The 60,342-nt window shown below is 40.2% G+C and overlaps 2 protein-coding genes across 5 annotated transcripts; both read right to left on the reverse strand.

Annotated features, from left to right (window-relative positions):
• Positions 1-10,213: 10,213 nt before the first annotated feature.
• gdf6b (growth differentiation factor 6b) lies at positions 10,214-14,268 on the reverse strand. Its single transcript, XM_003447275.5, has 2 exons — positions 13,796-14,268; positions 10,214-13,598 (listed from the first exon to the last, which is right to left on the reverse strand). The coding sequence occupies exons 1-2, from the start codon at positions 14,211-14,213 to the stop codon at positions 12,706-12,708; spliced, it is 1,311 nt and encodes a 436-aa protein (XP_003447323.1). The 5' UTR covers positions 14,214-14,268; the 3' UTR covers positions 10,214-12,705.
• A 1,107-nt stretch (positions 14,269-15,375) lies between these two features.
• On the reverse strand, positions 15,376-60,125 carry pkhd1l1.1 (PKHD1 like 1, tandem duplicate 1). 4 transcript variants are annotated; one of them, XM_019350491.2, is made up of 78 exons: positions 59,063-60,125; positions 57,991-58,149; positions 57,710-57,844; positions 57,523-57,600; positions 57,107-57,251; positions 56,445-56,544; positions 56,281-56,338; positions 56,108-56,201; positions 55,856-55,909; positions 55,684-55,757; positions 55,540-55,582; positions 55,349-55,419; positions 55,153-55,263; positions 53,857-53,949; positions 51,734-51,999; positions 51,557-51,648; positions 51,295-51,454; positions 50,323-50,461; positions 50,061-50,204; positions 49,810-49,964; positions 49,516-49,626; positions 49,225-49,374; positions 49,018-49,142; positions 48,756-48,919; positions 48,373-48,542; positions 46,469-46,601; positions 45,904-46,058; positions 45,050-45,172; positions 44,677-44,782; positions 44,087-44,194; positions 43,813-43,974; positions 43,615-43,736; positions 42,587-42,719; positions 41,532-41,724; positions 40,160-40,302; positions 39,874-39,978; positions 39,429-39,614; positions 38,509-38,682; positions 38,214-38,416; positions 35,890-36,862; positions 35,297-35,545; positions 34,614-34,763; positions 33,346-33,520; positions 32,695-32,851; positions 32,414-32,570; positions 32,017-32,226; positions 31,318-31,447; positions 30,235-30,476; positions 29,991-30,127; positions 28,858-29,887; positions 28,334-28,525; positions 27,900-28,051; positions 27,646-27,805; positions 26,776-26,947; positions 26,592-26,680; positions 26,249-26,412; positions 25,835-25,964; positions 24,542-24,660; positions 24,188-24,317; positions 23,730-23,903; positions 23,214-23,317; positions 22,909-23,035; positions 22,680-22,801; positions 22,492-22,582; positions 22,252-22,400; positions 21,732-21,854; positions 21,528-21,639; positions 21,279-21,395; positions 21,012-21,177; positions 20,180-20,412; positions 19,721-19,885; positions 19,454-19,611; positions 19,118-19,253; positions 17,925-18,269; positions 17,684-17,835; positions 17,410-17,556; positions 16,308-16,461; positions 15,376-16,108 (listed from the first exon to the last, which is right to left on the reverse strand). In XM_019350491.2, exons 3-78 carry the CDS (start codon positions 57,762-57,764, stop codon positions 15,852-15,854), a joined length of 12,648 nt encoding a protein of 4,215 aa, XP_019206036.1. In that variant the 5' UTR covers positions 57,765-57,844; positions 57,991-58,149; positions 59,063-60,125; the 3' UTR covers positions 15,376-15,851. The 4 variants fall into 4 exon arrangements, with proteins under 4 accessions (XP_019206036.1, XP_025757856.1, XP_025757857.1 ...); XM_025902071.1 differs by having other exon boundaries at positions 58,015-60,125; XM_025902072.1 differs by having other exon boundaries at positions 40,160-40,299; positions 57,991-60,125.
• Between the last annotated feature and the right edge of the window lie 217 nt (positions 60,126-60,342).

Raw genomic sequence — 60,342 nt, forward strand, 5'->3', positions numbered from 1 at the left:
CAATAACTGCTTTTCTGATTTTTATTGACCTAAAGACTCAACCACCCACCCACCCCCACATTTCTTTAAGGGGAATAAATTACAGTAAGGAGGGAGATTGTGGGTTTGAAAGTGTTTCAAACTCCTGCTGATTGCACCTGCAACTCATTTAACAAGGTGTTCAGACAGTGGGATCCCTGAATATCTGACTTTCATATAGAAGAACAGGCTATACTGCAGTTAAGTTTACATAACTTTGTCCAAATGTCAAATGTTGGACTTGTGCATGAAGGTCATGAAAATCTTCTGTATGATTTTAAAGGGTTCAGTCTGCTTTTATTTTTCACATTTTTACTTTTTTGTTTGCAGTTTTTTAAATATATATATATATATGAAATAATCAAAAGAGAAGAAATGCAATGTTTTTCAAACTGCAAACCTCAGCAGGTGCCATCTTGGCTACATAGAGAAAAGCAACCACTATACAGTTTTCATCAAAGGAAAGCTAGCAAGCTAACAGTTGCAGATTTTTATCATGCACTTGTGTTGCATGTGCTTTGATCCTGTTTTCTGTTTAGGTTCCTTTATTTTTTATCTTCAGTGTAGAAGAATTCAGTATTGTTTGATTTTAGAGCCTCTACATGCTATAGCCTAACTAGCCTCAAAATCTACCAGCTAGCTAGCTAGCTAGCTAGCAAAACCCTATTCTAATAGAGGACCTATGAGCAATTAGTTCCTTATAGCTCCCCCTTTAGTTATATATTGATGTGTCAAAACCCATAATTAAAGATACAGGGGAGGTTGTCAAGTACTATCTTGAGATTTTGCCCATAATCGAAGTCACCAGCTCTAAAGTTGATATGAAAGGAGAACCTTGCCATAAAAGCCGTAACGTTTTTTAGAAACCAGGATGTAAACATGGTTATTTCTGCTCTAAAGTTGGAGTTTTTAATATTAGAGTCTTTGATAGCCTCGCTTTTGGAGTCAGGCTCAAGCGGCTGTTCGGGGGACTGCATTTTGTGGTCGACGAAGCTTCGTTGCTGCTTGATGTAACCACACAGCAGAGTATGCAGGGGAAGGGGAGCCATACATACATAAACCATCATAAAGTTTAACGTGCTTAAACTAAAGATGATGTACATGCATTTTCATATTCTCAGAATTTAGTGTAAGTAAATCCAATTTAACTGAAATATGGGCAAAACTGATGATGCATCAAATCACATCATTGGGGCATTAAACAGCTGACCCCTGTGATGTTTTACAACAGAAGGCATTTTTTTTTTTTTTTTAAAATATGTGCGTTCCAGTGGAAAGGAGGAGAAAGAACAGACAATCTGTAGGTAATCAACCACCCAATGACTGCCTGTGATCTTTTGGGGGAAATCGACTCACTAATGGCTCGCCTTGTGTCCTGTGTCATTTCCTTTTGATGTGATCGTGCAGTGATGATCAGTGATCTGGCTGTGTGTAGTAAAGAGCTCTCAGCAGGCACTTTTAATTACCGGGGGGACTGATTTTGGCCGCGGAGCCCGCCTCGTCTGGTTTTTATTTCCAACTGCAGACTGACTGTAAAACAACACTGCCAGCGCTGTCACCCAAAACCAAAGCTGCTCATGTACAAAAGCAGCCAGGGCCGTGATTATCATCCTGTGTCGGGCATGTGAGCGACAGCTCCTCTGTTTTTACTTACAACCCCCTCCTGCCCTCCACCTCTTTTTTTCCTTTCCTTAAAGTATCTTTCTGCACACATAAAAACTGATGTCAAGTGCACACACTACATGCTCTATCTCAGACAAATCAGAGCCAGGTGCGTCCGTATGAGAGAGTTCATATTAGAGAGATATTGCAAACATCTGCGTGTTCTGCGTGTCCTCATCATTTAGATCCCTGTGTGACAGTAAAAGGCTGCGGAGAGGAGAAGAAGGGAACACCCGCTAAAAAGTAACTCTGCCCGGTTTGTTCTGCTGCCAAAAGGCCTGGCTGATGAGGCTCTGCAACAGGGACAGGGAGCTCACACACACACACACACATAGCTGTGTTTACATCTTTTTGGAGAACAATACACTGACTCACGTTAACCTTAACCTTAAGGAAAGTCTTCACCCTTTGATTTACTGATGTAGATTACAAGGTCTTACTTTTTGCCCCCATTTTAACCCTCGTTAAAGAGGCTGATTTACCTCCCAAAGGTCAGCTCATTTATTAAGAGTTCACACAGCATCCCGATGTCATCCACGTTATCTCTGCTGCTAACTTACAACAGAAATCCAGCATTACAAGCTGCGGGAACAGCGTTTGAAAGGGTCTGACTGATAACACAAGACACAAGGAACTAGTTTGATTGATTTTCAGCCAAGTCAGAATTTTATTTCACTTATGGTTCGTATTTTTCACTATAGCATATGCTAAAAATACATTATTGGTGAAACAAGTGATGTGAATTCTAGGCTCACTGCCTCTGTAACCCTGTATTTCTTCCCTTGGTCTTTTTGAGCATGTAAAGCATGTTATTTTGAAATGCTTTCCATATTGAAACCCTCGGAAATCATGCCAAACGCCTGTGCTGCAATATTCAAAAAGTGACATGGTCTTCCTTTTGCACACGCTATGCCTTGTCATCAGCCTCATGAAATGAAATTGGTAGTTGTGGCATGACATTGCTAACAGAAACTTGTAGTTTTCCAGTAATACAAAAACACTGTTTCGCATTTTTAAAGAAAAGTGATTGTGCACCAAAATGTAACAGAAAACTGCATTTTAGATCAGATAGTCCTCTTTCCTCTCCAGAGGGACAAAGGCACCAGTAGTTAGCATCTCCCCATGTCACACCTGTTTCCTGCTGCCAGGTTGTTTTGGGCTGACTTCGATCGTAGTATGGACATTCCACATTACATCTAAGCAGATGATCTTTCATATCTCTGACCATCTGTTGGAGGCTTTCATCAGAAGTAGTCAACTAGTTGGCTAAAATCTAGTACAGTCTGTGGTTTTTTGACTAATTCGTATTTCCACAATTCTCACAAGTCAGGCAAGCGATGAAGAAAACCAGGGTTAGGTGTCTTTGGAAGGCATTTAAAAGACATTCCCTTCTTTCTCATTGGATGATCGGGACTCCTCTCTAACCTATCAATCCAAACTCTCCCACAGGTGGTTGGTTAGGGGTTAATCTAGTGAATAAAGATGATTGATGACTCACATCATATTCATGCTCATCAAACCCTTCAGTGACCCCTCGTGCCCTGTGGTCAGGGGTATTTTTATCCTGGAATAAGTTTGTCCCATCAGTTTCGAATGCACTGCTGAGGATCTGTTCCCAGGCTTTTTTATTATTAACATCAACGGGATTTTGAATGAGGCTTTCTTATATTTGGAACAGAGGACGGAAGTTCTGGTTTCACTTCAGCTCTCTGTACTAGGGATTACATTCTGGATATCTTGGCCCTTGCGGCTTCGATTCAACTATTGCAGAGATCCTAACACCAGTCTACCAGCCGGTCCGCGTATTTGGCCCGAAATGAGGTATCTCAACAATTATTGGATGGATTGCCGTGAAATTCAGTGCAGACATTCATGTTCCCCTCGACATTTAGCTCAAAGGAGCACTGTGGCCTCACTTACTACTGCTGCAGTAACATTAGAAAGACTGTTTCATACTTTAAACTGCTTCCTTTCTTTATGACTTCTCTGACACAGAGCTGTCTCTTTTCCTTCAAAACTCACATTCTCCCATTTTTCTTCTAGTTTCATCTTTCCTTACTCGTCTGTCACGTTATCTCTGTTCACTTTCCCTCAGTTGTCATCCCATTCTTCTTTCCCTTCCTGCTCTCTGACACACATCTTCTCATGTATTTTCCTTTTCTCGTTCCTTTTCTGTTTCTGTTGCTCCTGCTGTTTGTCTTTCCTTCATGGACACACCCCCTTCTGGCTCACGTCCTCTTCCCCTCAGGTGCATCACAGAGATTAAGGAGTGGTATCGGGACTCTTCCAATGTCTATAAAACGTAACCAGAATGAGGTGTTGTGGATAACGCGGCTCTTTAAAATGTTAAAAAATGTGGCTCCGTGCCCGCTGCCCTCTCATGAAACCTTCACCCGAGGCCACAGACTGTATAGGAGCAGAAAGATCGAGTATGGGAATGCAACTGGAGGATCCTGTTCAAAGTGTGGAAATATAGCATGTGTATCCAAAGTACATGTGGTGAGAGAGAAGAAATCGAGAGAGGGGTTACAGCGAGGAAAAATGAGAGACAGAGAGGGCTTTGAGCTTTCAGATGGGGAACAGTGGAAGTCACTAAACCAAAGTTATTTTGTTTGAGCCTACAGAGCAGTGACTGCAGGTATTAATGGATGAATACAAACACATTTACATGCTGTAAGTGCCAAATTATTACAATGTGGGCTCCTAAAACTCAAATATTGCTAAGTCCTAAGTCCTAAAAGAGAAGCTAAATGCTTATGACTGAATCTCTTAAGCCACAAAGTTAATCCTCCTGAGACCTGAGATAATGTTTGGGATCTGTGGGATGCAACAGGTCGGTGGCCGTCAGAATGAAGTATAAGGTTCGGAAAAGCCAAATGTAATGTCTCCATTTAAGGATGTCCGGTCAAGTCAAGTCATTAATCGGGGATCACTTTTGTGACTGATGATGTTTGTTTTTTTTTAAAAAAAAAGCTGCCTCACATCTGCAGTGTCATCAAAATCTAGTGTAGCGGTGAAATTAAAATAATTTTGAGGCATTTGAATTTGAGATCAAAATATGACAACAAGACAAGAGCAACAAAGAAAAAATAATAATAAAATTCAACAGTTTTTGAAAAAAAGCGATGCTGTAATTAATGTTTTGACAGCTGTTTCTGGTATCATCAGATATTTTCCACCCGTGCCTTTTAAATTTAAAGGGAAGCACAGTCAGGAGCAGATCCGACACTTCAATTAAATTAAAGAGTCATTTAACAACGTGGTAAATTAACTTACTAACTTAACTATCAGTATCGTCATTACTGCATAATGTGCAGAAGAAAAAGTTACAACTTTTTAAATAAACAATCTCAAATCTGGAGAACAAAATGTTTACTGCAGTAATTGATTGATTGATGCTACATGTGAGGAGCGGCTTGCACAGCATAAATCTGTCTGCACACTGTAAATGAAACATGTCATCACACTGAAATACTTTCATATTGTTAGTCAGCAAACTAAAATGACTTCATCTTTTAACCTGGTGTTGACGGACGTCATTGTCCCAAAGATTAAATGGAGACTCCTTCCAGCTGATGAAGGTTACACCTGATTGCTTTCTATTTGTAACTTTTTCAAATGTGGAAAAGGAGATTTTTTTTCCCGACATCAGTGAATTTTGTCCACTAGTGGAAACAATTTTTATTTTTTGTATACTTTACTTTATTAATCCCCTGTAGGGAAATTACTCTCTGCATTAAAACCATTCACTCAGTGAATGTCCTGTTATTTAACTTCCTGTTAGAACAACTGAAACAGTAATTTATGTTACTTGTCTGAATTATTTTAAAGTGTATTCAGCATGTTTATCACAATTTTTAGTGCAAACCTGAGAAGTTTTCTTGATTTTAAAAAGACACATTTTACAGTTCACACCTGTCTGCATAATTGAGCTGCTCTCACCTGTGTAATCCTTCTTCTCCAGGTGTGCAACTGGCCAAAGGACCACACTACTTAAATTTCAGTGTTTCAGCATTTGTGCACTCGCTCACTAAAGCCCCAGTAGGACTATATTAATTCCACTACTGTTAAATTAATGTGAGAGTAATGACCTTTAATGTGCATGTTTCCAAGCAAAGTGTTCATAGGTAGTTATTGTATCAGCTTAAAATCAGTGGAGCTTTGACTCAAGTATTTCATGACTGAATGAAATGTCAACTCTGAAACTCAACTCTGCTTTATGTACACGGCACCTTTCATGCATACATGCAGTCTAAAGTGAATTTGGTCAGTTTATAATGTGACAAACACTTGCAAAGCTTATAAATCAAAACAGTCAGACACTGAAAAGAAATATAAAAACCAGTTTAAGACTTTAGGATGTTACACGCCCTCGCCTTGTGCCCTTAGTTCCTTATTTCCTTCCTTCTTTCTTCCTCTTCTCCCTCTTTCTCAGGTGTGCCGGGTTGAGTAATTGAGGATCACCTTGCCCTCACTCTCCCTCTGGACCAAGCAGCTCTCCCACATCTTCAGATCCCAGCTTTTATCTGGCACTTTTGAAGGTCCCGTTTGCCTGTTTTTCCAAAGCTTCATTTTGTGGTTTAATTTTATTACCTATTAGCATCAGCTTATCTCAATTGCAGTCACTGAGATAAGTTTTTCCCGGTTGTGGTTGTAATAGGGAGATGGGATAAAAGTGAGTAATGCACTGATTGCGATGTTAAGGGTCATAAATGATGATGTTTGAGGAAAAGCCAGGCGGAAATATGTCTTTTGGCATTTCTTTTAAAAGGTCCACTGAGGCAGAATCCCGTATACTGTGCAGCAGACTGTTCAAGATACTGAGACCAGTGTCTAAAATTACAGTTGAAAGGAACCAGCTGAGGTGATTTGGACGTCTGACTACAGGATCTCTCCTGGGTACCTCTTAGGTGCTGTGTTTCGGGAATGTCCTACTGGGAGCAGGACCTCTCCATGCAGCAGAGATTACATCTCTCAGCTGGTTTGGAAATGCCTCAGTGTACCCCAGAAGAGCTGGAGGAGGTGGCTGAGGAGAGGGAGGTTAGAGCATCTCTGCTTAGACTGCTGTCAAAGGAATTCTTCTTAAAGATATTATCAAAATATTTATGGAAAAAAACTGAAATTCAGTGAAATTCATCTATATATAAATACGAATCTTAACACTGTCTCACTTACAGACAAAATATTTATTTAACTCCAACATTTCAGTCTATCTGAGCTACAGTATATACACACACACACATATATATATATATATCTATATATATCTATCTATCTATATATATATATATATATATATATATATATATCTATATCTATATATATATATATATATACATGTATATATATATATATATACTGTATATATATATATGTATGTATATCCTACAGCATGTACTTGTTGAAGGTCAGACTGGAAAAAGAAGACTAAAAAGAATTAAATAAACTTAGACTTTTAAACAAAAGTTGAAAAACTTAAATGCAAACTGCAACATAAAACTGCACAAGACACTACACGCTTGTTATGGTGAGTATAAATCTTAAAGGCGACTGTACATAACCAGTTAAATAATATGTAAGCTTCCACCATAACCAGCTAGGACAAAATATATGAAAACACAGTACATGCATGTTTATTTCAGTAATTTTCTGTAGTTTTTTTAATTGTATTTTAACCAGGATTTTGATAAAAAAAATATTTCAAAGATGTTGCTTAAGTTGAAATGCAGTCTTTGAAATGCTGTTGATTAGATACTGAAGGGCATCTAGACCTGAAAAAGCATTAAATTCATGCCCTGTGAGGTCTGAGGAAGAGCAAATCCCAGAGTTTACTTGACCAACAGAAGTGACTTCCCTCTTGTGTCCGGGCTTTGCTGCCATCCGACTCCACAGAAAGGATTTCCCCCGTAAAGCCTCTAACAGGCTGCGTTTACCAGAGTAAACACAGAGGTCAAGGTGAGAGGACTTTTCACTTCTAAAAGCAAACAAGGGAGGCACGTGCTGGATAATATTTAAGGGGAAAGTATTTTATCTGTTTTTGCCGTGCTTGTCTGACATTTCTTTGATGCTTTTTTTTTCTCGTACTTCTGTAAATATCTGTTTCCAGATCTCTGTCCTTACCCCTTTTTAACTCTCTGTTCCTCTTGACTGCACTCTGGGCATGTGTGAAACATTTAACATCACAGAAAAGTCAGAAAAAAACATGAGTTCCCACTTATTTCTCCCTCCTCTGATAACAGCAGCTGAATCCTGCACTCGATTTACACCCGTCTTTGTGTCTCCAACAAATATTTTTCTCCATCTCACAGCAAATCTGCCACAGCGAGACACAGAGCAGAAACGCCTCCTCTTTAGAGACGCTGCATTCCAGTCTTTTGTCCTTCGAGGCTGCTCCGAGCAGCCGCTTCAAACCCGCCTCCCCCTTTTTTTTATATCTCACCTTGTTGTTTGGGGACTGACAGCGAGGCCCTCAGTGAGCATCGCACGCATTCCTTCCCCCTCACCCTCCTCTCTTCCCTCTTAATTGCCGCCCTTTTCTAAGGGGACGTGTACATTGTTTAATACCCGCAGTCCCTGGAGACAATGGGCCACTTGACCTTTGAACCCAGTGAGGGCAAAAGCAGGCTTAATCTGATGTTGAGATCCTCCACCACCATTGTCTGTGAAGCAAAGAACTCAATGTGGCTCTAGACTGCAGCGGGGTCAGTTATTGCATCCGCACACCAATTTGTTTGTCACATATTGATCCCATCCATTCTCCCTCCCGGGCCGACCTCCAGCACAGAGAAACACAGCCCACCCATGGAAGATGGCACTAGTTCCACATGTTTGCTGACCTTGCTTTCACCCTGCAAACTGTCCCTGTCCAGCAGCAGGTACATCTCTCTGTGCTGGAACTGAAGCTGAATATGCAACAAATGTCCCCCTAAAGCCGCCTGTGTACTCTGTATTGTGTCAATCTGGGAGCCTTCTCTTGTGTGTAGACTAAAAAATCTGACATATCTAATTATATAATTAGCTGCTTCTCACTCTGTTTGAAGTAATTAATGTATAAACTGGACAACCCATCATGGAAGCGTTAAATATTTATCTTTCTATAACAGAGAAGAAAAAGTCTAAACTATTTTTATTAATTTGAAGTCGGGAAACTAGCAAAGGGGTTTTTAATATTTTTGCTTAAAAATTAGGTAAATAATAATTTAGCAGAGTTATTGTCAATTTGCTGACTATGTGGAAACTTTTCAACCAGGAGAAGTGTACTCAAGCTTTATCAAATAAAATTTAGATGGAAAAAAAAGGTTAAAGGGTTGCTGTGAGAGGTGGTGAGCACTTTATAAAAACTGATAGCACTAACGCTTACTGGAAAAAGTGATCAAACTATTAAACAGGATTACTGGTGAACAGCAGCTTTGGATTTCTCTGGCAAAACACAAACATTTTTAGTCTTTTTTTTCCCACTACTGATCTGAATGTTAGATAAAGCCACAACGATACTAATTTACTTTTATTAGCAAAACACCATAACTGGAAACCATGGAAACCATGGACCATATACTGGAAATACTGGCCACAGCCAAGCTAGAGCATCTTAAAATATAGTTTATTAAGACATTATACATTGTTTGATTAATGAAAACAAAAACAGCCATTAAAAAATTATGTTATTACAAAATGTCATATAGTGTAGGCCATATTACTTTTTTACAGCTACCTCTATTGTTACCAGACGTAATCACTTCTTGCCTTCCTTTAACTGTCTTTAACAAAGGATTCAGCTGCTAACTGATTAATTTTAGCAGCAGTTGTACTTTAAGACAATGGTAAGCTAGGCTGCTGTTCAGTCTTTATGCTAAGCTAACCTGCTACTAGATGATTTTATAGACAGACATGACAGTTACTTTAATTCAAGCTGAGGTTTTTCCTTTAAGTGTAATCAGATCACACTTTCCTTTACACCTGTTGTACAGTTAGCGAGTTGGTGTTTTTAGCATGACAAACCCTGTTTTAATTTAGCTAATCTGCAGTTAGCCCAGTTTGTTAACCAGTAATTTGAGCTTTTCTGTTTTCCTTTAAAAAATATATATTAATTTATTTTGAAAACATTCATGTATTTCCTTTCTTCTTCTTTTTCTTCTTCTTTTTTTTTTTTTTAAGAAAATTGCTACATTAATTTAATTAATATATTACCAGCATTTGAGTAGTTAATGCTTCATTTTGAAGGTATTGCAAAGTTTGGGGTCAGTAAGAGAATCAACAGCACCCCTGCAGGTGTAGACCAGCTGATATTTGGCTCAGTTTGGTTATGCTACTTTTGCATCTTCCAGGTGCTTCAGTGTCCTTCTGTTACAATGTTGTTTAATTTACCTTTTACAGACTCTGGGCCAATAAAGAGCTGGCATTTTTACAATACAAAAGAAAAAGTCATGTTAAGAGTAATCACTATAAGCAATGTGGTACTAGCACTAAAACTGTCAAAAGAATAAATAAATACATTCAAAACATCAGCAAGAAAACATTGTAAGTTTTATTGTGCATCTTTATACAGTTTATGTGTTAATTTGGTTATGCAAACAGAATATTTAATGCTGCAAAAATACATTATTCAGGAATTTCTGCTTCATAGAGTAGCACACTTTTATTATAGAAATGAGAGGTTCCAATAAAACACAGTGTGCAACAACACTGTTTCTGTCAGTTGTTGTAATATATTATTTTTGGATGCCAGTAAATATTGCAGAGCGTAAAGTATAAAAAGTTAAAATGTGCCACTAAGATAAATTCACAACACCAAAAATAATCTTTTTTTCTTTTTTGTCTCAGTGGATAATTATTTCCTGTTTATATATGTACATTAAAAACACTGATAGAAATCTGATATTTCACAATCTGTCACATTTCTTTACAAAAACATTACCCATGTGTGTTTATTTGAGCCTGAACCTCCAGATGTGTGACTCACGCCGTCTGGAAGTTGTAACAGAACAAAGCGGACAAAGTAAATGCAATAACTTATTCACATGACTTAAATTATTATTTCCATACCAAATATTTACACATGGCACCTTTGACCATCAGTGCATTACAGACAAAGTTATTGCATCTATATAATCATCTCAAACATAAAGCGGTGGGAAACCCGCGACGGTTTTGATGAAAAGATGTGAACATTGGTCGTTCGGCAGACGTTCCCTGAGTCATAGGCCATGTCAGGTGCTGAAAATCTGCTATTTTAATCCTGGCAGAGATAAAAAATCAAAACTTCCATTATGCTGAACGTGTTTACCTGAAGTTGGTTTACAGAAGAAACAGCTGGAAAGAGCGTAATCAGTCAGTTTGTTCAGTCAGCAAAAATTCTATATTAAAATAACTGGAAACATTTTATTGTTCTAGTGAAACTGGATGTAAAGTTATTACATATTATGTAAAACACTGAGCTAACAGATGAAGAGATCTGGATAGTTTTTTTTTTTTATTCCAAGGCCTTCTTTTGAAAATGACCAGAGAAAAATTGAGCCAAAACAATAAAACCACTGACAGCTGATGGGAATAACATCAACCATATACAATGCAGCGGTCTGCTGGGAAACCTAAGATTCTGGCTTTCATGTGGATGTTCGTTTGACAAGTAAGATACCAGGTAGACTCCTCAATGGCAGTGAGCACAATATGCCCATCTACACTGAAGCAACTACCTAAGAACATGATAAGGAGCTCAGATCATTGACTTGACCTCCAGACTCCCCACTCCCAGACTAATCCAAGCATCCGTGGAGGCCTCACATTTAAAGAACAGAGCCCAAAAGAGCCACTGCCACTGTGTCTGAGCAAAGTGGATGTTATAGATATGAAACAAAACTAAGAATGAAGTTACTGCACTGATGACATACACCTCTACTTAATAAACTCAAAGTAGATCTTTATTTCATTGTTAATAATCACTTAAAAACTGTTTTTTGACTTCTTCAAAACGTTTTAGAACCAGGTCTCTGGTACCAGACATCCTGTCTCCATGCCCTCATGGGTTAGACCTGTGTCCAAGTTTGGCAGATGGTTTTATTGTTGTGGGTGATTCATTGATAATATAGTTTCCTTTCGAGGTCCTTTAACTTTATAGAAAAAGGCTAAAAATGATACAAATTACACATTTAATTTAATCCAATCTTTTGTAAGGTTCAGCATATAAACTGAAGGTTTATTCTTTGTTGAAGATTCCTGGATTTGTGTATGGAAACCAGTCTCTTGCTTGCAGCTTCCATAAGCAGCTGAGCTCATCATAAAGTGGAAAGTTTGCATGTCTGAATCATCACCTTTATCAGTCTTGTGACAGGTAATAGTCTGTCAGCAAATAAGCTGTTATTTACAGATGGTGGTGGCTGCTGCTTCTTTGCTGTGTTTGACTAACTATGACAACAAATTTGGTTATTAAATGGTTGTGAACAGACAGCCACATAACGTCCACTTTGCGTATACCTAGCTTGTATTACCAGAACCTGTTTTTGTAAAGATAACATATTTATGCCTTTTCTGAATACATTTACATCTACATTTATTGCAGGGTGGATTTATTTATCTGGACTACCTTTGTGTGGTTGTTTGGATAAATTTTATTTCTTTAGGACACGACCAGGCTGCAGGGTTTAGAATACAGATATGAAATCATCCTTTTCATCAAAATCTTTGCAAGAACATGCTCAACTTTTTGCATTTAGTATTTTATTAATTTGGCGATGAGATGCATTTTTATTTGTCCACAAATTTGTGGTAATTGCAGAGTTTCAGGCGACTAGATTGATTTTCTTTTTTTTAAAAAAAAGGTGAGGAGATGGACAAAAAGAGATGTTTGAGGTATCAAGATGACTGTGTTGGATGCATAATTGAAAGAAAAATGCTTCTCAACTTTAGTTGATGTCTCCATCTTGCTAAATAAAGTTCTCTTTATTTCAGATACAGGCTTTCCTCCACGTTGACTGTGATGCAGTTCAATTCCCAGGAGGTCAAGGTAAGCCACGACCCCTGCTGGGCGTACTACCTGCAACCACAAGACTCCACCACCATGTCCTCGTACTGCTTGTACACCACATTGTTTCCTGAGTCGATGTAGAGGATGCTGATGGGGCTGAGTTTGGATGGGGCGCAGCAGCTTGGAGGCATGTTGCTAGGGTTCATTGAATTCATCAGAGTCTGGATAATGGCGTGGTTGGTGGGCTCCAGGTGGGAGCGCAGGGGGAAGTCGCACACCCCCTCGCAGTGGTACGCCTCATAGTCCAGCGGGGCAATGATCCAATCGTCCCAGCCCAGATCTCTGAAGTTCACATGGAGGGGCTTCTTGCTGCACCTGGATTTCGACTTCCTGCCATGTCGCTTCCCATGGCGGGTTTTGGATGCCGCAGTCCTGCGTCTCCTGCTGGCTTTAGTGCCAGGGCCCCTCTCTTTGGGGCTTTTCTCGAGGCCCAGTAAGGCTCTCCCCTCCCTCCTCTCGCTGAAGAGCGTCTGCTTCTTCTTCGACCTGGTGAAGACTACTAAGATGGCCTTCTTCTGCTGAGGCCTCCCATGTCGGTGCAGTCCCAGAAGATGCAGATCCAGCTCCCTCTCAGGATTGTCCAGCATGGCCCTGAGCTCCAGGCAGAAGTGCTTCCCCTGGCTCAGGTGTTGTCGCTCCTTGAATATCTCCCACACGTCCAGCACCTCCCACCTTGGCCTGTGGGAACCCTGCAGGTCCAGTGTTTTGGAGTCGAGCAGCTGCTGGTCGTGGCAGGAGAGGAGCTGGATGTCGACAGGCTCTGTTTCCGATATCCTGAAATTCCCAGACGCTTTGGTGTAAATCCTGAGCTCGGCTCCCAGCACCTCCGCTTTTTCAGAAAGGGTTGAGACATCGAACAGATACTGTTGTCTCCTCAGAGGGGAGAGTGGGAGGTCATCTGTGGAAAACATTAAAACAGCAGGGTCAGATGCCTTCTCACTGAGATGATCTACATACCACAAAGATGTGGAATCTGACAGATAAATATCCCAAATGCAGTCTGCACTGAATTAAACTGGGAGACAGAATATGAGTCACAGGTGAAACAGCAATAATACCTACATGCACGCACTCACGCGGCAGAGCTCCACATACCTTGTCCGCTGTCCACAAAACTTGCAATAGTGTTTGCAGCTTTTGAAGAACGGAAAAAGCTGGCATTGAGACCCAGCTTCTCCGCCGTGGAGAATGTCTTGTAAATAGACAACATGTAGTCATGCGGCTCAATTAAGTCTTTAGGTGCTGCTTTGTTGTATCTGTCCTGTGAGGGTCGAGCGTAAAACTCCTTAAAATATTTAGACGCTTCTTGTGAATTAAACATTTTCGCCGCTTTGCTGCTTTTCGGCGCAGCTGGAGGGAAAATAACGAGAGTCTGGAAACAGGGCATGTCCCACACGAACACAAGAGCCCCGCAAAGAAAAGAGAAGTGATAGAAATCCATCCTCTGCGCTCGTCCTGAGTCTGACTCGGAGCCTGACCTGTGGCCGGGGGGGACCAGAGCTGGACTCTGCATCTGCTCCTGTGTGCAGCAAGTGGCTGCTCCGCAAAGTGCGCACAGCTCAGAGGGACAGGCGGCGCGCAGTTTAAAAAAACAGGAGGCGAGGACACGCCTACATTGTTCTAAAGGCTTAAAGGAGCGGGCGAATTAGGCTGTAAAGCTAATTGTTCCTCTGACACCCCCCACCCCCCTCACGGAAAGACAGATGTGCGCTCAAAAGACTATGGTGCAGGTAATTGCGCTGACTTTTCTCGCTCTCACCAAACATGCTTAAATGGAATCGAAATTTATCTTCAGTTTTAAGCCTGAGTTTTGGAAGTTTCTCTGCAGAACTATCCCTGTAACTTAGCTTCGGTGCATTATTTCTTTAGTGTTTATTGTGGAGTGTAATGCCCTCTAGTGAAGCGCAGAGATACTGTTTTGATGCGAAAGAGGAAAGGCGCACAGACGCAACGTCCTTCAGCACCGTGGACAGAGTCTGTGCTCAGCAGATATAAATAATTATTAAAATCCACACATTACTCATTTAGATATATTACAGATTCATGACTAGAACAAACAGACCCTTTTTATTCCTGGCTTTTCGAAATGATGCGCAGAAATGTCGAACAAAATCAGAAAAATAACGAAGAGGAACGAGATGCCACATTGATGTCATGAAGAAAGATATCACTACGTAACTATACTACACTTTTCTGCATGGTTTGAAATTTTTTCGTGGCGTCACGATGCTGTTCATTATTTCTTTATTTTCAGTTTTATATTAATTTTGAGACATTTGAATTATTTATTCCAGCCCCTTCTAAAATGTCCTTAATAGTGGGAAGATTTAAAGTTATAGCCTCAGTAAAAAATTGAGTTTGTTGATATCCCAAAGGTGCTGCTTTCAACACTCCATGTAAAGAGTCGTGGCAAAGGCCCATGTTCATGAAAATTTAGACTCCATATACCTTTTTTCCCCCCTCCAACCACATTCTTTGAGTAGATATAGGCTCCCTTTCAGTATGTTGCCTACAGCACTGCAGTCTGGGCTTTTAATATTATGTTTTGGTAGTTTTTTCTTTTGACAGTGAAGAGCCTCTATCCACTTTGCTGGCAGGGCAGACCAACGAGCTTTGTTTTTTAAAGCCCCCAAAACATGAGAAAAAAAAGTCATGAGACATTGACGCAATAAGGATTCCCTTAAAGATAAAAAACAGAATTTATTGAAAAAAAAAAGTAGTTTCAAACAATCATTAACATGCACAAAACTGTTGCAAAATTTCTTGTTTTCCTTCAGCTGTTTGCAGTTTCAATTTCACTGCTGCACTTTTTAAAAGTAGAGTTAGTCTATTTGGACCTCAAACCCATATTAAATCTTACACACAATACAATGAAAGAACCCAAAAACTAACAGAAATTAACATCAAATGCACAAAATCATTCAAGAAAAGCTTTATTTTTACTTTGTAAAAATGATTATTTGTTGTTGTATTCTTCATAAATCCCTTTTACCTGAGAAGATTTCTTTGTTCTAATGGATATTGATCAGAAGGCTAAAAGCAATGGAAAAATATACCATTCACAATAAACTTTCAACAACAGGTTTGTTTTCGTCCTTCATGTTAACGTGACTTTACATCCTTTATCCTTGATAAAGCGGGCTGAGCTCTTCTAACCTATGGGGACAGCATCAGAGCAGCAGGCTACGGTGTAGATGACGCTAGCCAGGCACAGAGCACCAGCAGAAGCAGCTGTGCCGGAGTTGAAGATGCTGTCGTCGGTGACCTGACCGGTGGTCGTGGTAGGTGTCGGCTCTGTAATGTTGCTGCTGGTTGTCGGGATCTGGGTGGTGGGAGTGTTCTTAATGGAGAAGGCTCTTGATGTGGTGCCCCAGTCCTTCAAAGTGAAGACCATCGTCAGGTTCTCACCTGCAGATGAAGAACAAATAATCATACATATGATCGGATCAGTTTCTGCTTTCATAAATAATGCTTGATATTTATTTTATGCACATATTGGTTTCGCAATTTTTTTTATCATGCTCTGGATGAATGCACTGCACCAGCTCTTTTCAATCTGCCAGTTTTCAAACGTTATTTAGGTTCAGGTGAGGATGTGTGGACGCACCGCTGTTAACAATGGACAGGTCGCTGAAGTTGGCCCAGCAGGTTCTGAACAGGATGGTTGTGTTTCCTTCAAGCCCGCCAACGCTGTTTCCATCGGAGTCCTTCAGGCTGGCTGTAACCATGAGAGTCGTCACTCCCACGGAGACGCAGTTTCCCTGCAGACATTAACAAAGTCAGTGTGAATGGACACACACACACACACACACACACACAAGGGACGAATACAGACTAGAAAACAGACTTAAGCCTTAATTATATTCCATTGTGGACACAAACAGCTCGAGACCCAATGGCTGAGAGGGTTATTCCTGTTATACGTATTCAACTTATTTAAAGTCTGCTGGAAATCTGTCACCTGGGGTGCAGGGGTAGCTAGTGCACCATGACGTAAACTCCCACCAAACAAGTCAGTGTGGTCATAAAAACATGCAGGCACATGCACCTTCGCATAGACCGTTGTGCTCACTGTCTGATGAAATTTATGTCACTTGGACTCGAGCAGACCTGGAGAAGAAAGTGTAATCAAGGCTTTCTGAGTTAAAACTAGGAAAATTAAAAACTGAACTGCATTTTTGAATTATTAAATAATGACTGCCATTAAAGAAAGTTCAGATTATCCACTCAGATAAAATCGTTGATTTTCATGCATAAATGTCCCAAAAATGTTCTTTATTTTTACTCTAATAATTCATTCGAGTCCACTCCACATTGACAGTGAAACTGCCTTCTGTGTGAATGATAGCTAAGTCTAGACTACAAACTTTATATTGGATTGAGGAAAAACAAAAGAATCATGGTAACTTTGAGAAATTTACATTTCTAGAATACCAGATGAGTCATACTCAGTCCTACTAAAACAATCCTGAATATAAAGTAATCCAACCCTGGTCCAGGTAAGGTGTGAGAAATATGCAGTGTTTATATGCATTGGGTGACTGAGTTAGTAATGAATGAATTAAATAAAGGTAGAAGGGGATGAACTGGTTGAAATGAAAGATCATCTAATAATACAAAAATCAGATAAACAAACGCTGCCCTCACGTCCTTCCCAAAACATCAGCTTTAACACTGGCTGTGCGATAAAACATCTCGAGCTGCCTCACCTCTGCATCCACAGCCATCAGACTGGGCTGCTGGTAAAGAGGACCCACAAACTCCCCGGCTATCGGCTCCTCGATCAGCAGCAGGCGGTCCACGCCGGACACGTAATTCACGGTAGGTTCCTCTCTCGTTACTTCCTCTGTCGCCAACTGAGGTTAAAAACAGGAAATCACCGTGTAAATATGAGACATTCCATCACACACGTAATTTATTTTATCATCTTAATATCAAAACAGCTGTTATAGTGTCAACAGAGCAGATGTTGTTCTGCTTCACCTCATTCCAGCTGGGGTCTGAGGATGGAGGAGGAGGTGGGACCATGCCAATGGAGGAGACATTAAAACCGATGGACTGACTGAGGTTTCCAGTCACTGCTGCCTGACCCAGTTCATCAGCGATGTTCTTCAGCAGGGTAAAGTCCTCGTCATCTGAGAATACACAGGCAGCAAAGATGATGATTAACTGGACAGATTAGACCCTAATGAGCAATAAAATGACACTTTTCCTTCTTTCTAACCGTTGGTGCTGTTTGTGGTTTGCTGGACAGGAGGCTTCTTGATCTCCACCTCCACCGTCAGGCCTGTGGATCTCTTCCTGCGACGCGCGCCTCCGTTCTCCCTGATGACCTTGGAGATGCGGATCATGTTGGGAGGAACTTTGAGGAACACGGCGAGGTTCTGGATCAGGCTGTCGCCATAGAACTCCTCCTCGGTCATTGCGGGGAACCCGAAGGCGATGACGAGAACCGGGGCAGTACGGATCTCCACTGGTTGAGAGCCTCTCAGCACGACCTTCAGCATCTTGTAGTCCTGGTCAAAGTAGTTGGTGCCTGCAGTGGCATTCAGCTCGGGGACGTACTGACCTGGAGCGATGAAACACAGAAAATCTTAGATCATCAGTTAATCTTCAGATATAATTCATACATGACAAAGACAGGTACATAAAGGGCTACGTGACATTAGCCCGGCTGGCGTCCACTAGATTCTGAAAGACGTCTTAGAGCCAGTTGATGAACCTGATTTACCTTTCTCTCCTCTCCACTGGACATTGTTGGGGAAAACATGGTACAGAAAAACTTGTTAGAATACTCATGTTACTTCTTTGTTGTAGAGAATCAAGTTATTTAGTTATTTTAGTTACCAAGTCAAACCTCGATCAGGGTTTGGGATCATAGTTTTAGACACTTTAAGCTCCACCCTGCTTGTTTTTTTTGTTGTTGTTTTTTTTGCATTAATATTTGGGTTCTCAGATGGGTTTCATTGTTTTTATTTCCACTTTTATTTTGGTTCCTGTCTCTATAGTTATTTTCTTTATTCTTTTATGAAGCAGGTATTTCCTGGTTCTTTTTTTAACAAATATATTCTCGGTTTTATTTATTGCTACTTTTTCAAGTCTAGTTTCTGTTTGTGTTTAGAGTTGTAGCTTGTATTTAATTCCATCCTCCCCCCCCTGTGCTCCTTGTATCCTGTCACGCTATTTTCTGTTTTATTTTGGTGATCATTTTTCTCCTTGGTGATCATTTTGTGTTTGTCTTTGTTGACAACTTTAGATCCCACTGTTTATTTATGTTTTTGAATTTGTTGGACTTTCTGCCTAGTAAAGGTTGCTTTTTTTGTTTTTTAAATCTTCTTTGTGAGTCCGGCATTTGAGTCCTTTTGACCAGCCGTGGTGCTAATCGGCACATGATATCTTCGTGTAAACATTTAGTACCTGCGAGGATTGGTTTCTTCAAGATGTAGTCAGTGTTATCAGCATTCCACTCAGCATTGGTGGGAGCGATCAGTTGATTATTGAAGTACACATCCAGACGCTGAGGGTTGGAATAAAACACTGACACCACGATGCTCTGCACAAATGTAACAACAAAAAGACAATTAATTAAAAATGGAAAAGTGACTGAATGTAGATTGAACTGAAGACTTAGACATCTGGTTTGTAGTTGTGGGCATTTTTTTAATGATTTATCTCAGGAGTGCCTTTTAAAAGCTTTACTCTTTAAAAACAATTAATACATTCAGAGCAGCATTTTCAAAAATGTGGACTGACCTCAGACGGATTAGAGTTGAGCATCATGAGGCGAAGCTTTTGCGGGCTGACGCTTGTGAAGTAAACATCAAAGGAGTGACCGGTGGCTACGATGCTGTGGAACAGAGAAAGTCTCCTCTGGCAGGTGTAGCCAGAACACCAACCGTGATCCTGAGGACCTGGACACAAACACACAAAACAGAGTTTTAAACTCATTCTGCTGTTTTTGAACAGACCGTCAACACCCAAGATCTTAATCATATGATGGAAAACGTTTCCTTATCCTACCGTTGATCAGATCCACGTAGCCGTCTCCAAGCACAGCGACGGGGGACAGACGTCTGGTTTCTGTGTCAGCGTCGAGACTTTCAATCACCAACATCTTGTAGTTCAGGCCGAAGCACTTGTAGCTCTGCCAGGAACTCATGTAGGTGCATGTTCTCCTGATCACACCTATGCACAGATTTTTAACTAGATATTTAACACTTTCCAGTAAAACTCATGACCACCGCAGAACAATAAAATTACCCATTAAGCAATAAACCAATGTAAGAAATAAGACAGGAAATATCAGACACTAAGGTATCTGGGCTGGAAAAATTTATTCATTTTACTGGTAAGATATCATTTTAAACTGTATTCAGTAGCTTGAACTTAAAGAAATAGAGCCTGATTATTGTAAATCAAAGGAAAAAATAAACATTTACCAGACACACTCTTGTATCTCTTCCACCAAGCTCTAGTTACCTTTGCGTGGAGCAATCTGGTTCACCGGGATTCGGCTGCCATTGAGGGCTGTCAGCATAACTTTGGGGATGCGGTAGTCGCCCAGCCCCCTCCTGGGATCTCCTCCCCACTCATACTCGGACTGCGGCACCACAGCGCCCACTGCACCCAGGAACGACCCATCCAAGTCATTCAACAAGCTCTTCTTCTTCGCATCACAGTCCATGTCCACACAGTCAGCAGGGTTTACTTTACTGGGGCACAAAAACGTTAGATTTTACTTGATCAAAAGCTCAAATAAAAAAACAAGAAAATAACATTTAAAAAGGTTTTTCAGCTTAAATTCTAAAATGAAGCAGCAGCAGTGAAAATGTAAGATGCCTGTAGAGTGCACAAGGTTATGTTGGCATTTTACCACTCACGATCACGATTCCCGTGCCTCCAAGTTGACTTTTTTCTTTGTGAATAGCTGAATACCACATTTTGATATTTTTTTCTATTCCATGAAAAACATCAGTAAATACCCAGCTTAAAAAGGTCAAAGTTTTTAACGCATTTTCACACAAGTTGTTGCGGAAAATCTGCATCATCATGTCAAAGAGCGGAGGTTATTGGTGGTGATGTCAGAGTCATGTGATTGTAGTTTAGTTTAACATTAGCACTTCACTTCTACACTTTGAAAACCGTACAAGCGGTGTCAGTGTTCGAAGTTTACCTTGTTGAATAAAAGGTTCATTTTTGCAGGCTGACTTACAAAACATGTCATGCCTTCACCATGTGAAAAACATATTATTACAAGTTATTACCCTAAAGCCTTAGCACTCCTGACATCTGTTAGCATGGAGTGACCTACCCCAAATCAGGTCTGTGAATAAACACTTTGGCCTCGTCTGTACTGTCAATCATCTGAATGCCTGAAATCTGCACAGGGTGCTGCAGGTCTTCATTCAGTGGGTTTGTGATGAACATAATGTTTGCCTCAGAAGAGCAGACATTTCTGAAGTTGACAAATGTCGTGTCTAGAAAGAAAGCCAATGCAATCAGGAGTTAGCAGCATGTTTACTGGGAAAAAGCTCCTCAAAAAGTCAGTTTGATTCCAAATCTCCAAGGCTGAACCAACCTTTGACTGTCATCAGCCCTTTAATGGAGTTGTAGTTCATGTTTAGATGATGAGCCTTAGCTGGAGCACTGTTGTGGGCAGACTGGAAATTTGGCCAGCAGATTCCAGATCTGCCACCTGTACACAATGAAAGCAGAAACATCAGTTAAAGAGGTTTATTAGCATTTGCATGTATACGTTGTTCAGGTTTTACTGTTTTTATTCTTAAATTGACAAAATCTGTATCTAAGAGTTTCAGTTTAACTCTACCTTGGATAGGTCGGGGAGCCCGATGGCCTGAAGTGGTGGCCAAATTAAAGTCGATGTTTGACAAAGTGTCTGAACAGTTGAAGCTCGGGCTGCTGCCAACAATCAAGGAATTCTGGGGAGAGAGGGATTTGAATTCAATCTTTTGGCAAAGACAAAGCTCCCAGAGAAGAACCACAATCAGTGAATCAAAATAAAGCATCTCACCTGAATTAGCACTGTTTTATTGGCAAATTCATGGGAGAGAGAAGGGGGACCGTAGATCATAGGCATGATTCCCATGCCGTTGTCCACCAGGGTCACGTTGGAAACCATGACATTCACGATGGTCTGTGAAAGGGAGAGGAAGAGGAAAGGGTATCATTTCTTTTGCCTTAATTAGATTATGTATCTACTATATCTTTATTTTCAGACAAAGCATGGACCCTTTTAAAGCGAACACATATTAGGTTTGTTACATATTACTTGAACAAATTCCTCGAGCAGGCTTTTGTCAGGTTATACTTCTAATGCTAAAACTGCTTTCTGGAAAGGTAACTGGAACGTTGTGAAAATTATGGCAAAAAGCTACTTGATGCAGTAAAATATGACCAAATGTACGTGCGTGATCCAACATAGTCTGTTCTTCCTTGAGTCTTCTCATTAAAACCCTCAGGTTATTTGTCCTGTTTTGGGTGAACCTGGCTGATTATTCAAGTGTAGGAACCAGAGACTTGGTTTTTAATACCTGGAAGTAGATGCCGTAGTCAAAGCTCCTCCAGACAAAGAAACCCTGGATGTGGGAGCAACCAGGCAAACCGTCATTGTTCAGATAGACCCCGAACAGACCGCCGTGAGCCTCGTTATGAATCCACGCCTCATTATCATTTATATAACCTGCACAAGCAGAAGTTCTGTAATTTAATGATCTGAAAGAGGAAAAAATTTGCAGCAGCCTGTCACTTTTGATTAAAGTCATCTATGTCACCTGGGCATGGTTCGCCATCAATGCGATAGGCCACTCTCTCATAACCCGCCACAATGTTGTGCTGCAGCACGACGTTTGTCCCCTCGCTAACCTGACATATGTTTAAAAGAAAAAAGAAGAGCCCAGATGATTATTATAAACATACATTACTTATGTTTAAGTTGAGTGGATATTCCTAGAAAACAAACCTCAATGGCAGCATTCCAGTCAAAGTTGAAGGGCTCCTCTCTGCCTTGGTACGATCCAGGCCACAGTGTCATCATCACCAAGTTCCTCCTCAGTTTCACCTTATTTCCCCAAATTCTGATGCCTGAAAACACAAAAACAAACACAGAAGAATAGAAATTTAAATCAAATTTATAACCGTTTTGACTTCATGAGATACAAAAACAGAGCCACGGACAGCACAGCGTTTACCTTCTCCGACAGTGTGGTGCACGATGTTATCATCAACGTTAAGGCCGTCTGTTCCAAAAACGCCGACGGCCGGAGAGAAGCCGTCGTGGAAAGCGCAGCCCTGAATGTATGACTCTTCTTCTGTCACCTTTCACCACAGAAAAAACCCAACAGATTTAACAGATACTTTCTTCTCATTAAACGACAAAAGCAGCAGTTTTGTTTAAACAAGATATAAAAAACCATATTTGCAGTTGTTAATCCTCCTCTATGATCAGGCGGTTGCTGGGAAAGATGCTGTGTGTGTGTGCGTGTGTGGGCTGCACCTCTCCCAGATTGAGGAAGGCCACAGAGTAGCGTGGGTCGCTGTAGTCAGTCCAGCCTTCCTGGCCAGAGTGGTAGAACTCCACGTTCCTGATCTGAGCTTTGCCTTCAGAACAAAATTGCAAATTATGATGACAGAAAGTCTGAGAGTCATCCTCACGACTGATATCCACTCATCTACAAACATTAACAGTTGTAAGCTCCCATCTTTCATGCTATACATGCAGTGTTTTGCACTTAAAGCCTTTTACAACAATCACAACCATTCCTTTAATGGTTGTGATTGTTTCTGCTGAGTCTGTAACACTGTATCTTATGTAGTGTCTGTTTTATTAATGTGTTTCTGTCCAGTTTTTCTCCTTATTATCTGGCTTAAAGTCTGTTTATACTGAAACATTTCCGCTCCCTCACTCTGTCAGTGTCACTACTACACTCCATCACTGACTGCTGTTTCAACTGTTTCAACCCCTTCTCCACCACAGCATCCACCTCTTCAGGGCGATGTCCTTTTTTTTTACCTTTATAGTCGATTCCCTCCCAGGAGTAGGTGCCGACGAGCAGCCTTGCTCCGAACGAGTCTTGCATCATAGTTGGATAATCCTGACCGATGATCTTGATGTTTCTGGTCAGGAGACCAACATCAGCTGCCAGAGTGTAGGGGAAAGTCGTACCTGACACAGAGTGAGTCCCACCTGTGGACAGAAGATGACGCAGACGTTTCAGTGTTTGATGGCGTGTTGCTTTGGAAACATTAACTGAGGTGGTTCCTTGGTAGTAAGAAGACAGCCAGCAGATCTATGTTACAGGTTTGCTTATAATGTTTCTTCCCCTCATTAGTAAGTTAAATTCTTACAGATTCAACTCATACACAAAAAGGCTTTTTATTGAGATTCATATTATCAGACCTAACAGATCCTGTCAGCTGTGGTAAAAGAAACACCAGAACAATAACTTCAAGTCCTGAGCTACGACTCACCAGTATGAGTGTGGGTCAAAGGCTGGTTCAGGGTCAGGACGAAGCCATCCGCGGACACGGCAGTAATCTGACGTTTTTCTGTCTCCCATGTGCTGTAGCTGCTGGTGGAAATTACAACCTCGTCTCCAACCTGAAGCAGGCGTGTCAAAAAGCGAACACTTTCAATGAGAAGTAATTAGAGTAAAGGTACTCGACAGTCTGGTAGAAGGAGAATTGATTGATTTTGTTGCTCAAGGTATAAAAATTCAGGACTTTAGTTGGATGTTATACAATCTGCTTTCAGAACCCAACACGTGAATGCAGTACATAATATAAAAAAATAGAATAACACATTTTAGAGGAAACTCTACAGACCTGCCAGTCGACCGACTGCGACAGGGTCAGTGTGTCGGATCCAGCGTTAGCAGTAGCGGCGAGTTTGGTGTGGTAAACATTGTGAGGAAGTCCGTAGAGCTCCAGTGTGCCAAACACGCCTGTTGCATGAGAAAATATATTATTTCTGCCATTGTAGATGATACATTTCTGATGTTAAATTGAATTATTCATTTAAATAAAATGCCTTAGCATGTGATGACGTTATTCAGATAAACATATCTATTATATAACATATGTAAAATGAAATGTGATGCAGCACACAAAAAGCTGGCCACAGTCATAGACCGAGAATCTCTGCTGCACACAAACACAGCCAAGCAAGAACAAGCAGACTTTCAGCATTTTCAGCGTTTGTAATCTTAAGTTCACTATGTCAGAAAAAACATGTTTTTACAGTATAACAGCGCATTGATTTTCTCCAGGGCCCCATTTATTAAACCCTGCCACACACACCTGAGGGTGTGACCTGGACACTCAGACAGTAAAATCTGCCTCCCTCAATGATGCTGGCAGCTGTTCCAGCTTTGCCTGTGGTGATAACGCTGTACGGATTGAAATCATTCAACGCTTCCTTGTAAACTTAATGGAGTTTTTATCAGAAGTTTGATCATTTCTGGTGTTGCAAGTACCTATTTGCATCGTTATACAATTAGAATAACTGGCACTGTTGGATATTATCAAGTTTAAAATTAATAGAAAATGAACAAAGATAGATAAAATATGCATTTTGCATACTGCATATTAACCCTTTCACGCACAGTGGTCACTACAGTGGACAGCTATTTAAAGACTGTTTTCTTGTATTTGTGTCAGTGTTGATGGTATACTTGCACATAAACCACTACATTGGACACTGATGTGTCACTCCATGCCCAATTCATAAGTGAAATTGTATGTTGTCCACCTAATTGGACATACAAAAAACTCTGTCATACCTAAAGATCCTGATTGAGGTTGTCATAATTCATGTATGAAAGGGTTAAGTTAAAAGTTCTGAAATTTTAGAAAAACAACAAAAAAAAGTAAAAAATTAAAATTTTGTACCATAGCCTGGATTTTGAATTATGCATCACGTATATTAACATAGTTGAAATAATCTGAGCAGGAGTATGAACAGTGTGTGATGTTTATTATGCAACTGCAGGGTTTATCTTATTGCACTTGCAGGTTTTTAGAAATGTCATCAGTCTCTTCAGGTGGTGCTGTTTTTGCAGTACATACACTAAAATGCGGCAATTTTTATTGCGAGTAAACGAGTCTGAGTCTTCTTACCCAGGACTTTGGATCCCTGGTTGGGTCCGTTTGGCAGAGGCCAGTCCGGAGTGCGGTGGTTCCCTCTCAGCTTGATGTGCAGCTGACCTCTGAACGGCTCGTCGTTCCATCCTGCAATCAGCCGGCCGCCCTGAAAGAGTCACACATGTTAACATCACCTAACTCATCGTGCTGAGTCAAACAGTACATGTGACTTCCACATTATCTGACATTATTTTATATTACGTAGGGGCAAATACACAACTCAGAGCTGCTGTCATATTAAATATATGCTGGAGATAAATGCTGATAAATTTGTGACATTTAAAGGAAGATTAGTTTTACCTCTTAAATGCATTCAAGTGAAATGAAAGTCATTTATGTTAAAGTGATATTCTGGATGAGGATCTTGGAGATATTACTGATCACACTGACCTGGATGGAGATGTAGACAGCATCTATCGCCACAGTGTTGTACTCGGGTACAGATCGAGCCTGTCTGGTAGATGAGCTGTTCATGGTGTCGGGGATCTCAAGGACTCCGATAACTGTGAGCTTGTTGAGAAGAGGAGTGTCGGTGTCCAAAACGACCCACTGCCCTGTGGTTTAGCAAGGATAAAGAGGCATTTTTAGTCACAATATACTTATAATAGATGTTTTATTTTCAGAAATTTCCTTTTTTCACAATTATTTTTTAAACTGGCTCCAAAAAAAGCAAAAATCAATCTTTTTGTGTTCAAATGTTGCCAAAGAAACTTGTAGTTTTAAGCTACATTACCTGATGGGATGACCACGTCAGCACCCTCTGTTGGCTCAGTGAAGTTGTTTTCTGCCGAGCCTTTCCAGAAAGAAGCATTGGACCATCGGCTACAGAAAAACAGACATTTTGATGCTACACCAAGGCCACACCAGAAAAAGTTAAATGCACAAAACGTTTGATAGAAAGATAATAATCAACTTACATGAAGTTACCAGGTCGGCGGCTAGGTAATGGCGCGAGAGTGGCTGGAGGTGGTGGTGTTGGTGGGATGCAGTTGGGGTAGAAACAGCGGAAGACCGCAAAGTTCGTCTGAACGTCAATCATAGATCGGTCAACGCTGGACCTCCGCCTGCGCTGGCTTGTCTTCCCAGACACTGCAAAGAGAACACAACAATGTTACTGAACGCTTTAATAAAGAGTAACAAGCACCCGAAGGTAAGATGTACAAAAACAGCAAAGTTGATAAACTTTGCTGATTATCAAGAAGGATGGAAGGATGATAATAAAGCAGGCCTCCCTGAGTTTAACGCTTATTTATATTTTATCACAGAAAACATACTACAAGCTGCACAAGCTATTAAAAAAATGCAACAATTTCATTTAAAAACATTCTGCTCCTATTCTAGCAGCATAATGAAAAAGCGGGTAACATGACTGGCTTTTTAAAATGCTCGTTTCCAGTATTCTTATTCTTGGGCTCCACTAGTGTAACTTTGCATGATTCACATTTCAGTATAATCTCGTTTTATCTAATGCCTCTGTCAACTTAAGGACCGCTTTCTTGTGATTTCATCAACTGGGCACATCAGGAGGTTCGGGCACATCTAGAGCTGTGCACCTGAGATTACCACATTAATGACATCTGCTCTCTTCGACATCATAAAGAGCCAAGGGTAGAGAAAATCATCTGAAAGTGAGTGTCTGGAGACACTTTGGGCATTTTTAAATTGTAGTATTTACACATATAGTAACATTATATATAGGAAATGCATAAGATCATTTGCTTTAATAAAATAATAAAGGATAAATCAAAATGTGCAGTACAATATATCCATATTAAAGTGCGTCTAACCGATGTAGTAGAGGTTGTTGGAGCTTTTATTGAAGTACCAATCTCCGTTCTTGTTGTTGCTGAAGCTCAGTGGCGTCAATGAGCCGTTTCTCCTGTCAATGATCTGGAAACTGTCTGGACTCTGCGTGAAGTTGTGGTTGACGATGACATATTGATCCCGCTGTATGTAAAGAAACGCGCGACAAACATCAGCGTTTGCGAAGCCCTATATCGTATTTAACATACTTTACTCGCGTGTTCTTTGACGTGATTACCTTAAAGCTGTAGAATTTTCCGCTGTAAGTGATGTTGGTCACGTGATCCACATTTTCAAAGTACCAGTTGTACGTCTGTCCAGAGGGCAGCAAGGCCATCCATCCAAACGGATGAGTTAGTCTCTTCTTCAAAAAGGGAACCCTGGAGCTCCCTGAGTTTAATATAGGAGACAGAGCACACATATTTCTATGTTTGTTTATATGTTAGGAGGTTTGCATTCATTAATGCACAATAATTGTCTAACATTTCCTACAAAGATAAAATATTATTCTCTGCAGTTTGTTCCTGATGGCATTTTCAGTTGTTGTAAAATCTTTACTGCAGTTCCTTCTAAACACCAGTAGATGTCAACACAGGTAAGAAAACAAAAACAAATTCCAGCTTCTTCTGCAACTATATGAGATCTGAAAGTAGCAAATACAGTTTTTTATACCATGTGAGTTGGTTAGGATGACGTCCTTGGCCACCAGAGAGCTCGGGGAGGGGTTATTAAATGCCAGACGGTGGAAGTTAACGGTTTCATCGCACACAGCGCCGGGGAAACCCACGCTCCACTCGGCACTCTGGGAGCAGTGAGCAGGGTCCAGCAGGTTGCTCATAGGCACAACTACATGATTTATGTTTCCTGAAAATAAGCAGAAAACCGACTGAAGCGCCAAGAAATATGAAGAACATACACATTGACGTTTACTTTAAAACAATCAGAAAGAGTCTTTTTACAAAACATTCTGGAAGTGTATTAAGTGTTTAGCTTTGGTTGATTATTAAAGGGATAATGAAAAAGCAACAGAATATTTGAATTACTTCTTTTTTAATTGGCATTTTTTTAAACAAATTTCTGAAAAGATTAATCAAAGTTTATGCTTGGAAGGCTTGTATAGCTCTGACATGACAAACTGAACCTTTATACACGTATAAGAGAGAAACTGGTGAGAAAATAAAATCACTAAAGATTACCTGTGAGGGAGCCATCAGTGTCTACTAGCTGCACTTCATGCTCCCACCTGAAGCCGGCCTTGTTGGGTGAGTTCATGTACTGGATGCCACTGAACCTGGCAGCCCAGCCACCACAAAGCTCCACACACAACCCGTCGATCGAGGTTACCCCGACGGCTGCACAGGAGCTGTGGTTGAAGTTGACGAACTTGCTGTTAATGACGCTCATGCCGTCGTCGAAAGGCAGGATGACGCCGCGGTGCGTGCAGAAGTCACTGCCCAGTCCAAGCTCGTCCACGTGACCCACAAAGGTGCTATTGGACACCGTCGCCCCGCCGTCTTCTCCAAAGCCCTTCACAGCCCACTGAAAGATACGCTTGGCTTCGATGCCTGCTTTCTCATTGTTGACCATGAGAAAGTTGTTGAACTGCACGGCGCCTACATTGACCCACTCAGCACCCTTTTCGCAGTTCCAGGTGGTGAGAGAACGGAAGACAGCGGGCTCGGGGATCGAGGACTGGCACCCTCCGTTCTTCATGGGGAAAAACTCTTGGAAGATCCACAGTCCAAACCAGCCCTGGGAGTGCGCAGTGTTGTTGTAAAACTCACCAAGGGGAACTCTCTTCTGGCAGATGTTTGGGTCGTAGGAAGGGCCATCGGGGTGGTCATGCATGCGGTACCAGAAGCCAAAATGCGTTCCCCCTGCAGCAGCGTTGTGGCGAATGATGTTATTGGGATTTGTGACCCAGTAGCCGGCGGGAGTGACATCATCATTTAGCAGGCTGGTGCTTTGTTTGACAAACACAGCCAAGTTGTACTGCAGGATGTTCTCTGTCTCAATGCCATCCTCAATGAAGAAGGCCCCGCCCATGATGTTGTAGATCACATTGTGTTCCACCAGAAGCCGGTGGGTGTTATGGATGGTTACGGCCCTGTTGAAGGTCTGATGAATCGCACAGCCCCTCACGTACGACTTGTAATTGATGTCTCCCATCAGATGCCAGTGGATGGGATAACGTCCCAACCTGAAGGCCTGTCCGGCATGGAAAACCTGCAGAACAACAGCACAAAGACTTCAAACTTTTAACACACTAAAAATAATTTTAAAAGATACTATAGTATGGAAAGGTTTAGAAAACGAAAATACATTTTACCTCAACATATTCTAGTCGGCCAATTGCAAGATTCTCACTTGGTCTGGGGGCGTGGAACATGATGCAACCTCCAAACTGATCGCTGCCGGCCTCCTCTCCAAACCGTCCTTGGAAACACGTCTGGGTGGTAAACTCACCTGAAGGACACAGAAGTGCAAAAATGTATTAAATACAGTGTTGCTCTTGTCTCAGAATTAGTATGCAGAAACAGCAGAGGAGGGATCAAGCCACCATTGCAAAGTACCTGTGTTGAAGCCGTCCGGGCAGGCTTCAATCTTGTCATTCCATTCTTGATTCTGTGAACCTCGCACGACGATGTTCCTGGTGAGGAGCCCCACCTCAGCTCTGCCCTCAAACACCGTACCATCAGGCAGCGTCACGGACACCCCGAGGTGAGTGTAGTTCAGCGGTTCGGTCAGGGTGAGAGTCATTCCATCAGCCGACACGGCGGCGATCCTTCTCACCTCATTCTCTCCTTGACTGTGCCTGGAATATAAATAAATACGTTTAAAGCCCTTCTGCAGATTTATTAAAACCTTTTATTTTTAATCTACATGCTCCTGCTGTCCTGTGATTAAAACACATCAGTGACTTCTTTTTTTGAATGCATAAAACAGCATTTCAATGATGTTTTGTAATCTTAACCCTCCATTCTTTTGATTGTCAGCAGATCCTGGCACACATATTCCGCTATCCAGGTTAGCAAAACCAGAGAATCATCCAAAGCCAAGGAACTGGAGCGGTGGCAGCTACTGCTACTTAGCTAAACCATGAAATTTAGCTTTCAGCAGGGCTAGTTTATTCTGCTGTTCTTTGCTTAATACATAATCTTATTTCACATATTCCTTATTACAGTAATAAAGTGAACAACATGTTCCATTTTTTTTAAATATAGGGAACTAGAGATTTTAATTCAATTAGCTGCTAACTAGCATCCTGCAACAAAAATGCTAATTGCTGCAATTTATTTAATATACTGTTATGTTGCACATTTTTCTCCAACTAAAGGTAACTAAATGAACACATTTATTTAAAATATTTGACCAATTTAATAGACAAGTATATTAAAGTCCACTTTTCTTTCCAACTGGCTCTTTTTTTAATTTTAAAAATAATTTCAGGATTATTAACAAGAATTTTAAAAAGTTGAAAATTTGGCTTGAGATAATATCAGCTGCTAATCACTGTAATTTTACATTTTGTATTCCATTTCTTTTTGCATTAAATTAAACATTTCAACTAAATGCCTACAGTTCCCGTGTTTTGGCTTTATAGCTCAGATGAATAACTTGGATTTATGCTTTTATGAACCGGTCCTCAGCAGTACCTGTGTCCAGTGGTGGCAATAACGATCTCATCTCCTACTTTCCACGTCACCGCCTTCATCAGGTTCAACGTTTGTGAGCCACTGTTTGCTGTTTGGGCCAAGTGGGTCCAGGGGATTGGCACAGGAATACCTGATTTTTAAAAAAAAGTAATTTTAAACTTGAGCAACTATTACAAAACTGGTCCCCTTTGGGGGTTATTATTTGATTATTATCCTGGTTCCTTAGAAACAGATGAGGTGACAATAATCACTTTGAGCACCAAGACCTAAAACTATTGTCAGCTTACACATGATATTATTACATGACATGCAATGCGTGTTTTTGAAATAATTGGGTCAAAGCTATTTGAGGTTTCTGTTGCTGAACGCCTTCTGTTTCTGGCTCTACATGATACGATCATGCACCTCAAGGGTGAAAAAAGTTATAAAGTTATAAGTTATTTATTTCATTATTTATGTCAGTAAATGTAGGAAAATAACAATATTAAAATGCAACTAATGAGTGACAAAATCTGTGGAATTACAAACAAAATGTAAAGTCTGTATTAATGCATAACGAGTGTTTTGTTGCATTTAAACAGAACAATCTTAAAAAGATCCTAAAAAAAATGTAATAAGTACAAATCAGGATGTGGAACTTGATTTATACCTGATCTACACCTTATGTGTGTATATGAACATAAATTTGTGTGTGCACACCATGGAGGTCCAACACGCCCTCTCTGACAGCCAGCGTCTTGGCTCCATAAACCGGAAGTTCAGGTGAACGCAGTTGACCGTGGAGCGTGATGATGGCTTTGTGTTGGAACGGTGCCCCCTCCTGTCCGATCTGGAGCCGCCCGCCGTCGGTGATCAGGATGTTTTCTGCCTGCAGCTCGATGTCGGCTTCATCGAACACTAATGTCCCTCCTGAACGTAAAAAGAACTTTAGTTTCTCTGACAGTTTGAATTTCATTCCATTTTTTATTTTAATATTTTATCTTATTCTGCAACAGTTTTCCAAATTTAGCATTTTCACAAACACTGCATCCAACATAATTCAGTTTTTATACAATGTTGGCTTGTAAAAACACACATTAAGAAGTCATTTTCACACCTTGAATAAGCAGCATTTTGAGCACAGGTGTGTTGGTGTCCAGCAGGATGGTCTGGCCTTTAGTAATAACAGCAAATGTGCCCTCCTCAGGTGGAGACAGACCTCCCCACGTGAACTTGGACGACCACACGTCAATGTAGAAGAAATCTGCGTTGTCCTGAAGAACAACAAAGAACACTTGATGAAAATATGTAATCAGGAACAATGAAATCAGTCAGACAGCACTGTTCCTGTCCTTGGAAGACGAGTAACTTTACTAAACACAAACAAATCAACCTCACCATCTTGGCGATGCCTTGGTTTCCGATGCTGACTCTGACTTTGGTTTCCTGAGACTGCCCCTGAGCGCTGGTCACGCAGATGATGTGCGTGCTGTTGGCGGACTGCACGTCACACACCGACTCTGCGATCGTCACGTTGATCTCGTTAATGTCAGTGCTGTAATATGGGAGGGGGAGTGAACGCAAGCAGGAGAGACAGACTGAAGAAAACCTATTATGCTCATTTGTAACTCTCTTTTTATTCAGTGACCTCCTCAGTAATCTTTCTTTAAGATCAACTCCCAGTTTGCCCAATTTTCTAAATGGGAAACTTCTGGAAGCCAGCCGAGGGGCAGCACCTAGTTCTTGTGAGTTTTACATTGTTTAAAAAGAGCTGATGGCAGATGACTGTGTAAAAAAAACAAAATTATGGCCCTTAGTGGTAATGAATACGTGTGCAGACACTAATATAATTCATTATGTGTCAAACATGCTCAACAAAAAGCAGTATTTGTAATTCATTATTCAGGATTGTAATCCCCGTGTTCCCAAGCAGAGAAAGTGAAAGCAAAAGCAGATATCTTTTGTCGGCTGAGCACTTATTCTTGATCAGTGATCCATGCACGTTGGGCGTCTCTCAATTGAGTGAAATGTTTTCTTCCTTTGCTGTACCTGAAACCAGAGCCGGTGATTGTGAGCCGGGTGCCTCCAGCAGTGCCGCCTCTGCGAGGAGAAACCTGAGTGATCACTGGAGTCAGCTGAGATTTATAGGTGAAGCCGTTTGACACGTTGACCGCATCATGTGGGTTAATGATGGCAACAAGGCAGCTGACCTCTGACTGAGTGCCTGCAAGGATACAGGACACACACACGCAGTCACACACACAGACAGACAAATCACGCAACAACAAAAGCTTCAGATGTCTCATCATCCATATCAAGTTATCTTCTTATCAAATGTGACCATTTTCTGCCTTGTGACAAGGCTGACAGCATTCCTCATAATCACAGTCTGTCTCCTTTAAGGCCTTTAGGGAATTCAGTTGGTGTCTTAAACCAGCTACTGACAACTACTGATGTGATAATAAGTTTTTTTTTGTCTGTAAAAACACATACAGTACTTTAAAAGGTAAAATAAATTAAATCTTGCTTGTCACAGAGATATTTTTTAACTAGTTTGTGTTTAGTAGCTATTAATATTATTAAAGCTGTGGATCTGGATTTTACAAGTGTTTTTTTGTATTTGGTAATGTAACAGTGCTGCTCAGAATTTTGCCACTGCACAATCTCTAATTTGTAACAAGCTTAGTTTAATTTTTTGCGAAGCAGGATAAGATCAGCAAACTCTTGTAGGTTCAGTTTTCCTGTAAAAATCATGTTCATTTTCATTTTTGGAGCAACAGACCAGAGTTTAAATTGTGACCAGGGCATGCATCCAGCAAGGATTCACAGGCTAGCCCAGATCCCGCATCGGTTAAGCAGAGTTAAGCGTCACCCCCAGTGTGTTCCAGATGAGAAAGGTACATTAAAGCTAATGAATCCCTCTCTATGCAGCTCACAGAGAGGTGGAACATGGGCAAAGCAGCACTATGCGACATAGAAATGACCTCTTCCCAATGTGCAAACCCACATCTCTGCTACATAATGCCTAACACTAGCCACAGAGTGTGATACACTACTGTGCTGTCGGGGTAATGTGTCTTCTTTCCAACTAATGGAAAGAAATGTTCAAAATACACCGCAGTGCATTACTTAGCAGTAATAATAGCAACGTTTATAACCCTAGAAATCAATCGCTGTGCATGCCATAGCTGCATTTTACAGCATGCACAGTGTTTAACAACATTTTTCAAAACTCACACTTTATTAGTGATATTAGTGATTGAGATTTTTTTAATCTGCATGATCATCCGCTTTAGGTAAAACTTCCCTAAACATACTGTTGTGAGGTGGAGACTGGCAGTACAGATGGGTGGATGTGGATGTTTGTCTGTGAACCTGGCATTCCTCCCCGCAGATCAGCACAGTGGAGTTGCGTGGATCAAACCCAGAGCCCTGGATGGACAGCAGCGCATCGCCACCGAAACTACCTGAATGGCAGATTAAAGGGAAACAACTCATTCAGTAAGCTAATAAAAAACTGGTTAGAGGATCAAAAGAAATGAAGGAATAAAAGAAAAAGACAAAAGCTGCACAGTTTATTTCACTGTGAAGTATTTTGAGACAAGATGTTTGAATGATCAGTTCTTCATTTATTTGATTCCTTTTTACAAACAACTTAAAAAGGTCAGACAGATGCGACTCTCACAAAAATTCTGAATGCATCCAGCATTGTTATTCCCGACAGTGGGCTTTCTCCCTGGAGACATCATTTGTTCTGTTTTCTTAATTCTGTTTACTTTATTGCTTTATATTCAATACAAAAATTTTTTAAGAGGAATGTTAGATATTCTTCAAATTAAGTAGCCCCAGTAAATATGGATTTATGCATCTACAGAAAAAATTATTAGGTTTTATTTTTTTATTTCACGATTAGGTCTGTCTGCTTTTTCTTGTTTTTGTTCTCTCTCAATAAGCTGATTAAATAAAATGCGGATGAACAGAGAGTTTTAATATTGCTTACCTTCACTGGGCTGCACACTGCTGAGCGTCAGTTCATATGTGAACATGACTCCTGACTGGGCATAACCTTTGACCTGGTGACGCAGCATGACTGGGTACGTCCCCCCTGGATTGTTTCCTGCGGCGAACTGGACCTGTGTGTCGGAAACCGTGGAAACATTGCAAGGGACGCCATTTACGGTGATGGTGACGAGCTGAGAGTCATTGCCGAAGCCTGAACCTGTCAGGGTGATGACGGACCCGCTCGGCCCTGCAGGAAATAAACAGAGGAGATGAAGAAACTATATAAACAAAGAATCTGAGACAAGACTGGTGGCTTTGTACATGACAAGACATCATATATTACGGTACTGAATGAGACATAAATCTATAAATGTCATGAGCTGGAATAATATTTTATCTGTTCAGTAATAATAATGATAAATTATGGCAAATGAGACTGAACCAATTTCCAATTTTCAGTGACTTTTTTCTGTATTCTTCAGCTTTGCTTAATTTTATCGAATAATCTTGCAAAATACTGTCAGTATTCTTTAAACAGACTGCAGAAACTGCAGTAGCCTCTGCTTGTTATCTTTCTGTCATCATAGTTACCTGTGGTGGGGCTGATGGAGCTGATGACAGGAGTGTGGGTGGTGGAGTAGGTGAAGTTAAGAGGAGGATACTGCACAGAGAAGACCTGCAAAATGACGGTCACCAGCCCCACACTGTTAGGAGGCGTCAGGCAGATAAGACGACCCGGCGTCACCTCCTGAATCTTGCAGGGTTTCCTACCAACCGTCACGCTTGTGTTCCCTGGAGCGAAGCCATTTCCTGTGAAGATAAGTGACGTTCCTCCCGCCAGACTGCCCACGTTGGGGTTCAGGGTTGCTTGTGCCTTACTGCTCAGGGTGACCTGACCAGAAGCGAGGCCTTTGCTTCTTACAATCACTTTGACTGAGTGGTCACCTGCAGGCAGAGCGCTGACTCTTGCACTGATGTTGCCGTCGGTCGCGGCGGTTACTTCTAGCTCTGTTAACCCAGCAAAAACTGCCACATCATCCACGCTGCTGCCAAACCCTGAGCCAGAGATGGTCACAGTAGTGACATCATCAATGCTGTCCGGGGAAATGCCGGTAACTGTGGGAGTGACGGACGAGGAGTAGCGGAAGGAGCAGTTTGAGTGGCAGGTGCTTTGGATTTGGCCCATGTAAAAGATGACATCACCGACGTGTGGCTGAGAAGCCGCCGTGTCACAGATGATCGAAGTGTAATTAAGAGACTGGATGCGACAGAGCTCGCTGGCTACAGTTAAGAGTCCCTCTGAGAAGCCAGAACCACGGATGAGGAGCCTGGTGTGGCCAGTGGGGCTTCCAATAGGAGGCGAGACTGAGTCAACCACTGGAAGAACCACAAAGCGACGCTCAAGCTCATTTGGCACAGCGATGACGGCGCTACCTAGGTTGTTGACTCTGACGGCCACAGGGAGAGCAAGGCCGATGGGAAGTTCACTGCTGGGGCTGAGCTGGCAGTTAATCTCAGATTGGGAGCTGTTGATCACCTGACAGGGCTGATCTCCCACCATCACCTGCAGCACACAGAGCAGACCACTGTGGGTAAGAAGTCTGAACAAGAGCTATACCAAGGCTAATCGAGTCTAGCTTCAGTTAAAGACAACACATTTATTGGTCAAAGAACTGAGATTAAAATGACTTTTCTAAATGGTATAATGAAATTAACTATGTCTTAATTGAAGCTTAGGACTACAAGCATGTGTTTGAATTCTTTCATTATAATGATGCAAGTGTTTTATTAATTTAAGTATTTTGCTTTAAGGTCTTACATCCACAAAGTCCTTCTACTTTACTTACTACTTCATTTAGACCACTACTGTTTTTTAATACACATTTAGCTAAGGTTAGTGTTCATTTGTTTAATTTTTAATTACTACTTTTTTGAAAATTCCAGCTAACTACTGAGCTTTTCTAGCATGCTTTAATGCAGCAATGTTATTTGTGCACTACATAGACTGTGTCTAAAAGATGGAAATGGCTTCTAGGAAGCAAAGGCTGAAGTGTCTTGTATCTGTATTCTCTCTTATGGTGTCAAGAGGAGTTGGGGCAACAGCTGTGGTTGACCAAACCAATTACTTTCCTGAGTAGCTGATTTAAGTTAAATGTGGTAAGTTATGTTTTTTGTTAGCATCAGAAAGGACGGTAAACTCATTAACTAATGACTTGTCAAGCACACGACAACAGTGAAAACACTCAGTATCCTAAGCAATGAGTGAAGTCACAGTGGCCAAGTCCATTGTTTATATACAGTCTATGATTTATTGGTACACTTAGCTAACAGTGTCAGCTGCATAGTTTTCCAAACAGCCTATTAGGTAAGAATTTATTAGCTAGCAATTTATTTCCATTTTTGACCATTGGTTATCTTTTTAAGTCACATGCATGGCTGTCTGTTTCTACTGTTTATCCATCAGTTTTAGTTCTTAACTTTTAGATCTCAACTGTCAATTCAGGTCAACAAATCATTTAATTTAATTGTAGTTTCTTTTTTTCCAGAATGCTTGATCCATTCTGTCTCTGGATACCAAAATATCCCATGGAAATGACTGCTTAAAGTAGACTGAATAGAGCTGCCACTCTAATGTTCCAGACATTTTATTAAATAAAGGCTGAATAATGTAATCAGTCCATTCAAAAGATTCTGGGAGCGCCACAGGCTGTACTGTTGTTTTTTTTATTAAACTATATTATATATCAAACAATTATGTCATACTAAATATACTCTTCAGCATCCTAATGTTGCAATGTTGTATTTTAATGTATAACATGGGTCTTTAAGAAGAAATATGCAGGACAATCACTGACCAAAGAAGATATTTTACATTAAATTCATTTAATGATGCGGTCGTAAAAAGTTCTGCTAACCTCATTAGCACAGGCCACGTCGCTGAAGCTTTTGCCCTTGATCTGGATCCCTTTGTGGTATGAGCCCTGGTTAGGAGAGATGGAGTAAACCATGGGAGTGGTGCAGGCGGAGGTACTGAGGGAAAGCGGATCAGTCTGATTGGGCTGTTGGCATTGCGGGGAGGCAACGCACTGTGACGCTGCTCTGGAGACTCGACGTGAACCTGTAGTAAGTAAATCAGAGATCATTACCTTTTATTCTACCTTAGAACTGGATAAATCAATCACAGCTTCTTATCCACTTATATTAACTCACTTCCAGCCACATGTCTGGCCTCAATGCCCTTCACTCTGACAGAGACCTTGCTGCTCTTTTCCTCCCGACTCTTGACTTTCACAACTCCCTGCAGGAGTCTGAGGTTGGCATTGTCTATGTAGCCACTGCTGTAGTAATAAACCCCGGGCGCGGTGAAACGGTAGCTGAAAAATCCTGAGGGACACGAGACCCAGATTGTAAAGACATCACATCAAGTCATGACAGATTCTTGGACACGCTGTGCACTTATCTAGTTCAGTGTGGCTCACGCATGTTGAAAGGAGTAACACAGCACACTCATTCATGCACAACACGTGTAGCTTATCATGACATCACTATACATACACTAAATGAAAGGTGTCCAGTCATTCTCATATACAAATCATGAAATCTAGACATAATGAGGTCATGTTTTACAAGCGGCTACAGTGTGCAGCACAGTAACAATAAACCAGAGTTTAATATCATCAACATGGAGTAAGTACAAATCAGAGTTTATTACTTTTTTATAATGATTTCTGAAAATTAAACTGCCTATCACCTTACCCTGTTGGACCTGTTTGTGTTTTATTTATTTATAATACTGTTTCCTTTTTGGGCGGGAATATTCCATTCAAAGTTTTGAACTTCCTAAATCCAGTAAATAAAACAATTTAAGTTGTCCAGTGTACGCAGGGTGAAGCACAGCGATCAATGTGGGATAAAATAAAACTGTAAATGAGAGTCCAGAGGATTATATCTGAATATTTAAAGGGAAACAAAGAAGAACCATAGCAACACAAACTTAATTAACAAAATCACACACTGAAATCTTAAATTTATGATAGTGCAGAAGAAGTTATGGTGGATTGTTTTGGTGATTGGAGATAAAGAAGGAAAAACCTTTTCATAAATCTGTGCACAGCTGACTCTGGTTCTACCTTGGGCAGTTTTGGTCTCTCCACTGGTGAAAGGTCCTCCTTCATAAGTGGTACCGCTCGGGCTGGAAACACTGAAGACCCGGTACCCAACTTCCTGAAAGGCTGGTGCCTCCCAACGCCACATTACTGTGTCGCCAACGAATGCGGTGAGTGAGGCTGGACTCCATGCATTTCCCTGCCCATAAACTGGAAAACGCATGGTTACGTTGAATAACATTTACACAAAGAACCAACAAACACACACACGGATTAAAGTGTCTGATATCTAATATAATCTGAGACATTTCTTTGTGAAACAGTTGCATTTTGTTTGCATAGAGACTACAGGCGACAACTTCCTCGCAGGTGTGTGTTTTCTGTAAGTTAATCCTCTTTCTGTTGTACACAACTTCAGCTTCTCAGATTTAGTTTGACAGCTGCACAAAGCACAGAAACATAAAACTACCACGATCGAATCCCTGGTTGGTAACGATGTGGGTCTTCTCCTCTGATTGCACAACACACTGCAGCTCATTCTCTGAGGCGGCCGTCACTTCACAAGCAGCGTTTCCTGTCACAACGCAAACAGAAAACATGAAGGAGATCAGTGATTCGGCTCTGTTACAACACCATTTTTAAATATTTGCAAGCTTTTGCACCATCATAAACTTCCATTCATATAAATTGCTTAAATATATTTGCTAGTAAAACACACGGTTGGCATGATTAAGACTGGATCACATGTTGCTTACCAACAGACACAGTGTTGTCAGATACGTTGCTGCTGAAACCAGAGCCAGAAACGGTCAGCTCGGTTCCTCCCATCAAAGAGCCGAACAACGGGGAGATGCTGTAGACTTCCAGGATGTACTCAATGGTTGTGTTTACACCATTGCTGTAAAACAAAAAACAGACCAGCTAAGGTAAAGGCATTAATAATGGACTTATGAGAATTCATCTTAAACTGTGTCATTTGTTTTGGTATCTTATTAAAACCTAACTTTAGGATAATTTCGACCAAATTTTTGATCACTTTGTGACAAATGATTCTGTACATGCAGTTTGTATGACCTGGTGACCACTGAAATCAAAGATCATTCAGATAACGCTTTGAAAGAAGATGGCAGCATTTGCTCCAAGAAGGTCTTTGGAATGTTTTGGGGTAAAAACTGTGTCAAATCCCCTTAGGCTAAAAATATCTTTTGGCTTTTGTTTTCTACATCATTTGTTGTACATTTTAACTGGAAAAAAATTACCCTCAAGATTTTCCTTTATTGTCCTCATGAATGGTGGGAATACAAATACATGGCACCATTTCATGGAGAGAAGATCATTTGGGCAGGTAGAAAAATTACTGATCTTTATTAAATATTCCAAGAAAGTCGAGTCTATTTTTGAGGAGCACTTAACAGAACATGATATCTGCCTTTTAGATAAATTCATCTACTGTCTATGATCTATGTACAGTGGTCCCTCGCTATAACGCGGTTCACCTTTTGCAGACTTGCTGTTTCGCAGATTTTTTTGTGTGCAATTTTGCATGCTTTTTTTATGTTGTATTTTTATTATTATTTTTATTTTTTACAGCGCATTGTGTTCTGCGTCCTGATTGGCTGTAGACCATTGTCAATCAATCTGGTCCCATGTCTCCTGCACAGTACAGAATGCTTTCAGCTTGTTAAATTTACATACATAAATTTACATTATATATATATATATATGTATATATATATATAGAGAGAGAGAGAGATATTTATTTATTTAATTAGATTTTAATTACATTTTCAAATCAACCCCAAATCCTGTCTCGCTCTGCAATAAACCATGCTCCACTTTTTGTGTATTTATTATCCTATTATTTCTTTATTGTTGTCCTCTTTATTTTCTACTCCTTTGAAGGGACCAAACTCTAGCGTCAGGAACCTTGGCACAGTCTATACAGTGTATATTGACTGAATAAAACAAATGATATAAAACAATGTTTATATCTGACCCATACAGAATGCGCCTGGGCCCATCTGACACGTGAGAAAACAATTCAGCAGTCTTTCATTTTTGCACGTGAAAGATGAACTCGTGATAGCGCTTCCAAATTACTCAGTGCATCTTTGACAGACGCTGTACCTCGTCTGGGGGTAGCCATTGTTCCCAACCTGTACGTCCACCTCATGCATGCCAGGTGGCAGCACAGGGAGAAGACAGGTGATGTTTGTTGCCGTCCAAAGCACGGTGACACATTCCTTCCTTCCTACAAGCACGATGCTGTCATTGTCTTGCTGCCCGAGGTTTGAACCTTGGATGGTGAGAACTCGGTGGCCTGAACAAAGGAAGACAAACAAGTATGCCAACTCATATTTCCACCAGCCTCTGTCATTAAAGTGCCAAGATGACTGGCACTTGTCACCTCACTGGCTCTCATTGTTCTTCTTTTTTAAAACATGAATGTCACGGGTTGTTCTGCAGATTAATAGAAATTCTTTTAGTGTCATTTCTTCCTAGTTGTTTAGTATAATTAGACAGTAAGCCATGCTAGCCCCCTGAGCCAAGATTCTCAAGCTTTAAAAGGCTAAAACTGGGTAAACCTGCAAATCAGCATTACACAACTCAAGACTATAATAAATGAGGTTTCCACACACGCTTTCAGCTGCTGTCGACAGGTCAGAAACATGCCAGCTCTGAGCAACAAAGCCCAGACAGAACAAACAGCACACGTCAACATTTTGGCTTTCTCTGCCATTAAAATACATTCATTCATATATTCAAGAACACATTTCATGTGCTGTAACCTATTCTGTGTAAAAGTTACTGACAAAAATACATAAGCCTTCAATATTTTCTGGGTTCACTGTTTTCATAGCAGTAACTGAATAATAACAAATGCACTGTGCCTATATGTGGTTTACTTTTTGTATGAAGAGGCTTGAAACACAATGAAGAAACACTGAATCCTTTTCTTTTCAAGCACAAAGGGGAAGCAGACTATAGAACATGTACGCAGCATGCGGCAGACAGTTAGGACTGAAAGTAACCTTTAAAGGACAAAACCCACCTTCATCCCCCTTATTAAACTCATTAATCTTTATTTAAATGAATCATACAATCTCTATAGCTGTGTTAAAGGTTATTTGATGCATAAACACAACAGCTCCATTCAGCATAAATAAAGGAGCTGAGCTTACCAATCACAGTGGTGGTCAGGGGATTCAGGCCTGTGATCTGTGGGGTGAGGTTATTATCGTAGGTGAAGGAGCTGATGGCCGTCTGACTCATGTTTCCCAACAACACTGTGACCGTCTGTGATCCCACAGCTCCCTGAAATAAGCATTTTAATAAAAGTAAGTACCTTATTCAGAGCTAAAGGTGGGAAATAATACAAACTTACGTAACATAAAGTTACGTAAGTTTTATTATGACAAGACCATATAACTATAACTATGTCACTTCTGGTCATACTCTGTCTGATATGACCAGTGGCCTGGTGGTGAACGTAGCATGAACTTATTTCTTTATAGCAAATATTACACAAATATTCTGTTGTTTTAATGCATTTAACAGTTTTTTCAGTACGCTAGATCGCAAAAAATGACTGCAGTAGTTGGTGACGTCTGACTGACTACAAAAACGAACACAACGATACATATACTATATATATTATAGTAGCCATGCAAAGTGTCATTTGAAATAGTTTTAATAGGAAAATTAGTGAAAAGAACAAGTTACACTTACAGTATAATAGCAACTCCAATGGATTTACTTGAGCATAGAGAAATTTTGTAAGTCACTTAATACGTCAGTTCTCATTGTTGGATTAACTTCAGCACAAAAAAATATTCACTGATATAGAAACATTATTAAAACATCCTACGAAAGCTCCAAGCTTTTTTTTATTTTTTTATTTTATTATGTCTTGTAATTACTATGCATGATCCAGCAAGTATTCACCTTAAATTTAGATTCTTAGTGTACCTAAAAAAAGTGTTACAGTCTTTTTAATATAATGCAATGTAACTACAGATCTGGATATTGGATTTGATATTTAAATATGAAATTATTTGAGTAAGTTCTACCTACTGTGCATTTTCCAGTTTGAGTTCTTCTTGTTTTCTGCTCCTTTACTTTTTACTCAGTTCTCAGCACACTACACTACAGCTATTTTAACTGCATGCTACACACTGTGTAGGAATGAGTTTGCAGTGTGGGGACTTACTGCTGGTGTTCTGCATTTCAGTTCAGTGTCAGTTGAATCAATCACTGTGCACTCTGCACTGCCAACAGTAACTGTGGCGTTCTGGCTGAAGCCAAAGCCTCTCACTGTCAGCAGGGTGCCTCCTGAGGAAAAAATAAAACAATAATTATCTCGCAGAATTATGTGTTTCATGGTTCACATAGATGATCGTGGTTGTACCTGCAACGCTTCCAGAAAGCGGAGAGAAAGAAGACACGATTAGCTGGTAGGTAAAGAGGAAGTTGCCGTCTGAAAAGCGTGAATCGCCCAGAGAGGGGAAGCTTACTGACACTGGGTAGGTGCCGGCACTGGTGCTGCCAAGTCTGCACACTTGAGTGGTAGCTGAAATATATTTCCCATGTTATGGTTAGTCTCCTGGAGACAAGTATCATCTGAGTTATCTTAACGAGAACCTAGAGTAAAATGTTCACTTCTCAAAAATAACTTTACTCACCTGTGGTTGCTTCAACGTGGCACCTGGCCTTTCCCACCATGATGGAAGCATTTTCACTGCTGAAGCCAGTCCCAGTGACAGTTAAGAGAGTCCCCAGACCATTAGAACCTGAAACATTATATTTAATTATATAAGCTGCCTTCACCATACAGTATGGCATAAAAACAGAAGGCATAATTTACAACATTTACAGGACTTGATCAAATAATATGAGACCGGCAACAGGCTTTATACGAATACTGTCAAAAACTGGTGTTGATTGACAAGTTTTTGATAAAAAACCCTTCACTAGTGGGCGTTTTGTTCAAAGCTGGAGCTCCTAAACTTCAGAACTGTCTCAATTTTCAGATAAGCTCAACTGCATCACGAACAGCATTCAAATCCAAACTCGCCAGCTTTTTAAGCGTCACATTAGTTCTGACTCACTGTGTCATTTCTGTGCATCTATTCTATTATTAATTTATTCTTTATCAATTAGAATTATCATTTTTATTTTATTACTTAATTTTGTTTAACTTAAATGTGCAAAGAGACCAGAGTCAAGTTACAAAGTAGAGCAGGTAACAGTAACTTGGTGATGAACTGAACACCTTGAGAAGGGCTGATTCCTGTCACGACTGGAGTTTTCTCTTCGGACCATATAAAGCCACAGTCACCAGAACACTTTGATGGGATGCCGTTGATTTGAACCTCCACCTGCGAGCGGTCATGACGAGACAGTTATTAAAGACTGCTGTCAATCACTGCTGTACAAACAAGTTATTCAAGTAAACATGCTGCCTGCAGGCACAGAATATAAAAATACATCAGCTTTATGCAAACAGACAAAACAAAACTTGCTCTAGGATGCACGCTAACAAAAACACATTAACAGATTAGCTGTAGCTACAGCAGACGGTCGGACACACATAACTTGAAACTTAAAACCACCTGGGCTGGAGGCTTTTTGATTTGCAGTCGTACCTGTGGTTTGTTTTCCCACACTCGGAAAAAGTCTCCTGTCAGGCTTCGAATCCACAGACCTCCCTTTTGTGTTTCCGTGGCCGAAACAATGACATTTTCCCCGACAACTGACGAGTAATCGAACTGTAGTGAGTGAAAATCACAATGTATGATGTACGTTTATACCTTTAATGTACATCTTGTTATGACTGATTCATGTCATTGAAGCTTTTGTTACATTTCTATGTAGCTAATATGGATATTTCCACATATCTAATGTTGTATCACAATAGTAGTTTTAAGCAACTTATACAGAAACTGCCAAAATCAAAAAGTCATGTCAGTGATTGCACCAAAAATATAAAAATGTAATAATGAAATATACTAAGTTTTAAATTTTAAAACTATTTATTAACATTTTATCATTCATTAATTTTGTATTAGGGCCTCATTTAGCTAATTTGGTGTTCATTTCTTTTTATTTATTTTCCTGTAGCATTTTCAACAAATTGTATTTATTTATGTATTTTCTTCTTTAAAAAATACAAATGAGCAGACTGTAATTTGGTGTTTTGGGGTCAAGGAGCACATGACTGCTTCGAGTCGGGAGATCATTAGAGAAATGAAGCTGTTAGCTAATCTAGCAGAAGAAAAAAACTATACACAAAGTCTACATTTATTTTTAATATTATGTTATTGATGCACTCATGGAGACCTTTATTTATTTCTATTTATTTATGATTTTGGCAGCTTCGGTCTTTCATAGGGTTTTCTTTATCAGAGAAAAAGTAGTTAATTTGCATTTTAATAGAGAAAGGGTAAAAGAGCAAAGACATAAAGGAACACAAACACAACAGGAAGCGGTGGAGTCAGACCTGGATCAGAGGTTGGTCTCCTGGCTTTGTGAGCCACTTAACGCTCCACTGGGGACGTCTGCAGGTTCCAGACTTTTGGACGGTGACCTGGCCCATCCCTGCAATTCCCTCCAGTGCATACTTCAGGTCCTCTTCACTGATGTCCACAGACAAACCTAAAAACAAAGACTTGTTTTGTTATTAAAAGCATTTTTAATGATAGGTGTGTAAAGATATCCACAAATGAATGATATTTGTACTACATATATTAGATTTCCCCTCAGAAATGCAGACATAACGTTACAGAGCTAACACTACCAGAAGCTTCAGCTCCCTGTTTCTTTGTCTTTGAGCCCTCAGAAGGTTTGTAAACTTTTAAAAAGAGCTTTTGTGCATTTACTTTGGATTAATGTCAACCTGTCATCCTTCACAATGGCAACAATGGCATACGAGTAGCGTGGAAGTCAGCAATTAGTTATAGGTCACACAGAACTGAATCTTTTGGATAATCCTATCTGTGGAACACCGCGGATGCTGTCAAGGCAGCTGTTGCAATGCAAATTCTACTAATGTCTGTCTGCACTACCTCCAGCTCGACCACCGTAAATCATGGCATCAAAAGTGCCGTTCAGAGGAGGGGAGGCTCGGTGAGGGCGGGCGATGGTCACTGTGGCAGCTCCTTCTTTAAACTCAGCCGCGTCCTCACTGTTGTTGGACATCTTCAAAAGACAGTGAAGAGAAAAAATATCAACACATTTTCATGAGTTTTCTTAATCCTGGTTGTAAAGTGTGTGCCAGGTTTAAGGCCTTTTTTACCAACAGAAAATGGATCATGAGTGAACTCACTTTAAGCTCATTGTGGGACAGTGTTTAAAGGACTCTCTGGATGTTGTGCTCATTATATTGTATGTTTGGTTCAAGTGGTGGTATGATGTATGCTGGGTTTTTTGTACACTTACCTTACTTATGTTAATGAGCAGCATAAACTAGCTTATTCTATAAATACATCCTGTCACAAGAATTTCACTCACTGTTTTCAAAGGAAATAAGATAGTAAGTAGCATCCAGGTGCTGCTAATTAAATCCATTCATTCACTGATTATCAACAAGTGTGACCTCCTCTGTATGTTTATGATGAAAGAATTTCATGTTTTGCAGCCACAGGACTGGGCACCATGCAGTCTTTGAGTTAATCATGAACTATTCTGTATAACAGTCAAATGTGAGGTCATCTAAACAAACAAAAACGCTTCATCTTATTGATACTAAATGTGGTTCTACAAGCTGGATTTTAAATGGGAAAAGAACACCTGTTAAAACAACATGAAGCGGAAAACCCACATAAACTGCGCAAAGATTTATGTCAGCTTTAACTGAAAAGGCTGACATTATAATCAGTCAAATTTCTCGGTGCCAGTCTTTACACAGTGCTTTGGTGCTGCTTCTGCTTTAATTTGTTAGCCAAATAATGACTGTAGAGCAGGTGGAGGCTTGACACGCATGCAGGATCATTAAGGTGCCTCTCTGTACTGTAACTTATATCACACGCGTGGCTGCAGGTCACTGAACATTTCTACTGCTTTCATTCACATTACTGAGGCAACACTGATCTCTTAGGCAGGACATTTCAATTTTGAAACTTTATATCTACTCACTCTTCCTTTATAATCTTTTGGTTTGTTTTACTGAGACGATCCGTAGACATCGTAACACAATAGCACAGAAATGCAGGCTTAACTTTTAGCCTCAGTCCTTTCTTTGTGTGGATTTGTTTTCCAAGAAACACAAGCCAACAAACCCAAACTTATACTGTTACTCCAATAAGATCCCACTGTATTGGCCTTACTGGGAAAGCCCCTTCTTCTCTCGTTTAATTTTAGCAACCCAATATTCTTTTTTTTCCCTTTTTTTTCTTAACAAAAGTTAGGATTTCAACGGCCAAAAATAGTTGCAGACCAAGAAAAAAAAATCAGATTCTGCACTTGGATATGTACAGCATTGTAGGAGAGGGACAAGACATGATGTATATAACATGTGCTTTTTGGTTTTCTGTTTGTAGCATAGTTTCTATTAAGGAATAACAGCTTAACAGGCATTGTTTGGATGCAGGTAAAAAGTCTAAGTGAGTCAAAAAGACATTTGCCAAAGAGCACCAGATAACTAATGCTTGGCGAAAATGTAGCTTAGATTTTTCTCCTTTTTTTAAACAATAACAAGAAGTCAGAAATCAAAAGCTTTGCCTTGATAGCCACAATAAAAGGCCTGAAAATTTCCCAGTTGCATTAAGAATGCAGGCTAGAAGAATGTAGGCTACAGGTAGTTCCTACTTGCTAAAGCTCAGCGTCTAGTCTTCTAGTCTAGTCTGCTGACTTTTAATAACGAAGCCAACCTGAACTGAACAGACATTACATTTGTGGTTTCCAGAAATCTAATGACTTCTTAATCAATATTTCTATTTTACACATCTAAATTAACACATCTAAATCCTACCTGCAGGAAGCCAACGCCTAGCAGTGGAAAATCAAATGCACAGTCTGCAGGTGTGGCTTTGATCTCATAGCTGATCCGTGAAGTAGACGATGCATGTTTGCTGACGGAGATCAACTCGAAGGACCGACCAGAGTCCTCAAAAGGAGCGGGTCTCCTCCTGTTAGGAACAGCTGTGCAAAAAAAGGAGGAAAATTAAGTTGATCAATATTTAATGAGGGAGGAAAAAAGTGTTTAAGACTCCATGTATAGGGATCATAGTTATACATATAAAGGTATTCTGCAAACAGTAGGATAGAAATGAAAAATTTTACTTTTCAGCAGAATATTAAGATATTTGAATACTGTCTGTACAATTAAACAACAAGTACTATCCAGCTCTGTACCATTTTCATCAGTTGCAGTGGCCATCTTTCCAATATGAACAGCATCTATGTAGAAATCTTCACCAGAAGCATCCTTGTACAGGTAGAACTCCAGCAGACTGTATCTGCTCCCAATGTATTGTGTCTGCAGAGAACTTCGCAGATTCATGCATTTGTAACTCCATCTGTGAAGAAAATATCTTATTTACACGCTGCACCGATATGTAATTAGTGTCTTTGCACATTTTGGATAAATCAAAAGCACTTTTAGGACTTCACTGACTTGGAGCCCTTGTTGAAGATAGTGTTGATCTTTGTTGTGAGTGTTAGCGTTTGGCCTTTGTTGTCCTGGTAAGTGAACCTCATTCCAACTTCATCTTTCAGCATTCCTTTGTATGCAAAGCAAAGCTGGAAGAACATTAAATGAATATTTTTGAAAAAGCTAGCTGCACAATGCATCAACAATAAATACATAAATGATTGATTTTACCATTGGGTGCTTGTCCAATGAAACCGGTCCATATGTATCTCCAGACTCTGTTGTGTAGCTGTCCTTGAAAAGGATCTCGGCGTTCCTCAGCGACCACCGGCCACAGAATCCCGAGTGATCCACAGGCGTCCCTTCGTTGGCAATATTAAACTGATGAATGGAAAAAAGCAGAAAACTGAGAATCCACAATCAAATTATCTAAAAATTTAAGAAATCATTTCTCACAGTTTTCTGTTTCATTTTTACAGACATTTCTTTTCTGTTTTAGTATTTTTATTTGTCCTCACTAACCTGCGAATTGTTATTTTCAAAGTCTTTGAAGTATTTCACATCAGTGCCTTCAAAAGTCAAGATCTCCCCCGGACACTCTGCTTTCATCAGGTCTTCCAGAGCCGACTGAACCTGTTCACACAAGTTGGACATTAGTTACTTCAAGACATCACACCTTTAACAATTCTGTTTTTGCATCTTTCGATAGCTATTTTCCACAACAATCTTCATCCTAATCAGTCTGTGAATAATATGACAAAAATATCTCAGCTAAACCTGAGACAGTCACTGGACTCTTTTTTCAACAATACAGACCTCAGATTCGGATGCGTTGAAGGCGATGGGCTTTGTAGGGATTCCTCCCCAGAGCAGAGTGAAGGTTTTCATGTTGCTCCTCCCCTTGGTAACCTCAGTAACAGTGATGTTGGTGTCCGAACCAAAAACCTCAAAGTGAAGAGGTTCAAAGTCACCTACAAGCCAAGAGAGCAAAACACACAAATTTAACACCCAACAAAAAAGTCTGTTGCAAAGCTTTTATGCATCCACCTCACATTGGTTCTTCTTACCTCTGTCAGAATTGAAAGTGACTATAAAGTGAGACCCTTCGCTGCTTTGTTGTTTGGTGACCATGACCGTGTCGGGTTTGATGGACCACAGGCTGTTCAAAGCTGCTTCTACCTCAGCTGCTGAAGCGCTGACTGTGATCGGTGCTAAACGAGGCAAAGATGAGCAACAACGTGTATTTTGGGGTTCCATCAAATTGGACCAAAATATGCAAGTTTTTTTGTGGCTACCAAAACCAAGTTTACTCAGTGTTTTTCACATTACCAGTCATGGCACGTCCATAGCCGAGGCTGAAGAAGGCGCTACTACAGAGTGCATCAGAACAGCTGCTGCTGCTGACAGTCACGTTTTGGACTTCCTTGACTCCAGCCACACTGGCGGGCCACATGTCAAAGGTAACCACCTGGTTAACAGTGGAAATGAGGCACAAAGGCATGAAAAACATCATTCCATCCACTTTCTTCCACTTATCCAATTCAAGGTCAGAGGTGTTCCCATGCACAATGCAAACTTTGCAAAACAGGAGCACACCTAGCCTAGCTCTGTCCAACAGAGGGGGCTATAGTAACACTATTTAATGCTCAAACTTGTAGCATGTTACTGTATCCTGTCTTTCTATTTTTTATTTCTAAGCTAACTAACCAAACATGCTCCTGGTTATGAAAGAGTGTATTTACCCAAATGTCCGACTACATCTTTTTGAGGATTTGCAGATACTTTTGGATGAGTTGTACATTCACAGCATTAACAATAATAATAATGTATACTTGATTGATCCCTGTGGGGAAATTGCCCTCTCTGACCCATTGACTCAGTGGGCAGCCACTAAGCGGGCGCACCAGGGAGCAGTGCGTAGGGACAGTACCTTACTCAGGGGTACCTCAGGGTAGCTGTTCAGTGTATTCAAACCCCCAACCTTCAGATCATGGGGCGACCACTCTACCTACTGGGCTATCCCTGCCATTAGAGGTCGTCCAGGCAGATAAAATACCAAAACATATAGTGTGAAGACATTTTGAAGCATTCTGAGCTGTCTTCATCACACCTATGAAAATATATTGGACTCAGCAGAACTTTATTATATTTAGCTGTGTGAATATATTGGTCGTTTGACTTATTTCTAGTAAAATAGCTGGAAGTAGCTTAGACTAGGCTTTACTATATATACTAGTCTGATGGCAGGCTTGGATAAGGGCGTATGACACCTCTGAAAGGTGAAGCTACCACGTGCTGTACCTGCTCCTCATCAAACACGTCGTAATCAGCAACAATGTTCTGGACTTCATTGACAGCATCATCCGTCTGGTCTTCTGTGTAGGAACTCTCCCCTTGGAACAAGCCAAAGTTGATGGTAGCTGCACCGCCATATTCCTGTTGCAGAATTTCCATGTAATACCTAAAAAAACATTTATAATTATTTTAGGTATGCCTATAAAATCTTTGTGATACTTTGGATGAATTATTTGGGGTAAATAAAGCAGCAGGCTGCCAGGCTTACGGTTTGTCTTTCTCCAAGGCCAGTACTTTTGACTTTTGTGACGCCAGTTGTGTGTAGTCACTGACATAATATGGCTGATATGCAACTTTAACCTGATTAAAGGATTAAAGGATTTAGGAAATTATTATCAGTTAAAAACAGTAAGCTGTACTGTGATTTGAAAAAATCTCGTCACACCTTATTTTCAGGGCGGCTCGAGTTGCTGAGATAGAGATCACATCGATCGTCGCACTGCAAGTATATTGTGTAGTTGCCGGTGGCAGGAGGGACAAAGAAGCCTGTAAATCGTGTGGTGAAGTAATCCATTTCTCTGGGGAAGACGTGGGGCATGGAGTCGATCCACTGAGACCAGTAGCCAGTTGTGTTCTTGTTGTAGCTCCAAATACTGCTGAGGGAAGAGGGCCGTGAGTTGTTCCACACCTCCATTTTCAAGCCTCTTCCACCTTCACATGAAAAGTAAAAATAAGGTATGCAAAAACGAGAGGTAAATCAGTTAGTCGCTTAATCAAGGAAAGAAAATTAAATGCCAAAGAGATGACATATTAAATGTTTTTTTAGCATAATAATAAATAATAAAAGCAATCAATAGCCTAATATCAGCAACAATGTTAATGTATTTCAGGGACATACTGCTTTTGTCCCTGAGCCAAATGCTAAAATTAGTCAAGATGAACAACAATAAGATAAAAGGCTTAAAAGTGTAAGAAAAGCTACATACGAAGTAAATAATGAACAATATGAACTCATTTCAAATACTGAAATGTCAACAGAGTGTTACAACATAAAATCCCAGTGGTGACAGATGAAAACCAGACTGGCCTGAATCAGACAAACACGGAAAAAGCAAAGCAAATAAAAACAGAAAAGGCAAGCATGCAGCGAGCCGGTACGGCTGCTTTTTGACCTCGTTTTAACACAAAGGACAGGTGAGTTATTTTTTTATCATCAAAAGGTTCTGTGGTGAAAGGATTTTTTTTTCTTTTGGACAACAGTATCTCCTCATAGCCCAGATCTGGTTAATCTGGCAAGAGTATTTTTTTTGAATACATGCAGAAGCTGGTAATCAATTTAAATAAGTTTTGTGCACCTTGAAGCAAATTTTACAGCAAAGGAACAATAAATAACAAGTCATTAAAGATTAAGATGGTATATGGGTCATAACAGATCACCCCCTCAGACTCAACATGAACTTTGTACAAATAACTTTAATACTATATTTAAGGAAGCCATACAATATTTAACCTTCATTCTATGAATATTTACTAGAAATACACAGCTGTGGATCAGGATCTGCTCTTCATTGATAGAACTTGGAGACCTTTCATATGATATAACTTGTTTATATCAGCCACATCTTCCATATGGTGATGCCACCACCAGCGAATGACCAAAAAACTTGACCCAGAGCTTTCAGTTTTAGGACTTTCAAGTTGTATTTATTATAAAATATTTTAATGTTTGATTATTACTTTTTTTAATATGTAGATTTTCATCTTGATGTCATTCCTTGGCCTCAGTTTTGAGTGTTTACTTCCAGCTTCTGTTATTTTAATTTATTCCCTCAGTGTTTCATCCTCCTGTGTCTCTTCTGCTACAGTGAGTTATTTTATGTTTCTGTATTTCCCCATGTAGTTATGGCTTTCACTTATGGTTTATTTGTTTACTAGTTACTTGTCATTTATGTTTTATTACCTGAATTATTTGGATATGTGTGTTTTCACAGCTCTATCTTTTTTCCCAAATTAGCCCTTTGTGCATACATAGCATGGATTTGTTATTCTTCTCTCACTTTTTGCAGTTTGTATTGCTTCCTATCCACCAGTAAAGGGTGTGCTTTATGTTTAAGCCTGCCTGTACAGTCAGTTTTTAGGTCTGTTTGCATATGCTGAAACATCCAGGGTACCAATGTGTATTTAAAGAAAAGTTAAAGGTGATTATGTTCCTGATAGAAACAGAGGTAGAAACTGAAAAACATTAAAAGGCCTGTGTGTGTTTTTTTCCATTCACGTCATCGTGACTGAGAACTTTTCTGTGATGCACGATTAAAGCGATTGTTTGTAGTGGAATGAAGCACAGAGCACATCAAAGTCAGAGTCCTGATAAAAGGTGACAAGAACAAGATGAAATCTCTAAGACAGCAGATTTGTTGACAAATAGATACTTTAAATTCTTCCACTCATCAAGTTGTTCAGAGATTCCCATGTGTTACTCAGATAATTACACGGTATGACAGCGGCAGGATGGATTAAAACAAGTGTCGGTTAAAAATAAATACATCAGAGGAGACGGCACGTTCTCACCCGGGTAGACTGCCGCGTTCTTGTTCGTCTGGTGTTCTGCAGTCTTGCATGTGATTCTGTCATCGTCCACACTCTGAACTTCACATGGCAGGCCTGTGGAAAAATATCAAACGTCAGCGGCTAAAAGTACATTTTAGCTCACATCAACTTTACACACACATGCAGAAAAAACAAAAAAACTAAACAGCATGTTTTTATCAATATGATGGCTAAACAGTAGTTAATCTGATTACACTTTTAAAACTTGTAATTCAACATAAAGTACTTCTTGAAAACCTCCACCTATAATCCACCTTTAACTTTAAAAGTCTACCTTTAAAACAAAAACACAATAATATAATCTATTATATAATTCATGTGTGTTTTAGGTTTTTCTTTACTTATTTTTCAGTTGGCTTAATATATTTTTTATTTCTTCCTGTTATTCATTTTGTAACTTAATTAAAAATAAATATAAATCAAATATATTACGATATATGAATATATTTTTCTGCAAATATTTTTTTTCCATCACCACTTAGATTTTATGTCTTTGTTTCTTTCTACCATCATACACTTGTACAATTTTGTAACTGGTAATGTTTTGTAGCTACAAATTCAATGGCTATTTCTACATTTAACATCTTTAAAATCATCTATAACTTCAAATATGCAAATATATAAATACTTACAGAATAAATTACGGTTTAGTTTAATATTTTCTAACTGTAAAGCTCATAAAAAACTAATTAGTCTCCACATTACACTCTCCAGTCTGTTACTGATTATTTGTGTGTCACATCACAGCTGACATGCATTTCCACTGCATTGCAAACACCTGAATTTGGTGATCTGTATCGTTATCTTTGTGGAGAGGAATGCCTTTAAACGGTGATTCCATATCTGTTGTCTACATACTGGGTTTTATAGTTCAGTTACAGTGTCACATCTATTATTATCGCATATGTACCATAACTGAAAGTCAGCAGCATGCTACATGACTCACGAAGTCCTTGGAAAAGCAGCATTTTTGTCATGGTGTGCTGTGTTTCTGTGCTTTGGAAAGTTATTTCCTCTGCTGTCTGACAAGTCAGTGGTTTTGTTTTTAAAGCATGCAGACATGCTGTTGTGTTGACAAGGATTATCGCCTTTGTGTGACTTGCAGTTTGAACAACACATAGAGATTTGTTTAGTGGAAACACGTGCATCATTCATCCATTCATGCTGAACACTTTGTGCTGAAAGCATCTTTGAAAGTTGTCACGTCTGTTGCTGGTTGGTGTTTTTATGAGTTTCTGTTCCGATGGTGACGATTACCTCCAACGAGAACGCGTGCTGGTTGATCAGTTTCATCAAAAAAACGACCCTGAACGGTCAACAGAGTTCCACCCATGATGCTACCCTCTGAAGGAAAGACCCCTGTCACCTCTAAGAAAAAGACAAAAACAAGGAATAAATACTAAATGTAAGAAGTGAATCATCATGAACAACAAATATCTGCTCTCCTAAGTACCTGCAAAGGTCTGAAACATGGACAGCTTGCCCAAAGCGGAAACCCTGTAGAGCTTCTTCACTGCCTCACTCCTACAGATTGTAAAGAAAAAAGAATGGCTTCTTCTCGGCGCAATTTTCAGTTTATCATCTGGAACAGCTAAAAATGTTCAGAAGCCACAAATTCTACATTAAACGATTGAAGTGTTTTACCTCCCAAAGTCTGCATCAAGAATGTAACTCAGGTTTTGATGACCTGTTGGATACAAACTATATTACTAAAGGGTTGTTTGGAAAACTTGAAAGTGACATATTTTAAGAAGAGCTGTAATTTCAGTTTGAACAAAGCCAGCCTACCAACAAACGTCCCCGTCATTTTGCAGCTCATGTATCCCATTTGTGAAGATTCAGAAACCAGTTGTAGGTTATACCTTAAGATATATTGTGCAAAAAATGAAATAACTTAGCCTTTTCTTTTATAATGCTCTGAATCTATTCAATGTAGAAAGCACGCAGGTGAACAACTTACCGTTCATCTGAGTTGGGTTTAAGCAGCTCACAAGGCATCCCTCCCATGTAGGATCTGCAATAAGAAGAAGATTACAGAGGTGTACAAATAAAGTTTAAGAAAACTGATGGATGAGCCTGGATCTGTTACAGAATATTAACAGACTATCTTCAAATCATGACCTTTTTTCATTTTATAAAATTGCTTTTTGCTGCTTTGGTAAGATTAATTGGTTTACAGAAATAAAATTTCAGTTATTTTAACATTTTCTACCTCAGAAATCTGGCGTTGATTCCATTTGAGCTCAAGTCTGTGTTGCTTCCGTATACATCGGTAAAGATACGTCCATACACGGTCACCAGTGTGCCTGCCATGTCATTAGAGTGGGATTAACATCAAGTTCAAAATGAACTCAGTAAAATAACTGAATGCAGAACACACGTTACCTGGAGGACCACTGACTGGACTCAGAGATTCAATAGTAGGCGTGCGATACGAAACAGTCTGAAAAGAGTTAAAGTAAAGGTGATAAAAAAAAAAAACAATGACCACGACAAATCCAAAACATTTACGTCATAAATGAAAGTATCTGTGTTGCATTCAGACTTACTGTAAAGATGCAGAGCCAACTGTAACGGCACATGCTGTTGTCAGGAATGGGAACACCATCCACACTGACATGGATTTCATAATCATCATATGGCATGGGTCTGTGAGAGACAAAGTAATGATTTTAGATGGCAATGACATGCAGGAAGTAGCTTTAAAATAGAGCCATCATTATAATATTCAGTATATTGAACATCAACAGCCAGACTCTAACTAAACAAATACTCAGTGTCAAGACTCATATTACAGAGTACTTCTGCAGGGTGTTTGTACAAGTTGTGTTATTTTTAAATGTAATATAAAAAATGAAAAACTGGAATAAAATTCCACTTTCTAGCTTTATGCAATAATATGCAAATATAGATTCTATACAATTATGCATACATAAATGATGCATACAGTACAAATTTTTGGTAAAAATGGGCCAATATGCGTGTGTGTTTTAATTCCCTTCCCTCATCCCCAACCAGTTGAAGCAGATGGCTGCCCCTCCCCTGAGCCTGGCTTTGCTGGAGGTTTTTTCCTTTTAAAAGGGAGTTTTTCAGTCGTGCTGTTGCCGAGTACTTGCTAATAGCATTTTGTCTGATTGTTAGGGTAGGTATCACTAGGTATTGTGAAATAAGTAAATACAGACATGCTGCTAAAGTATGCCTGGAACTGTACCTGGTGTAGCACATGATCTGGTTGCTGTGTGTGGAGTCTCTCTCCACATCACAGGGGACTGACAGGGTGTTTGACACCAGGGTCACACGGTTTCCAAACATGTCGTCTACTGGATTCAGCTGGAACTGCCGCTCCTGTGCAAAACCTGGAAGAAAAAACAGGGGCAACATAATCGTAGAAGGTAATTGTTTTTGAGAGTCACATCTCGTAGCATCATCCCACCAGGCCAGCAGGCACAAGGACTCTCAGGACAGTCACAACTGCATTAACAAAGCTTCTTCAGCTGCATCTTTTAGCTACAGAATAGCTTAAAATGGACTTATATCTCACAATCCATCATAACTTGTTTTACAAAGTAAAAGAATGCCCACACTTCTTTTTAAATTTACTTGTAAACATCATTACGGATCTCTTACCATCTCCTTGAATAGTGAGTCGTGTGGCTCCATTGACGCTTCCTCTGCGTGGCGACACGGAGGTAACGCGCTGAGCATCTGTAAAATTGAATTAAAACAACATGAGAAATCTTTTTTCCTCTCTATGAACAGCGAGCTAAAAAACTGAGTTTAGAATAGAAGTTGTTGTTTGTTTTACTTTACTTACCGCAGCAACACCAAAGGGCGAGGAGGAGAGCTGCGGCCTTCCACTTGACCTCCATCCTGAAGAGCTCCCAGGTTACTTTCCTGCCTCACCTGCGCCCCTCTCTCGACCAATTGTGAATCACGTGACACAAAAGTACTATTTAAAACAAAAGTATTATTGACATTTATTGACAGCCATAGAATAAATTTATGTACTAAAATATACAATTATTTTAAAAAATATTATTTTTAAAAATTGTATTTTCCATTTTCCAGTGTGACATTTATGTGAACAAAACTCACCAGCAGTGAGAAACCCTTTTTAACCTCTTGACTGGGAAACAGTGTGAGTTCAGGGACGCGCACTACCTTTTTATAACGTGCTCAGGGTCCCGCCCCTCACCTGAAACTGGGAGGAGACTGGAAGAACATTTTGCCGCATTTATCAGATTTTCAAGATGTCTGCATTTAAAAACAAAACGAAAGTGAGTCAAAAGCGTGATAAATAATGGCTCCATGAACACGGAGCGTAATGATCTATGAAAATGTGGAGAAAGAAGTGGAGCTATAAAAAGCTAAAGTTTGCAAAGTTATACACGTTTTGCATTTGTTGAGTTTCAGTAAATATGGCCTTTGTGTAGCCTTTGACTTTTTCACACCACCGTTTCATGACTGCTGGATTAAATTTGCATTAAAGTGCAATCATTTTCGCTGTGCACAATGTGCTCTTGAAGTGGTCTTCATGTTATTCTGTCCACGTTTCATTTATAAAACACATCGTACAGTAGTGCTTCACATTAGCCCTTTCAGTCTTTGAGTGTTTGTAAAACTGTCTGTGATCATAACAATGATAAATAAAACTCCTTGTGATGCTTGCAACCTTATATTAATTGCAGATTTCCTCTTCAACTAATTTGTGCCTGGAACCATAAAAAGAAAACAGATCTAAAACTGGCAAACAGTAAATAATAATAATAATAATAAATAATGTCAAACATAGTTCACTGACAGATTACAGACCAGTCTCTTGGTGACCCTTTTTCCTTTAGACTATGTCTATTTAAAAAAATCCAAACAATGCATAGAAAGATTGCCTAATTAAATTCACCAAAGTGGGTGTAATATTCATAAATATGAAATGATTCGAAGGGTGTCCTCATGACTTTACAGATGGAATCACGAATGCCAAACCGCTGTTTACCTTCAGATGCCTGACATCAGAGAAATATTTCAGCATGATAATCATCCAAAGCACATTGTCAAAAATCACACGAGTGTTTCAAGAACAAAAAAACAAGTTGTTTCAACTATTTCACCTGACTTAAATCCAACAAAACACCTTCAAGGTATTTAAAAGAAATGTAAAGTAACAAACCTCTTCCAGATTGTTACCAAATTGTCTTTGAGCAATGACGTGACGTTGTTCTTCAACACAGGTATTCTCCATGTACACCTGTACAGCTTTGTTGTGATTGCAGGGGATTTTAACAACAGCAGTTTAAAGACTGCTCCCTAAGTTCAAGCAGAGGTATGAACATGCTGGACTTATAATCAAACCCCCACCCCCACCTCACCCACTCTGATCACCTTTCTGTTACGCCTGAGCCTGCTTACAAACCATTCCTGAAGCGCAGCAGACCAGTGAGAAAACAGACCAGGATCTGGCCAGAGGATGCAGCCTCAGCACAGCCTCAGCACTAAAAACTGCTTTAGGAACACCGGGTGGGGGGTGTTCAAGACAGCAGCCTCGCAGGGAGACCAGATAAACAATGTGGAGTACGCAGAGGCAGTAAACAGCTACATTGCTAAGAGGATGTCACTGTAGTTAAGACCTTCACTGCACGTGGCAACCAGAGACCCTGGTGGAGGATGAGACTGCTCTCCGTGTGGCCAGGTCTGCGAGGGACACCTCTGCGAGACAGGAAACACCAGACGAACGTGGCAGGGAGTACAGGCACTGATGAATTCCAAACCCATGCAAGGGGTCAACAAAGATGACACTTCTTTTCCGGACAGGTTTAATAACTTCTTTGCATGCTTCCAGGCATCAAACTGAACATACAGAGGGAAAGTGGGTTCTCCATTATCTGCAGGGCCAGCTGTTATCATAAGTGCAGCAGATACCAGAGGACCCTGGCCAGGGTCAACCCACGGAAAGCTGCAGGTCCAGATAACATCCCAGGACATGTGCTCAGAGACTGCACTGGTGAGCTGGCAGATGTCCTAAATGATATTTTTAACATCTCCCTCAGTCAGGCCACCGTACCCAGATGCTTCAAAACATCCACCATAGTGCCAATAGCAAAGAAACCAGTTTTATCTTGTCTAAATGGCTACGGGTCCGTCACATTGACAACAATTGTGATGAAGTGTTTTGAACAGCTTATCAAACCACACATCACAGCCACCCTTCCTGCATTAATTGACCTGCTCCAGTTTGCTTATCATCCTAACCACTCCACAGAGGATGCATTAACCACCACCTTGCACTCAGCCATCACCCATCTGGACATATGCCATACTCCTATTGATTTTAGCTCAGTGTTTAACACCATCATTCCACAGAGACTACTAGAGAAACTCCACTTACTGGGGCTGAACACCACACATGTCTTGGGAGAAAGATCTCCAAACCCACCACGCTGAGCGCTGGAT

This window comes from Oreochromis niloticus, linkage group LG22 (genome assembly GCF_001858045.2).
Source record: "Oreochromis niloticus isolate F11D_XX linkage group LG22, O_niloticus_UMD_NMBU, whole genome shotgun sequence".
NCBI classification, from domain to species: Eukaryota; Metazoa; Chordata; class Actinopteri; order Cichliformes; family Cichlidae; genus Oreochromis; species Oreochromis niloticus.

Coding starts and splice junctions, on each gene's coding strand:
- gdf6b (XM_003447275.5), bottom strand. CDS start 14,213: ATGCAGAGTCCAGCTCTGGTCCCCCCCGGCCACAGGTCAGGCTCCGAG. Junction 13,599..13,795: donor TTTTGTGGACAGCGGACAAG/GTATGTGGAGCT, acceptor TGTTTTCCACAG/ATGACCTCCCACTCTCCCCT.
- pkhd1l1.1 (XM_019350491.2), bottom strand. CDS start 57,764: ATGGAGGTCAAGTGGAAGGCCGCAGCTCTCCTCCTCGCCCTTTGGTGT. Junction 57,601..57,709: donor CGCCCTTTGGTGTTGCTGCG/GTAAGTAAAGTA, acceptor TCAATTTTACAG/ATGCTCAGCGCGTTACCTCC. Junction 26,681..26,775: donor CGCCGACCTGGTAACTTCAT/GTAAGTTGATTA, acceptor GTTTTTCTGTAG/CCGATGGTCCAATGCTTCTT.